At 42.7% G+C, this 72,089-nt stretch overlaps 1 protein-coding gene across 2 annotated transcripts; it reads left to right on the plus strand.

Moving 5' to 3' along the window:
- The first annotated feature begins 19,585 nt into the window (after positions 1 to 19,585).
- LOC147607760 (V-type proton ATPase subunit H-like) lies at positions 19,586 to 47,850 on the plus strand. 2 transcript variants are annotated; one of them, XR_015264592.1, is made up of 3 exons: positions 19,586 to 19,668; positions 19,773 to 19,898; positions 47,349 to 47,850. XR_015264592.1 is itself a non-coding variant. In XM_086789866.1 (3 exons), exons 1-3 carry the CDS (start codon positions 19,648 to 19,650, stop codon positions 20,170 to 20,172), a joined length of 222 nt encoding a protein of 73 aa, XP_086645992.1. In that variant the 5' UTR covers positions 19,586 to 19,647; the 3' UTR covers positions 20,173 to 20,790. The 2 variants fall into 2 exon arrangements, 1 of the variants encoding a protein (XP_086645992.1); XM_086789866.1 differs by lacking the exon at positions 47,349 to 47,850 and adding an exon at positions 20,098 to 20,790.
- The last annotated feature ends 24,239 nt before the right edge of the window (positions 47,851 to 72,089 follow it).

Genomic DNA, 72,089 nt, shown 5'->3' on the forward strand with positions numbered 1-72,089 from the left:
GGATGTAGATGATCTCTTCATCATTATCACTAGCATGTAAGATAACATGTTAACAACGGTGCACATGATCTCTGCACCATTATCACTAGCATGTAAGATAGCATGCTAACCATGTTTCAACATGTAAGATAGCATGCTAACCATGTTTCAACATGTAAGATAGCATGTAAGCATGCGTGCTAATGATGGTTCAACATATCTCCATAGTTATAGAACCATGGGCTTTGTTGTAGAGCCAAATTCCTCAAGGATTTGGAATCTAAAAAATTAGCTTAACCAAGAAAGTAAAGTGATGGAGGTGTTTCTCACTAGAATCAAAGATCTTCATAATCAGATAATTGCAATCGGCATGAGATCAATTCCTCCCTAAAGCATGTGGGAGTTGGCATTAGGGTGACAATAGGCAACGATGCAAAGTGCCCAATCAAAGGTATATGCATTATTTCTCTCATGTATAAAGAAGGTTTTGCAAAAAGCCTTTCAAATGTTGTGTGGGTTGTTCTAAAGAGGAACCTTCTTTTTGTCTCAACTATCACGGGCCCTTACTTGCGGGTTCACTTTGAAAAGAATGGGGCAATCATTCTTGCTAGAGATGAAAAGAAAATTGAAGAGACAACATGTATGACATGAAAGGGGGCAATCATTCTTGCTAGAGATGAAAATAAAATTGCAAAGACAACATGTATGAGCTTTTGGTGTTTATAGTCTAGGCCAATTTGGGTAGCAGCAAACTATGACATGAGAGATATGGCCATAAAGGTAAGCTGGTTGAGAATTTGCCACTAATTTTTGACACCCCGGATGTATGTGAAACTTGCATATTGGGTAAGTAGCACCAAAAACCCTTTCTATAAGAGATCAATTTTAGGGCCAAGGCTCCATCTCATACTTCAATTTGTACACTACTAATCTTTACGTAAAGATGTCTTCGAGGTTCTTCCTCTTTTTTCACATTGATTGATAAAGATTTGACTGTATTTTCTTAAGGAAAAGTCTTAGGCTTCTGAAAAGTTTAAAGAATGGTTAGCATTGGTTGGAACTAAGACAATGACTAGGTTGAAATAATTTAGAACAAATCAGGAAGACATTTCATTTCTAATGAGTTCTTAGATTTCTGCAAGAAAAGAGACATAAAACGATAGCTCATGGTGTTGTAGAGCATAAGAATTATGCTATTTGAGGAGTATGCTTAATGACATAAATATTCATAAATCCTTTTGGGCAGAGGCAATTAACAAGAGTACACATAAGGTTATTAAAGAGATGGCTTTGTTGCTATAAGGCTACTCACTTGAGAGATTTAGCTACACACTTGAGAGCTTTTGGGTGTAAATATTTTGTACATGTTGTAGATGCTTAAAGAACCATGCCAAAAGCCATAGATGCATCTTATTGGGTTACAAGAAATTGAGCATGCAGTTCGCGACTCTATGACCCTCACACAAAGACCTCAAAAAAGAAGATCATAGTAGCCTTTCTAGAGACAACCACGTTAGATGCAAGAGGATCTTCTCTCTTCTTCATCATGTAACAAGGAAATCATCAGCATAGCTTCAAAAATGTGCAACATGAGATTCATCACATTCGAGTCTGAAGGGAAGCATATAGATTTTGGATGGAGAAGAACTAGAGCATGATAAGGGTAAACCATTCCCTAAGGTGGTAAATGAAATTTTTGGATGGAGTAGAATATCCAACCATGAGGGATGTGGCTCAAGGTATTCATAGTCCAAAAGGATGGAGAAGCAAAACAAGACTCACGACGAATCTTATGAACTATGCTCTTATGCCATAGGTGCCACCTTTGCTGACGCACAAGGATGACAATGATGTAAGCTGAATAAAGATGACTCCATCCTTAGAAATTGAATAAAGGTGACTCCATCCTTAGAAACCACACTTGGGATGTGGATCCACCCTTTGAGATGCAAGGTAATTAGCATTAAGTGGGTTTATGAGGCAAAATATAGATCTAATAGTACAAGGCATGTTTGGTTGTTGCCAAAGATTTTGCACAACTTGAAGGTGCTCACTTTCAAAAGACTTTTTCTCCTATAGCCTACAAGAGGAGGTTGACCACAATCTGCACCGTCCTTGCATTGGCAACACAAGGGAGGTGACCTTTTCTCCAAATGGATTGAAAATTTGCTTTCCTCAATGGGAAGAATCATGAGGAAGATGTATATGTGGAGAAGCCATGAGGTTTTGATGTTCTTGATTTTGAAAGCAAAGGTTGCACATTATGGACGACACTCTATGGGTTGAAGTAGGCCCCACAAGCATGGTACCAAAGAATTGGCGCTTATTTTGTTAGTATCTTATGTATCCCCCTTCAGATGCAAATTTGTATATCTTTTGTGAGGAGGGAAAGTATATAGTCATTCTTCTCTAAGTAGATGACCTCATCTTGAGAAGGTATCACCCAAAAAAAGATCTCATAGACACATCGATGGGTGGATGCTTATTGCAAAGTTTGAGATGGCCAATCTTAGGATCAACTATGTGCAAAGTTTGAGATGAATAATCTTATACATTATTGAGGTCTGGTGGAGGCCAAATAACATTTTCATCTCTTAGCAAAAATATGCATTTGAGATATTTTAGGGATTTTGCATGATTGATTAGAGATACTTTAGGCATTTTTACCCAACGGAGGTTGCTCTAAAGTTATCTATTAATGGCCTTGTGGATGAGACCTTACGCAGTTGGCTAGTTGCCTTATCTTAGTATATAATATTAGACTTGAAATTAGTTTTGGTGTTGGTGTTTTGAGTAGGTTCTTCAACAAGCCTCGAGAGGGAATCATTGAAAAAGTAGATTCTATATACGAGTGCATATGAGTTACTAAGGAGTATGACATCACCTATGATGTGGGAAAGACCATAGTGGCTTTTGTGAATCACGAGGCACTAGGGATTATGGCATCAAATATGATGTGGGCAATACCCTCAGTGGTGCTTGTGAGTCAAATTGGGCTAGTTGATTTGGACATCATTTTCTCATTAATATGGTATTATTTTTCTTTTGGGTTCGAGATGCATTAATTGGGTCAGAAAGAAACAAACCACCATTGCACTCTTAGAGGCTGAGTATAAAGCTACATGCTTTGCATCATGCGAGGCATTATGATAGGATATGAGTGTGGTGCAAAAGTAGCCTACAACAACACTGCAATATGACAACCAGATTTGCATAGCCATTTCTTGAAATATTGTGTTTCATGCTTGTAAAAAACACATTGTGAGATTCAATAAATTATCATGTTTAGAGAGGTCAAGATGGCCAACCACCATAGAGAATTATGCATGCATCTTCACAAAGGCTCTTAGTAGGGTAGTAAAAAACACATTGTGAGATTCAATAAATTATCATGTTTAGAGAGGTCAAGATGGCCAACCACCATAGAGAATTATGCATGCATCTTCACAAAGGCTCTTAGTAGGGATCAAATAGAGAGAAAATCTTCATAAACTCGGCATTGGAGCATAGAGGTAATTCACCTTTAGCGGTGTGGTGGAAGGGTGTTGGAATACGATGCTCCACCCTCATATTCTATATCTAGGCACCAAGGGTTAGCTCATACGGTCCCTAATATTGTTGAGAAATATGGTGCCAAAGAGCACAAGGAAAATATGGAGTGAGTGTGAGAAGCCACATCACCTAGTGAGAATTATCCCACATGCAAGAGAAAGGCCAAGTTGTATTTGTTAAATTTATAGCAATGTGATGAGCTATGGTGGATCAAATGCTAGAATCAATATCATTAGAAAAGAGATTAGATGATAATTAAGATGTGATTAGTGAGCAATTAACTGATAGCTTAATGTAGGCATGGATAATAAAAAACCAGCAAATTCTCATTAGGCCAATGCCTCAATTTATAGGGTTTACATCCAAGCATCTAATCCCACTGATTTCTCCTTGATTCACTCCACCTCTTTTGCTTGATTCTTCTTCCTAGAATATCTCCACACCTCCTAAATCTTCTCATGCTACTCTTTATTCTCTCCCAGTAGATACTTCTCACCTTTTCACAGCTTCTCTCACATTTACAGATTCTCTTTTACAGCCTCTTGCTAAGGGCTTGTTCTCACACACACCCTATTTACTTGTATATTTCAACCCCTCCCCTCAAGTGAGTACTCCTAGCACACCTGGACCCTATACCAAGTTTCCCTCTTACTTGATAGTCTGCGACGACCAGTGCCTCAAGTCCCTAAACTCATAGTCCTTGACACTCTCTCTCTCTATGTGTCCAAGGCTACTACAAGTGCCCGTGACCTTGACTAAAGTGCTCACACATACATCTACCACATGGCCTACATCATCGATGGCTCTCAGAGGTGGTTTTACTCTGTTGGGGCATGTCACATTCGGTTGTGGGGTTTCTCTCTCTCTCTCTCTCTCTCTCTCTCTCTCTCTCTCTCTCTCTCTCTCTCTCTCACAGAAAAGATGATCCGACTCCACTTCCTTATTAGGAGCCTCCATGAAGTTTGCCAATGTCGTTCCTTCTCTACTGTGTTTGCTGTAGCAGTCTCTTGCCATGTGTCCTGGCTTCCCATAGTTGTGGCAAGTGAAGGTCCTTCCTCCTACTCTTCCTCTTTCTCGTCCTCGTCCCTCAAGAGAATCCTCCTTGGGTGAAGAATGCTTTTTCTTCTCCAGTGGTTGAGTCCACCCATTTCTTCTCTTTGACTCTGGTCTCTGGTCTTTTGCTCTAGTAGAGCTCCTTCTATCTCGTGCAGCTTCAATTCAGGTACATTCTTTAATGTTTCTACAATGTTTTCATATTCACCTTTGTCCACACTCTTCAGAAGCACTACTAGTGCCTCATCATCTTCTACCTTTTTGCCAATAGTAGCTGCCAGTTGTTGCTTAATGCTTTTATATTTGTTCAAGTGTGTGATTAAAGGTTCACTTTCCTTCATATCCAGTTTGTAGAATTGCATTAACAGATTTATCTTTGAATTTTTTGCTTGAGTGCCAAATAATTTATTGAGTTCATCCCATGCATCTTTTTCCCATTATATCCCTGTGATGTGATGATGATTTCATCATTTAAACTAAGTGCGATAAGTCCTAATGCTTTCTCATTCCTTCTCTTTCATTCATTTTTCCCTCTCACCTCTGGGCATTCATCTCTTCCCTCAACTAGCCCCCCACAGATTTTTCCTCACTCATGAGCAGATACATGGTTTTTGTCTACCATGTGTAAAACTGCTCCCCATTAAATTTGGGTATCTCTTGTGCCGTACTCATGATGATGTGAAGGGGGTCTTACCTCTTGATCCAATTTCAAGATTCAAGGGCAGTGTCTACCCTTTTACAACTCAATCTGGTGTTTAGGTGATGATTACCACAGATTTATCAACATAAATTCACCAAAAATTACATTAAACCAAGGGTAACAAATTTGTACGGAATGGTTGGAGTATCAAACCATCTTCGAATTGCAATCTGAAGTTATAGGGATCTGTATCAAATACCCAATGGTTAATTTGAACCCTCAATTGCACCAAAATACAGTGATTAATGTTGATTAATCACTGATTAACAAATTAATCCTCTATTTTATGTGCAAAAAATAGAGTATGCGAGGAGTCCAGATCTGGGGCCTTAGAGTTCAAATGAGCTCAAATCCTTTCAAGGCCATCAATAGCAATTAGTCTTGTAGAGGATTAAGCCAAGAAACACAAGATTTGACCAAACATTGAATGCTTAATCTCTGTTTTACCAAAGTCACCTACAGATTTGATGAAGAGCTTGGATCTCACTGTAGACTTGATCAAATAAAAAACTGTCTTCACCAGCTTATAGAGCACCCTTGAAAACCTCTAGGGCCAAGAGGAATTAGAGCCATTTCATCTGGTGCAGACAAGACCTCCATTTTCCTTCAGAAAAAAGCGCCAGCGTTTTAGCAAAAATTGGCAGCTCCAGAAGGCGGTTTGATGAATCGTTTGAATGGGCTGGAGCATGAGGCTTGTGGCTATGTGGGGCTAAAATCTTGGAGGCTATTGTTAAGCCTGGAGGGAGATCAAGCCCCTCCACTAGGTGGGGGTACAGAAGGGTAAAACTTGATTATCTACTAATCTTGATTAGCTAGGTAATTAGTAAGATAATGGGCTCATAAATTTGATAGATTCTAGCCTAGGCTCTGATACCATGTTAAATTTGCAGCAATGTGACGAGCTATGGTGGATCAAATACTAGAATCAACATCATTAGAAAAGAGATTAGACGATAATTAAGATGTGATTAGTGAGCAATTAACTGATAGCTTAATGTAGGCATGGATAATCAAAAACCAGCAATTAGGCCAATGCCTCAACTTATAGGGTTTACATCCAAGCATCTAATCCCACTGATTTCTCCTTAATTCTCTCTGCCTCTTTTGCTTGATTCTCTCCACCTCTTTCCAGAATATCTCCACACCTCCTAAATCTTCTCATGCTACCCTTTATTCTCTCCCTGTAGATACTTCTCACCTTTTCACAGCTTCTGTCACATTTACAGATTCTCTTTTATAGCCTCTTGCTAAGGGCTTGTTCTCGCACATACCCTATTCACTTGTATATTTCAACAGTATTCTCCTCATATAAAAGGAGGACATTTCAAGCAATGGAATACAAGCATAACATCTCAAGTCTTTTTATAAGTACAAGTTTCCATCTTGTAACCTAAACTACTGAACAGTCTAAACCTTAATTTGCACACACTCATGATGAGTTTTTTTTCATTTCTATCCACCTTAGTTTAGCATTGTGATTAGTGTAGGATTAGTTTATAATTAGATAAATGTCTTGTTATTAGGATGTGTAGTTAGGAGAGCTCGATCCATTTGCACACACTCATGATGAGTTTTTTTTTTCATTTCTATCCACCTTAGTTTAGCATTGTGATTAGTGTAGGATTAGTTTATGATTAAATAAATGTCTTGTTATTAGGATGTGTAGTTAGGAGAGCTCGATCCATAGTTTCAACAAATATGCCATGGTTGAGTAGCTTAAGCACTTGGTATCCCCACACTCACATGGGATGGTGTCCTAGGAGGTAAGATGGTTTAGAGATAGCTTATATTAGATGTGGCACATTGACAAGTAGACCATATGCTAAAGTGGACCATTATTCTCCATAACAATTAACACGTGGAGTAGGTAGACTTTAACCTTGGACAAAATGTCTTGACATTGCAGGGTGGCCTGAATATAGGGCCTAACATGCATTTGAATGGGAGGTGGGGACTTTGCATAGTAGCAATTCCTAGTTTATCATGATGGACCAAATCTACACCATAGATGGTGGCACCAACTATGACCATAGACGTATGCGGTTATGTCATGGCTCTGGCATGCTTATATAGGCCCACATAGATACATGACAACAACCCCTTCTCCACACAGTTCACCAGTCCTCACTCTATGAGTTTTACTCCTTAGTTTCTACTAGCATACAATCTTCATCCTAAGAGTTCCAAATCAGCCATGTAATATCTCTTTCACACAGGAGCACATGGGTGTAGGGCTTTCCTATCTATTGTAATACATTGTTCTTCTCTATCTTTATTATTATAAAATTTAGGTTTAGAATTTTTATATTGAAAGTTCCTACATCTTTTTAGTGCCTTATATATTATCTCATTTCCATGTATACATCAATTTTATCCAACGATCCCTCCCTTAAATTGATGGCCCTCAACCATGGTAGTAGTACCATTCAAAGCTACATAGCTTGATCACACTTGTACCAACTCCTATGCCCCCAGCCTTGTATCCATCCCAATTGCATTGGCAGTATATGCATTTGGGCACCCTAGCCCCGACATGATCTCACTCCAAATTTGGTATATTATTTTACAAAACGAGAGGATTCAATTGGCATATATGATTTACATATGAGTTAGGATCCTTTTATGAGCACTTAGAGGGCCCAATCAATGCTTAACAAAATTGGCCTCATGAGAGGCCACATCATCAAGATGCTCTTCTTCATCTTCGACCTTCACCATGTTTGTAGATAGCCTCTTCTTGGTGTAGCAATCTTTCTCGAAGTGTCCAGGCTTACCACAGAAGTGGCACTTACTCTCTCCTTTGTCTATAAATGTTGGCTTTGATGTATCCCTTGTTGAAGTGCCTTTTTGTGAAGTAGGCTTCATCTTGGAATATAAGCAAAGTGGTGTTGGTGGTGTTTTGCCTTTTGATCTTTTTAAAGAGTTGCAATGATATCAGCTAGTGTTGGAGAAGGCAAGTTGGTAAGGGTGGTGACTATGTTGCCATAGTCCTCATGGGGAAATTTTTGTAACAGTAATGCAATGCATACACCTTCTTCCATATTTAAGTTAATCCATGCAAGTTGTGTGGTTTGGCTTCTCATCAAATTTAGGTGAGAGGCAAGAGGCTCTCCCATGTTTAACTTAAGTTCAAAGAATTGAATTAGAAGGCTGATCTTGGAGCTCTTAGCTTGGGCACCAAACAATGTGTCCAACTCTTCCTCCCAAGCTTCATTTGAAGTGCTTCTTTCATCTTTGTGATGGATAAACTGATCATTCAAGCGCCCAAAGCTATGATGGCAAGAGCTTTTTTATCCTTACTAGCTCACAATGCTTCCCCCTCCTTGGTAGTAGGCTTTTTCTCCTTTCCATTAGCAATGCTCCACAACCCCTTTCTCATTAGTGTAAATTTAATCTTAGTCTTTCATGTATGAAAGCTTGTTCCTTCAAATTTATCTATCTTGATGGTGGTCATTAGAGGGAAGGTCTCAGAGAGATAGTGTCTAGTCCCTTTACAAGAAAATAAGTGCAAAGTTTAATCCCAAATCGGTTCAAGTAATGAGCCCTTCCATAATTAGAAATGCATGAGAATAAATGTGGAATAAAATTTAAAAATGTGAAAAAAATATGATTCCAACAACTGACTCAGACAGCAAAGTCCGAGAGCTGACTCAGATAGCTAATTTAGACAACTGACTTCGACAAGCTGACTCAGGTAGCGGACTCCAAAATCTAACTCAAGCAGCTAACCTAGATAGTTGACTCCAAAATCTAACTCAGTTACCTAATTTAGATAGTTAACTTTAAAATTTGACTCAGACAGATGCCTCAGATATTAGACTCTGAAATCTGACTCCGTGTTTGGACTCCATTAACTAATTTAGAAAAACTAAATCGTGCCATAAAAGTAAACCTGGCCAGAAAAAGTAAACCTAGCCAAAAAAGTAAACCTTACTAGAAAGTAGGTGTCATCAAACACGTTGTTAGCTGTCAACACAACAGGTAGTTGGTTGTCAGCATAACAGGTTGTTGGCTACTATCAGTAGTAGCAGGAGGTTGTTAGCATGTGAGCAACAAGTCATGGATTGTTAGCAGTATATTATTGACTGTCAGTAGCAAGTTGTGGATTGTAAGCAGTACAACAAGTCATCGGATTGTCAGCAGCAACAAGTTATCAACCATCAGCAGTAGCACAATAGGTCATCTGATTTTGTCAATAGGTTGACGATCGTCACTCACAATAATAGGTTGTCTGACTGATTCTGTGTTTGTATTGTAGCTTGATGCTGATGCTGATATGCTTGATCTCAAATGTTGACTGAAGCATAGCACCAATTGGAAGACAAAGTAGCATATAGAGTTGACATGACAACATGGCACATAGAGTCAATTGTAGGATTGAAAAGACAATCTGCAACAACAGTTGTAGATGCTCTAGCTAAGACGAGCAGGACACATAGCCTTTGCGTTACTTGCAATACAATGCTGATGTAGCTGATTGATAAAGTGTTGCACAGTATAGCGCTAATAGAGTATGATGCACGAGGTCATTTGGGGAAGAACAACAGTGATTATGGTTGACAGCAGGCAGAAGAGCTTGATGTAGTCGTCACAGTAGGCGGTCACTACAACATATCGCAAAGAGATTGAAGTGAGTAGCGATGCGCAGGACTAGTGGACAACAAGCGGAAGGCATAATGAATAACAAGGCTCTGATACCATGTTGAAGTTCATGGTGGATCAAACACAAGCATTATCATGGTGGATTAAGCTTAAGAAAGCACATGATTTAGTAATTAACAATAAGCAAAGCAATTAACAGAGAACCAGTATAATAATATAAAGCGTCACTACAACAGATCGCAAGAGACTGAAGCAAGTAGTGATGCATAGGACTAATTGACAACAGGCGGAAGGCAAAATGAATAACAAGGCTCTGATACCATGTTGATGTTCTTGGTGGATAAAACACAAGCATTATCATGGTGGATTAAGCTTAAGCAAGCACATGATTCAATGATTAACAATACGCAAAGCAATTAACAGAGAACCAGCATAATAATATAAAGCGTGAGGATTATTTTTTTCATGAATATGAGCCTCATTATATAGGCTTTGAGTATATCTGATTAGGTGACCCTAATCTTGCTTAAGATACTAATGAGATTCTCCCATGTTCTCTCCATGATTCTAGCCCGTAAACTGAGTTATCAATCAGCAATATTCCCTCACCCTGATTTCTCTCCTACCAAGCGCCGATTTGCTTTTGAGAGTTTTACCGCTTATGCTAATAGATTTAGCCTTTGCACCTGTTCCCCTAAAGGTTATGCTTCATATATTATCCCTCATTCCCATGTACACATTAATTTTATCCAACAATGTTATCCTAACATGGATCCTAACACATTGATGTCCCTCCCCCTATTTGATTACACTATGGTTATATATACAAGGTAGATACTATCGCCATTATGAACGTAGTGGCTTAAGATTTGACTTAGGGGGCTCTAAGCCTCTACTAGTTCTAGGTAGTTAGTGTCCCCTACTATTCCCTCTTCCTTCCCTTCATGGATTTTCATCAGGGTTAATTTGTTAAAGGGGGTCACTTTGGGAATGGGTAATTGTTGTGGTAATACTGGAGGCAATAGGGATAGTTCTAGAACTCTTAGAATTCTTTGGGGCACATACTGCCCTAGTTGAGTTGCATTGGCAAGCATGGGTCTTGTCGATGGAGCCGACAAATCCACGGGGTGGGTGGAGAGGCAGAAACTAGTGGTTTTCTCTCTGAGGTTGACTCTTGTAGGCAATGGGTAGTGTCATGGTTTCCCATCCTTATGTAGTATGCACACGAGATTCCTCCTTGTCTCGGTCTTAGGTGGGGGGTTCCTTGCTTGTGTGGTTTTGGCATGGCATACACTAGACCAACTTACGTCTGGGACACATATGTGGTTGGCCCTTATTATATTTTCTTATCTCGACCTTCCACTACTCATTCATCTACTACATGAACATGGGCTGCTAGGCCTTCTATGGCTGGTGCGTCTTATCTCTTTTTCTTTGACGCCCATCTTTAAAGGTAAAGTACCAAAGGATTCTTCAAAAGGGGTCCATTCAGGGAGCTTCCTTAAAGAAGCTTCCATGAAGTTATCATCAAAGTCTGTCACTTTTATAACATGGCTTAAAGTTTTTATGATTTTCTGAGTACAAGGCATTATACAAGGTTAAATTAAGGATTCCTTCCTAGAAATCTCCTAGTTAATTGTTCGTCAAAGAATGTGTCATTGTTCGAGCATCAAGAGTGAAGGTATCTTACTTTGTTGATATAGTCTTTGATTGATTCTTTCTCTTGCCATTTGACATGGTAAAGTTAATGGATTGGATTCCATCGAGTTCGCTAGCAAGAATACTGTTAACCCATTTTAGGGTTGACAAGGTTTGCCACACCCAATTATACGTCAAAAGTGAAGCAGCTCCCCACAAGATGGGTGGGCCGGATGAGTTTGGTGCTTTCCTTTTGCAAGCTCTTATATGATGATGAAAGCTCTTGCAAGAACCGTGCATGAGCATGTTGTGCGAAATTAGCATACTTGCATTAGTGTGTGAATTTTCCTACTTGTATTCTCTTGTATGATGAGAAGGAATAAAATCAATATTATTTAAATTTTAAATTTTATGCACATGTGGGTCCTTATGCTATGTGCTTACCCTCTTGGGCTCGATAACGAAATTACGGGACCTAAGTGGAGGCAACCCGCATATGCCAATTGGTCATGGATCCAAGGGCACGCGGTGTCAAAGTAAACCCACGGTTATAATAATGATGTTTTCTAGAAAAAGAATGATGAAGGTAAGAATATTGATTGTTATCTTTCAATAATCATGACTATATGTCTTTCTAGAAGGCCTTTACAATGAATGGGTTAATGACTTGTAACCAAGTTACAAGTAAGAGATCGTATCCATACTTTCCAATGGATCTTGGAGCACTTTCCAATGGATATTGGAGCATGAAGTAGAGATGTTGGGGGATAATGGGTGAGCTGATGGTTGGACCCATATTTGGGACGACCAATATCGTCTTTGTATTGTTAAGATCCATGTTGGGAGATATAGAATTGCTTGTTCAAAACGTCACCATCTATCATAAGAGCTAAAAGAGATTAGACTCATTGGTTATTACTAGGCTGTAGATATTGGCAATGCCTTAGAGAATGATGTCTTTTGTAGGAAAATTTTTGACCTTAGACTAGCTGGGTAACATAATGGCAAGCATTGGACTGTAAATCTTGGAATGACGGCTTGACCCCAGCTCCTTCCTTCCATAAGATATTATCCTTGAGAAGATTATGAGAATTCGTGGTCTCGAGGATTTTTCTAAGAAGATTTAGGAAAGGAAACTTTTATATTTCTAAGATTTTTGAGTGATGTAAATGCTTTTCATATATAAAGGTTTCACTTGTGAGTAGTTATCTTCGAGAAGGACTATTGAGTTAATACACCCTAGCATATTCTAGAAGTCACCATGCATTGACGAATGAGAAAGGAATGCCTTTTTAAAAAAAAGGTCTGAAGTAGTAATAAGTACAATTTATATCATGAACATGATGCCCACTGCAGTAGTTATCATGTAAGTAATCACTCCACTAGTCTTGCCAATGCATTTATGCCATGTAAGGAATCATCATGAGGTTTGCTTGCCTATATTAGTAAGCTAGATTTCTTGATGTTGATGTGAGGGTTTCATACATCAGTTGTATGTCAATAAACAATGGGCACATTCATAGTGATGTAACAAATTGTTGTACATTTGAGAACATGAGAGCTTCTTTTTCTCCATCAAACAAACCATTTATTGCTGAATATGAGAACTAGTGATTTTTTTGGAGCTTTGAGCTTGCTATAGCCAAGGTGCTACATCACATTTATGGTAGCAACTTGTGGCATTGCCATCCAATCACAAGAAGTGGTTTGCACCATCCTGCATTGGTGGTTGATCAGTTAGTTGTTTGCTGCTTGAACCATTTTCCCTACTTCATTAAGTTAGTCACTACTCGGGTCCTATTAATTATCAGCATTGTGATAAAGGGGTGTGTTGCTATTCGCAACCACTGTGTGCATCTCCCACACCATGAAACTTACTCAGCCATTTTCCATCTATTGTTTTTGCAGCCTAGTCTTTGTCATATCAATAGTGTTGTTCACAGCCTTAAGATTTCAACACTAAATGCCACTTGGGTGGTTAAAAAGGGAAAGAGAGTTGGAAGAATGTTCACATTTGATGTAAACATATCTAAGGTGGAGGTTTCTATATTTTCACATGGTGCAAGTGTTATTACAAATATTGAAATCTTGTCAAAATTTATTGATCGTGTTAATCAACAACACCTAAAGTCTATGCAGGCCACTAAAATTGGTATAGGTTTGCCAAAGTCAAGGTTGATGGAATGCATAAAGTATTCAACAATACTAGTTTAGAAAGAAAACAAAATAAGTGTTTCTCCATGATAAGAATGTGAGCACGAAACCACTTGATGGAATGCATAAAGTATTCAACATAAGGTATAGGTTTGTTGCCAAAGTCAAGGTTGATGGAATGCATAAAGTATTCAACAATACTAGTTTAGAAAGAAAACAAAATAAGTGTTTCTCCATGATAAGAATGTGAGCACGAAACCACTTGAAGTGGTGGGGCCTACAAAGACGGTGTCAATGAGAGGATACAAAAACTATGATACATTTATTGACCACACAAGAAACGTGTGGATCTACTTCATGAAGGAAAAAAATGAAGTGTTTACTCACTTTTAGAATTTTGAAAAAATAAGTTGAGAAGGAAACACATTTATATGTAAAGTACCTAAGGTCAAATGAAGGGGGAGAATACTTCATTAATGAGTTCAATAATTATTTATCTTAACATGAACTAGGAGACAATACACATGCAGATATACTCCACAAAAAATGAAGTACAGAAAGGAAGAACATACACATTACAAAAGTTGCTCATGCATTAATGAGTGAGAAAGAATTGCCTCATCATTTTTGAGCTTAAGCAGTTGTGGTTGCAGTTTTTATTCTGAATAGGGCCCCCACATTAGAGCACTTCATGGTATGATGCCTAAAGAAAAATATACTATTAGAAAACCAGATTTGTCACACTTGGAAGTGTTTAGATGCATTTTGTATGTGCATATCCTAGATGAGGTGAGAAGTAAGCTGGATTCCAAGGTTGAAAGTTATATTTTCATTAGTTACTCCCTTAAGCAAAAAGTGTATAGATGTTACAAGCCTATCACACGTGGGATGAGAATGAGCAAGGATGTTCTATTTGATGAGACGAGTAGCTGGTATGCTCTTGTGAAGGATGGTATTTAGTCTTATATACAAGAAGGCGTGGTTGCACAAAGGTGCAACAATCATAAACAATTATTGTGACTAAGAGAGTCCTTAAAATTTTAATAAATTATCTCAAAAATATAAATTAAAAAAGTCCTCCTATTAAACCGAGGTGATATTTTACATATTTTCTATGTGAATCCCTAGAGCATAGAAACCACATGCTTCGATGATGTAATAGGGCATATACATTAGGAAAAATCCATGGATGAAGAAATGGTTACCTTAGATGCAAATGAGACATCAGATTTGGTACCATTGCCTGAGGTAAAGAAGGCAATTGGATGTAAGTGGGTTTCCCATTTAAAACACAATTTTGATGGTTCTATAAGTAGGTACAAAGCTAGGTTGGTTGCCAAATGTTATGCTTAGACCTATGTCATCAATTATAAGGAGACATTCATACCTATTGCCAAAATGGGAACATGTCAACTATGAGAGGAGTGATCGGTGTGGTTCCATCAAAAGGTTGGACTTTGCATCAAATGGATGTGAGGAATGCATTCTTGCATGGTAATTTGCAAGATGAGGTGTCCCTGGATTAGCTACCTAGGTATGAGGATGCGTGTCACCTTGAGTTTGTGTGCAGGTTCCAAAAAGCCTTCTATGCTAAAGGCATTGTGTTTGTCACCATTTATGTGGAAATGTTGATTATAGGGGGGGCTACAAAAAGCCTTGTAGGGCTTAAAGCATACACCTTGAACATAGCATGATAAGATATCACAATATATTTTCACCATTGGTTTTCATGTAGCAAATGTTGATCACTCTTTATATGTGAGAAAGAGTGATAAAGGGATTACATTTGTCACCATTTATGTGGATGACTTAATTGTAGGGTGTGATAGTGAAGAAGAGATTGAGAGTGTAAAGAGTCTCCTCAAGCAAAAATTTGACATGAATGATTTGGGTGAGCTGAGATCCTTTCTTTGCATTGAGGTGATAAGAACCTCTAAGGGGATATGGTTGTCATAGAGGCAGTATGGTTGGACATGTTGTCCAAGTAGGATATGACAAGCTTCAAGCCTATTTTGATGCCATTAGAGAAAAATGGCAAGTTAAGTGTAGATGTGGGTGAGATCTTGGAGAATCTTACCATGTACAAAAAATTGGTGGGAATATTGATCTAAGTAACTAGGTAAACATGCAATGAAGTAGTCCTTTTCTTTGGGCTGTAAGAACCCTTTTGTTGTTGAAAGAATTATGTTTCTGGTCTCTTTGAGATGCTTTCCCTGATTCCTCCTCAATGAGCTCTATTAGAAGCTTTTAATGAAAAGAAGACACAAAATTTATCCCTAAAACCAAAAATGAATGCAAAAAGACACAATAAATAACAACAACAATAATAAAAAGAAACAAGACCAAACCAGAGAATGTAAAGACACAACACAAATTGACAATATATTGATTACTTAATGCAATAGTTGTAAAACTAGACATGTACATGTTAATAAACCAAAATTAAATTTCTATATTGAAGCAACTAGAAATGAAAAGACAATAAAAGGATTTCTATCAAATGACTAAACTAACTACAACAAAACAAACAAAAACAATGAAATTCTATGAAACAAGCTACAAATTTTATATGACTAATGAATTACAACAAAACAAGCAAAGATGTTAAACATACAAAAAGTGCAAACTTTATCTCAAAGATTGTCTAATCATGAATTATAAGATCATCAATCCATTATGCATACAATGAAATAGGTGCTACGACATCCCTAATCATGTTGTTAGTGCCCAACCAGTAGGTGCAGGTTCAAATGTAAATATTTTGTCCAAAATAAGAGGACAAAAATTGTATACAAAGACCAAGGAGCTGAGTTTCTACCACTTCTAAGCAAGTGAAGGGAAAACTCAACCATGATTAAGGCTAGCACTTAGAACGAGACTAGAAAAACAATCAATTCCTTATAAAAGCAATGACTAATCAAGACTAGATACAATTACTTCCCTATTAAAGCAATGACTAATCAAGACTAGATACGATGTAGAACAATAACTAATATGGTCTATATTTATAATTCTTCCAAGTTACAAGGTCCAGGCTATCTAACTATAGCCTTCGGAACCTTGCTAGTCCCCCCTCTCTCTCTCTCTCTCTTCACCTTCTCCCCTGATCGCTCCCCTCCCTTCGCTTTAGCCCCTTGTGTTGCCTCCCCTTCGTCTTTCTCTCGCCATCACATTCCCTCCCCCCTTCGCCTTGTGCCCCCGCCTGTCCCCCCTCCCCTAACTTCAGAAGAGGAAGATCTATAGAAGTGGCCTCCCTATTTTTATTTTTTGTAGTGGGTTCTCACCTTCTTGGCCCCCCACTCCCTTTTCTTTAGGCTATCCTCACATGTTGTATATAGTCATTTCTTGGTGGCCATACATAGAGTGCAATGTGCGAGAATAGTGTGTCTTAGCTACAATTGCACTGGTTAGAATTCTAAAATGGCCGACTCAAAGTGAAGGTAGAAGGCATGTTGTAAATCAATAGAAATGAGTGTTAGGATAAAATTGCAACATAAATTATGTTCTTGAATAGCTAATATAAACAAGTCCCAATCCTTGATCAAGCTCCAAAAAGCATCACTCTTCTTTTTATCCTTAATCCCCTTAACATTCCATGTACACCCATTAACTCTGATAGTTGAGCTCATGATAATGTAGTCTCAGGCACCATCTCTATCTCCTCTCCACTCCTCCCCCTTGATCCCCTTCTTTTTATATTTCTTTCCAAGCTTCATCAACTTGCTAATTGAATTTCCAAACTGATGAAGTCCCACTATCCTCCTCCCCTAAAGGATTAAAAGGGTCTGAATACACCAATGGGCTTAGATTGTCAGAATGTTTACTACCCTGATTAGCCCTAGCTCTGCCTTAGCTTGCCTTACAATCATTTTCCCTTTCACTATCCTCCAACCTCCCTCTCCTATAGAGTCCCCATCATTCTCCACAGTCCCTTTTCCTTTATCCACTTCCCCTTTATCTCTACAGACCTCCTTTTCCACAATCTTATTCTCTCCCCCAACCTCATGTTTATCCTTATTCTCACCCTTAGATCTAACACGACTCCCCTTTACACAGTTTCTAGCAATGTGTCCAAACCCACTACATTTAAAGCATGCACCAAGAAAAGGCCCCAACTTCAACATCAATTCCATTTTACCTAAATCCACTTCTACAGAATTAGGCATCCCTATGGCTATATTCCATGCAATGCATACGTGATTCCCCACATCATCTTTTGGTAAATATAGAACCGGGCCAATCACTCTAGCAATCTTCCTCAGGGTTGGACGAAGCCAAGGAGGTAGCCCAACCACCTCCACCTAAATAGGGCAGGCTTCAGAAAGGCTTTTATTAACATAAAAAAAAGATCAAATGGAATAACATGCATTAGCCTATGATCCATAAAGAGGGGATCTCTGGCAAACAACTCCGACATAGCTTGAGCTTTGGTAAACAGAATATTAAAGAAACCTTTGCCTCGATAGAAAACCTGAGAAACCACTTTACCATGAAAAACATCTTCCTGCAGCCATCTAGCCACATCGCTTTGGACGGAGATTTGCTTGAACATGACACAATAACACTACACAAGGAAAACAGCCCGACTTGACTCCTCACCAACTTAGGTGAAACTTGTAGACATACCTTCCTGCCTCTGGTTTGAAGCCTTTGCGCTTGGGCAATAATCCTATCTACTACCCTTTTTGGCGAAGATTTCTTACGATCCCTTCCCTCATCCTTTGTCTCCCACATCCTCTTGATCTCCTCGGAGCCTTCATTCCCCCAGCCCCCCCCAACCGCCAGCATCCTCATCTAGACGTTGTTCCCAGTCACACTCCATGCATGGAGTTCATCATCCCTCACAAGGTACGGGGCATGCGTCCACACATGTGAGGCAAAGCCCCACTCGGCCACGATCTCCGCTAGACGTTACGCACTTAAATGCCCACTTAACTACTCGATCTCTCGACTCTTCATTTCCTCCTACCTCCAAATTTCTCTATTTCTCTAAAAGAGGAGATATCTTACTTGGCAAAGAAGGAAAATCACAACAACTAAGGGACACCTTTGATGTAGTAGCTTGTGTTTATTTTTGAGAAACGTTGATACATTTTATTTAGTTTTGGCAAACAACTTTTATTGGGAAAAAATATCCTCTACCTGACGCTCAAAGTCAACATCATATAGGTGGTAAGCTTCCTCGATTAATGATAAAAAATAAAAAAATAAACATACTATGGGGCAAACGATTGTAAAAAATCTAAAATTATTAATTAGTGTTGTAAAGATTTTTTAACCAAGTTTGGAAACCTATAAATTTTAGTTTGATGATTTTAACCATCATTAATCTCTCTCTCTCTCTCTCTCTCTCTCTCTCTCTCTCTCTCTCTCCATCTCCATCTGTATTATTTATGTTGAAGCCCTGACCAACTCTCTCATAGGGGACTCTCTCTCTCTCTCTCTCTCGTTCTGCATTGTCTCTGTTAAAGCCTTGACTATAGTGATGGCGATGAAGAGATAGAGCTTGTCATTGAGATGCATCTCTATATTATCTCAAGGAAGAGTTTCACCAAGCTACCACGTGATAAGAATTTGGAGGTTCGAGAAGGAGGTGCTGAGCACTGGTTCCAACTACTAGAGAAAATGGACGCTGGTGAAATGGCCTTGGATTAACACACTCTAAAACGTAACTTTTTTAATTTTATTGTGCTTTGCTTCATTCTGGATAGAGAGACACATTGACTTTTTTGGTAATTTTAATCCATAGGATTTTTTTTACATTTAAAAAAATCTATGGACGATAAATTTTAAAAACCCTTGTATTGGATGAGTTCTGGGTTAAAAAAAAATCCTACATAGAGGAAGAAATCAAGAAGTACATAAAAACATTAATAAAATAAATTCCTTTAACCAAATATATATATATTGCGCGTTTACGATCGTGACAGAGAGAGAGAGTCTTGGTTTGTACAGAACGACATTAAGCGATGGAACTCTCTCGAGAGGAGGTGCGTACCAACGCCCCTCTCCCTCTGTCTCTGTTTCTGTCTCTCTGTCTGTCTCTCTCTCAATCTATCTGTTCTGGCGTGAAACTGCGGGAGACACACCCTAGGTGCTGGAGCGGGTGATACCGTGGGAGACGTACACGGCGACCAAACTGATCAGTGGGACCGGCTTGCAGTTCCTACGGAGGTACGACCGCAGACAGCAGGACGCCAAGGCTGCCCTTCTCGACGAGGTGAACATCTTACACTTGATAGCTACATTGCGCACAGCTAGGTCTCAGCGTTTTTGTTTTTGAAATTTTCGAATAGTATGAATGCAATTCACACATTCGAAGAACCTATCAGAAAATAATATCAACACCAAACAATCTCTAAATAAACCTAGCTCCATTTAGGTATGAAACAATATCACTCAAGACGGTCCTATTTCAGGTTGCCAAGCGCAACACTACAGACGTGAAGACGTGCAGAGCAAACGGAAATTGCTGTAGTCTAGAGAGTAGCTAGACAAGGAAGATGGTTTGAAAATGCATGAAATCTGTGGCCTAGGTGACAAGCTGGACCTCAAACATGGCGAGAAGAGGAGTATTGTTTCTATGTTCTGGCACTTTCCCCAACAACTTTAGGACATACTTCTTTCATTATGCGGATTAGGAAGTAGTATTCTGATGCAATACCTTACAATACCTGCCAAACTTTTGGTGCCAATGTGAAAGCATGATACCTTGGAGACAAAGTTATTCATTATCAACATAATCATGAAGGCAAGAAAGAAAAGAGGGAGCATCACCTATACACTTGGCAGAGATTTTGTGCCCTCATTGTAGATTTTATTCAAGGCCAGCCTCTAGGCTTGGCAGTCAACTCAATGGGAGTATAGAGTAGCTAGATGGCGCTAATTACTTGAGACCATGGTGGAGCATTTGGAGGCTTGATGGGATTCGATGTATTTGTACTCATATATTTGTGACTTGAAAGGGTGACTTTATACAGCACAGATTTTGCATGTGGTGGCCAACAATAGTCCTTGTGAATATGAGTACATTCTTGATACTTATGCAGCCCCAATTCCTAGACAGCAAATTGATTGCTTGATTGCTTCAATTACACAAATCACAGCTTCACGAAGGCAATTTGTCACTATTCACCTCCCAGCCACGACCGGTCCTTGTATGATTATCTTCTATTGTGAAGCCATTTTTTGGTAATTCCACGTTATACTTCTAATCTTGTGTCAGACTTAGTCTCCCTTGCCCAATGCTTGAATGTCTCTTCACATTGATGACCTCACCTACTAGTGTAGTCCTCTAAACTCTATTTACACACCCACTTCTAGTGGAATGCCATCAATACAAGGCATGCAATGGTTCCTTTGTTTACGTCACATTAGGAAATCACCTTTCTCCCAAGTTGAGCTTTCCTTTGATCTATCTCCTCCATTTTCCAAATATCTAAGTAAATACGTTGAGTACATTTACATCATTATAAATGGCCTAAAACATGTAGCTGAGGGAAACTCTAATATCGGTATATACCCTTCCCAATTAGTATGTGAGTTATTTACATAAACACGGAGCATATCCTCAATGATATCATTGACCCTTCCTCCCCTTCTGCTTGAGAATGTTAAATGGTGCCTCATGTGCAATCTTGTATCCATCCTTTGAAAAGATAGCCATTCAGAAGTTACTGTCCAATTTACGATTTTGATCACTAACAACATTAGGTGGCAGCCCATAACCTTTAAACAAGTTTTACAAATAGTGGAGCTAATTTGAGAGTCTTTTCGCATCCTCCATGGTTGGAATGAAACGAGTGATTTTTGTTGGCATTCTACCTTTGTCACTTTCACTTAACAGCACAACCCTGGGCATTCTTATTCTACCTTTGTCACTTCAATGGTTGTAGTAGTGCACCTACTTGAAGACATTCTACCTTTGTCACTTTCACTTAATAGCACAACCCTGGGCATTCTTATTCATACTTGGCCAAAAGAATGCTCTTCAGAAGTTCAAAAGTTTTTTGTATTCTTGGGTGTCTAGTGCTCCGATTATCTTGACATCAAAAAAGAATATGGAACCTAGTGTTATGGCTCGGGGATGCATACTTTGTAGCCAATCTTGGGGTTCTTGGACACCCACTGTAACATGCGGAAGCTTGCAGATAGGATTATACATCAGATAATGAATATTCAGCACCTTGGTTCCTGACAATTGCACAATATAGTGGAAGTATGAGTGCAAGAGAGAGGGGGAGAGAGAGAGAGGAGAATAACAACAAAGACACATTACACCCAATTGGGTCCCAAATATCCTTTGCAGGGCCCCCACCAAGGATGGTGTATTTGCTTTATTGAATGATGAGAAAAAGACTCAAATCTGTATATCTTCCCTTGGTTGTAAACCTTCAGCTTGAAGATGATCTGGTTCTTGACCTTCAAGTTCACCTTTGCGTTATGCTCCCTTTGGCTGTCCTGGTTGAAGAAGGTTTACAACATTGTGTGAATTATGAGATGCTTTGACCTTTACTAAGCCCATGCTTAATAAGTCAATTAAAGTGCTGGTTGGTGGGTTCTAGAGGGGTCGGCGTGTTTATTTGTTGTCACGTGCACCCTGCACTGGGGTACACAGTGACACACTGGCATGATCATCAGTGCAACATTTTGTATAGAAGTAGTACCTTTTTATAGGAATATTTGTCGTATGTTGTGACCTCATTGTGAGCCCTCAGTCCAGGGATAGTTAAGTTGTCATACACCGTGACCCCATTGTGACTCCTCAATTTAAGGACAGTCAGGCACGAGCTACGTAGGCCAGTCTTCGAGCTATAGAGGTCAATCGAGAGTCAATTCTCTTAACCCACTTGGAGAATTCATCCAATAGAGCATGTAGTAGTCAACCTTAGCAATAGGGATGCATTAAATAGCATAAGCATTGCATGCTTTTGGGCCAGCTAAAGGGCAGGCCCTTGGCTTCATCAGCCTGTCCACAGCCCTGGACAGCGGTATGGGCCAGCTGATAGACCTCTGGACCAGTCTTACCCCCGTCGGCCAGCATATATAGCAGGCCGACATCATATATGGTAATCAATCGGCCATGGAAAATATACCCAGGCCAGCATGAAAAATATACCCAGGCCTCCACTATGTCAAGAGAGAAATCACATCAAGAAGAATGCCAGCAGGAAGTTATGGAGGCACAAAGCTTCCAACGTGACACACCCAGAAAGTACGCTTCCGCCAGCACAGAAGAGCTCCTGAGAATAATGATGGAGCAAATAAAGAGAAGCCCAAAGAAGGCATCTCAAATTTGGCACATATGTTCTTCACTATGGAGGAACAAAGAAGAAAAGACGAAGATAGACGTGAAGAAGGAAGAAGAAAAGCAGAAGAACAAAAAGAACAGAGACATGCGGAGGAACAACGAGAGATAAGGAAGCCACACGCAAATATGAGGAAGACCAGTGCCATCGAGAAGCCGCCGACCGAGAGTTTAGCAAAGACCTGACCGGGAGGCCATGCAAATCCAGTATTAGCAGACGATGGCATAGATTCTGGCATCCCTCCCCAAGACGGCTCTAAATACCTCGTCCTCCACCGCCCCTACCACCATCGTCATACGAATCTCTCCAAATTTTAATAAGTATGATGGTAAGTGTGATCATGCTGCTATTATTCAGTTTATTCATCAATTTGAAACACATTTTCCTTCAGCTAAAGTTACAAATCCACGAGATAAAGTCCATGTGGCAACACCCCAACTCACTGGGGAAGTTGTTACTTGGTGGCAGCATTGGTCACAACTTTACACAGACCCCATCACAGGCCAATTTCAATTTGATTGGACTACGTTTGTGGCTGACCTCAAAGCCCGTTTTCTTCCACCACAGCACATGACTAATCTTGAGGACGAGTTTTACAAACTCACTCAGGGTGGTTCCCTTGTTTTGACCTATTCAACAAGGTCATTACAATGGTCCAACAGTTGGGCATGTCGGAAGAAGATAAGCTCAAGCAGTTTATTTGAGGTTTAGACACTAACATTAGGTACCCAATTAGGAATTTTGAGCGTTATGCATGGGCACTGACCCTCGCTCAGAATCAGGAACTGATGTAAAATGGAGGTAAGCCCAAGCAGGTGTAGTCTACTCCTAAGCCCCAACAACAGTCATCTACCTAGGGTAAGGGGGCTCAGAATAGCAAAGACCAAAAGGAGAAAAAGAAAAATTCTTAGGGTCAATTAGGCAATAGGAAGAATCCAGAAGACTCCCGAGGAAAAAGCTAAGGAGGGCATCACTAGAGGTTATCTCCAGCCAGATGAACAGACACGGTACTGGATAGAAAAATGTTTCTTTTGTCACACTGTGGGACACGGGAAGAAAGATTGCACTAAGTTGCAGGCTTGAAAGTCTACTAAAGCATCCACTTCTAAGTAGCAACTATAGCAGCTCCATCCACACCTTTGCCATTAGCCTCAAATGCCGTCTAGCTTTTGCCCGCTTTGAATTCAGTGCCACCAGTGGCATTTGATCATAAGTAGGAGGGTGAGTTTGAGGGACAGTTAAAGGCTCTTATCTATGCCTATGGCAGTGCAAGGGGACAACAATTCATTGTCCTCTTTGACATGGGTAGTTCTGAGGATGCCATCTCTCCGCAGTTGGCAAACAAGATGAGCTGTACCTTGGTTCCTTATCATCTAGATGCAAACGGGTTTACCCTTGGTCTTTGTACACACATTTCTCATAAAGCTCAGCAGTTTGAGTTTCAGGTTTAGAGGGCAACATTCTAGCAAGATGTCATTCTCTCCTCTTTTAGGGTGTGATTTGATCCTTTGGATCCAGTGGTTTAGAGAGTATGCACCCATTCCTGATTGGAGGTAGGATGTTGGAAATATTGTTCATCCCGAGATGGACTCCCTGCATGCTTGTATCTGGCCCATTTATGAGGCCTTGCAACTTGAAGAATATGGGAGTGCAATCAACAACCCGATCCACAAGTTGCTTGGTAAATTGTCTCCCTGTGTTGATTCCTTCAAAGATCATATTTACTTTCGCTAGCCTCTTTCATCTTTTGAAGAAGTTGTGAGTTATCTACATGATGACAAGTGTTTGATGAGAGGCAAAGGAAACTCAGAATCTGCTTTTGCTGCCCAAGATAAGGGCAAGAACAAAGGAGGATGAGGAGGCAGCAACAACAACAACAACAACAACAACAACAACAACAAAGCTGCCCAAGGAAAGGGCAAGAAGGATACTACAGAGGCCAAAGGTAACAAAACCTTGGAATGTTCTTTTTGTGGCAGATCTGGCCATACGAAGGAACGGTGTTTTGCTCAATGTGACAGTTCTCGAGCAGCCAAAGCCAAAGATAACTCTTAGGATTTTGATAAGAACAAAGGCAAGGAAAAGGTGAAGGACGAGGGCAATGCCAAAGTGGCATATATGGCAGTTACAGATTCTCCCCGTACCTCTACACATGATACTTTCCTCGTGATATAACTTCTTCCACAGAGGTTGAGTGGGTCAGTGATAGCGGTGCTTCCGCCCATATGATCAAACATTCACATATTTTGGAGGATTACCAGCAGCTTTCTTTCGGTTCGCATTGGAGATGACTCTTCCTTACCCGTTCTAGGTATTGGTAATGCTTCTCTTGGTTCCTCTGCTACTCTCCATGAAGTTTTACTTGTGCCTCGGCTTTCAAAGAACTTGTTTTCAGTTCACATGGCTGCTCGGAAGGGACTTGGAGTTTATTTTGATGACGAGGTTGTGTGAAAATATACCCAACATGGTATTTTTACCCAGCCCAAAAGGGTTTTTTTTCCTGAAATTTCTTTGTCTCGCTGCTGGCCGACTGCTTTGCCTGGCCGACCAGCAGCCCATAAACATATATATAAACGCTGCATAATTCAGCAGAACAACAACAAAATGTTGGACAAAAACTGCTGCTGCCGGCACTTCATCACCATTATCAAGTTGAGTTCTTTGCTGCTGCCGGCGCCTGCTCCACAACATATATTATTCATTGATTTGTTGCTGTTGCCGGCACTTCTACTGGTTCAGCCCGATCTTCACCATCATCTTCTCTGAACAGCAGCATAGCTCCTTGTTCCTGTAGCAGCCATCGTTTTCTTCCCTCTTTGCATCTGCAGCACAGTTGACTTGCCTCTCTGCTACAGCACTTCATTGGGTCAGCATACCTTTCTGCTACAGCATATCTAGGGACAGCAGCCCTCTGCAACAACATATCTTGGGACAGCAGCCCTCTCTGCCCATCTCCACTCACATCGGGACGGCAGCCCCCTCTGCTCATTCGACACCAACCATGCTTCAGCTCTAACCTCGTATTTGCTTGTTCGACGGTCTTCTATTTGGAGTCTCTTCACATTAGAGGGCCTCTTGTACTGGATCTCATTCGTCATTATACATACGCTCACTCATCTATTTCATGCTATGTTGATTTGCTCTGATCTCTCGTAAATCTGGTCCTTTCGTCCCTTTGCCCTCACATGGTATCATATCGTGAGCAAAGGGATTGAAGACCTTGAGAGCACACAGCATGGATCGTCTACCCATGATTCCAGAGGACCAACTTTTCTTACCAGATGTTGATTCTCCTTATTCAGATGTAGACCACACGGAGGATGGGACTTCTTACTCATTGGAGAGCCCCGTTCGAGGTCTTTCTTTGGGAGACGGCCAGCCCGTTTACACCTACTCACCCTCTACACCCTTGGCATCTTGTTGTTCTTCCGTGAGCTTATTAGACTTCACTTCCAAAGGGGGATACATGCCTACAGCCAGTGTGCCAGTACTAGACCGAAGTATCCATTCTCATTTGGAGAGCCCTGTTGCTTAGTCTAGTCGACAGCTTGGACTTTGGTATGGGACTTTTTCTCAGGGAGGACAGGTACCACCATGGTCGTTCAGAGATTCACTGCCATCCATCAACTTTGCCGGAGACCGTGTCAGGTTCGTATGTACCTTTTAGAACTTATGTTCCTAATTCTACCTGGGTGTCTTCTTCTGCAGCACAGGTTCAACATATGGTACCATCAACTATCCTCGATCCTTGTAATTATATGAACCCGAATAGAGGAGGGTCTAGGAGCACAGTTCGCTCCCAGATTACTGGTGTTCAAGGAGGTAACATTGTTTTCTCTTCTAGTTCACCTTCTGCTCCTGCTCCTAATGTGTTTTGGAATATTGCACAACCTCAAGCACAAAACCCTCCTACCCAACCCATGGCTCTTCTTGCTGGTGTTGGCATGCAGCCATTATTGGTAGCACCCCCATAGAGTCTTGCATATGGGTTTTACCCAACACAGGGATCTCTCAGCACTATGCCTCCTGGCACTATGTTGCCACCTAGCATTTCGGGGTATCAAGTATTTTACCAACCCATCTTAGGTACTACTCATTTTCCTGCTTATGTGCCTACTCAAGGATTAGTGCCTCAGCCAGGTATTCCACCTATGCCGATTGTCCAACCTTATATTCCATCTTATGGAGTACCCTCGCGAGGTCCGACACCTGTGCCGAGTATTAGTGGATATTTTGGAGTTCCTTATAACCCTCTACAATCTGGATATGGGTACCAGCCATCCTGGACCTCCCCACCTCCTTCCTTTCACGTCTCTATGTTTAGAAATGTTTTCACAAAAAAGACTCGTTTTAATGGGCCTAATTACACCACTTGGGCTAATCTTTTTTTTTTTTTTTCCGGGAAAAAGATCCTTCTATTAGTTAATGAGAAAACGCCATAAGGCTACAAAGCTCACCTCGCAAGGAGGGATAAAACACAGTGAACTCCTGAGCTCCACCCCCGTGGCTGGCCGCTCTCTGGGGGGGGCTACCTAGTAGTACATATGGAAGGTGAGAAAAGCCAGACTGGAGGCCTGTAGTGCCAAGTGACATCCTCGCCCCTCGCGGTGAGGAAAGGGCCAGGGTGCCAAGTGCGGAGGAAAGCCTTGCGGCGCCCTCTCATGCGATCCGAGTCACCCTGGAGTTTCCCCCAGTGTCCTCTCAAGGTGTGAATGATGTCCACCCAGAGGGCCTGTATGACCTCCGCCGGTGGAGTCGCCTGGCGGTCAATGGCCTCCCTGCATCGGGCTCTCCATATGTGCCAAGCCGTCATGCTGCTGATCATCTCCCATCTGTGCCCGACCCCCTCCTGAGGGGCTGCCGATGAGAAGTCTGGCGTCGGAACCACCGCCATCGCCCTGTCAGAGACCTGGATGGTCGCGCTGCCAGGGACGTCCTCATATTCAAGGGCCGGGCCGCTGTCCGTGGCCCAAGCCACCGCACCCCACGTCACCAGCATCTCACCTGGTGAGCCTGCAAAAACCATCCTGAGAGCCCGCTGCCAGACATGCTGAGCCTGTGGGCAATCCCATAAGCAGTGCCGCTGCGACTCCTGTGCATGGCCGCACCGAGGGCAGGACGCTGGGTGTCTGCCAAAAGCTAGCCATGCCCCCACAGCCAGTCCTCTATGCGCTGTGAGCCAGAGAAAAAGCGTCACCTTCCGGGGCCGGAAGCTGGCCCAAAGGCGCTGCCAGAAGTCCCTAAGAAAGGCAGGGGAGAGCCCCTGTCGCCGCCAATGCTCGGCCGCCGCCGGGGTGCTCGCTATCCTGTGCCTCTGAATCCGCCGCCCCAGCCTCGCTGTGTACTGAAAAAAGGGGATGCCTGGGCTGGTAGGGGCCAAGTAGGGATCTCGCCAAAACCACTCACCTGGATCCCACTGAAGGCGAATAAGAGGCCTGCTGTCCCAAGCCCATAATCTCCAAGAACAGTCCTCCCCTATCGAGGCCGGTGAGGGGTCTACATGCCACTGTCTCTGATGAAAGCCGACCACCCGCACCCTCTGAAGAATACAACCCTGGAGCCCATCCAAATCTAGTCGTGTCCTCTGAAGCTGGCCACCCTCTCCCACCTCGAAAGTGAGTGGGGCGACTCTCTCCGCTGTGCCGCAGACCGCTAGAAGGATCTCATGCCGAGTAAAGACACCCATCCACTGTCGAGGTGGAGGGTCCTGTACTGGGGTCCGCCACTCCCGGGGGATGGCCGCCTCAATGTCCTGTCTCATCAACTCTCTGCCCCTCATCCCACTGAGTCTCCTCTCCTGAGCCTCTAGAGGCAGCTGCTGAAAACATATCCAGTCGTCTAGGGACTGGGCTGGGCCGGAGCTCAAAGGGCCCCACGACACGTGAGACCGCGATCCAACCATATGGCCACTGGGAAGTCGAATCAAGGGGTTCCAGATCAATGGCTGCCTCAGGCGCTCCTCATCGGTGCCCGGAGGAGTCTGGAAGAGTGACGGCCTCAGATGCGACCAGGCCCTCAGAAGGCTAGCTGCAAAACGCTCCTCGAAGCCAAGGCCCACTCCTCTGGATCGCTGCTCTGTAAAGATCCACCTAATGCTGGGGGTCCAGGGGCCGCTAAGAGAAGGGGTGCGGCTGAGCATCCTGGAAACAAGAAACTCCTTCCACGGCTCAGCGCCTGGCAGGAGGCCACGAACTACCAACTTGCCAAGCAATGCTCGGCTTTGGCAAATAGGATCAACAATGCCCAGGCCGCCTCTCTCCCTCGGCTGAGTAATCACCGCCCATGCCACCTTGGCCCTGGCGGGCCGCCCGTCGCCACCGGACCAAAGAAAGTTCCTGATGAGCCGCTGCACCTGGCCAATGCATGCCCGAGAGAAGGCCCAGCAGGAAGTGATGTACCACATAGTAGCAAGCAGAACCTGGTTGGCCACAACTACTCGGCCAGCCAGAGATAAACGAGCGGTACTCCAATACAGAAGCTTCTTCCGAATGCTCAGAAGAAGGGGGGCTATCTGCTGCTCCGGAGATATGTCAATGCCCACATAACATCCCAAATAACGCACTGTAGTGCCAGGGGGCAGCCACTGAAAACCGTCAACTGGCCTCCAAGTCGGGGGGGGCATAGAGCTGACCCACAACCCACACGACTTGTGCCAGTTGATCAAAGCGCCCGAAGCTCTGCAAAACCTGTCCATGGCTAAGGCGAAGCGGCGGAGGTTCTCCTCACCTCCCTGAAGATAGACAGCAGTGTCATCCGCAAACTCCGAGTCTAGGAGCTCCTCCGAGGTACGGATGGGAAGCTGGAGGCCCCGCAAACCTGTATCCTGTGCCGCCAAAAAAGTGCTCATGGCCTCCGCCACAAAAAGAAAAAGAAAGGGCGCTAAGGGACACCCCTGCCGCACCGAGCGCGAGAGCTGGAACCTCTCTCCGCGCACGCCCTGTATCAGCACCTGGCTATGAGCCGATGAGTAGAGTGCAGAGACCCCACGGATCCACTGAGGGGGGAAGCCCATCCTCTCCATAGTGCCTTCCAAGAAGCCAGTCCACTCGATCATATGCCTTCTCGAAGTCGAGAAGGAGCACTGCCAGATCCTCCTGTCGAAATCTAGCCAGAGCCGTAGCCTCCCAGAAGGAGAAAATGTTATCCAGAATGCTCCTATCCTGGATGAAGCCAGTCTGCGTGGAGTGGATGATGTCCGGAAGGTGAGGCTGAAGCCGCCTGCTGCTGATCGCCTTAGCTAGGACCTTGTAGGCCGTGCCTAGCAAGGTGATCGGTCTCCACTGTCTAATCTCCAGTCTGTCTCCTCCCTCTTTGGGGATCAAGTGGATCAAACCCTCAGCCATGCTGTCCGGCATGACTCCTGACTCCATAATCTCCTGGAATGCCAATCTGAAGCCCCTGTGTAAGAGGCCCCAGTACCTCTGGAAGAAAGCCACCGAAAGACCGTCCTCTCCTGGGCATTTGCCCCGAGGTAATGCCTGAAGAGCCTCCTCCAGTTCCGTATCCGAGAAGGGAGAGAGAAGGGAGTGCTGTAAATGGGCCGGCACAACCGGTCTCGTGAAGCTCCAGACTGCCTCCCGAGCCTCTCTCACCCTGTCATCTGCTGGCTCAGCAGAGAGAAGGTCCCTGTAAAAATCTGTGGCTATAGCCCGAACCCTGGGGGGATCCACCACAACCTGGCCATCAGCCTGCCGGAGACGCCTGAGACCCTCTCGTCTGAAGCGAGGCCCTGTCGCCTCAAAGAAATCTCGAGTCACTCTGTCCCCAGCCTGTGTCCAAAAAGAAGCCCGAGAATGGAATCGGAACTCCACCCTCCTCTCCTCGATGGATCTGATCTCCGTGCGAGCTGACTCCATCTGCTCTGAGATCCAAGGGCTCGTAGGATCCCTCTCCTGGAGTCTCTGGAGGGACGCTAGACTCCTCCGTAGGCTCCTCTCCTGCTCTCTGAAAGCCTCCAGCCGGTCCAAGGCAGCCTGTCTGAGCATCTGGCTAATCTCCTGCAAGCCACTGGCAAGGTCGCTGGCTGCCGATCCTCTCCTGAACTGCAGCTCCTGCCAGACCTGCTCAACTCTGATCGCAATCTCGGGCTCCTCTATGAGACAATCTGGAATCCGGACGCTCTGGCCCTGCTCTCCTCTCGTGGGGTCCTCGATCTGGAGAAGCACCGGATAGTGATCTGAAAACGAGGAGCCTGCAAGTATGCCCACTGTGCCACCTCTATCACAGGCCCACTCATCAATGTAAAACCTGTCGATGCGGGATAGATTAACCCCTGTGGCCCGTCTATCCGAGCGCGAGAAAGATAGGCTCCCCTGCAACCTGCCAAACTCCGGGAGAGTCCACGGATCCTGGCCTCTCACCTGAAGCACTAGTTCCTCCCAGGCAGCTAGCTCCGGCCCATGAATGGTCTCTTGGCTGCCCCCCATCCTGTCCTCTGCATCCTCCAGCATGTTGCAATCCCCTCCGAGGCACCAATGGTCTGCCAAGGGGAGGGACTGCCTAATGGTGCTCCAGAACTCGGCTCTCCCGGTCGCCCCATTAGGGGCGTAGAAGTTGAGGAAGCCAATGCGGTCTTCCCCAACCCGAAGGATGATCCACTGCGCACGACCCTGGACCAGAATGCCAGAGTCCACAACTTCAGATAGAAGCTGCTCGCTGACTGAGATGCATACTCCACCCTGGTTCCCCTGGGAGCCATATGCCGGTGACCAAAAAGTGTGACTCCTGCCTGGCAAGATCTTCCCGCAGGTGCGGGTACGCCCGGCAGAAAGGTGGTGCTCCTGGATGAAAAGGATATCGATGGGTCCTCCAACGAGAGCCCTCTGGATCTCCTGTCGAAGTCTGCCCCGGCCAATGTAGCAGCGATGTCCACCGAGACCCTGGATGTTCCATGAGAGGATCCTCATGGATGAGCTATGGCAAGTGAAGCAGCCTCCACTGGCTCACCCCTCTCAGCCGGCCCGGATGATCTGCCCTCCACTCTGTGAGTCTTGGGCGCCGGCTTGGAGGGAGAATAATCACTGTCTGTCCGGGTGCGGAGTCTCTCCAAAAAGAGGGTGACCTGTCTCTGTGTCCAGCCCCACTCCGCCTTCGCCCTGTCCAGGGCATAGGCGTGAGACCAATCCTCTGCATATATGTATCTAAAGGTAGGCTGCACCCTCGGGGCGGCATGGAGGAGAATCAGAAGCACCGCCTCAACTGAGGTGTGGACCGGATCCGCCCGCCAGTCTCCTATACCAAACAGGCTCATGCGGGCTGAGTGTAATCGAGTCTGCAATAGGTCCGTGAGCCCCAAGTCACTGAAGTGGTGAGAAAACTCCAGTATCTGATCACGCAAAACTTCCTCTACAGAGTTACAATCCCATGCTGTGTCTGGGGCAACACTGAGAGGAAAGGAGAAAGCCACCATGCTGCTCACCACAGAGGGAGAACGAGAGGGATGGCACACCACGCAAACTCGCAAGGGCGCGACCAGTGTCTCGAACGGGCCAGCATCCAGCTGGAGGCACCTGAAAAAACCGTAATCCACTGGTAGCCCCATCACTCGCGGGGGCCCCCCAGGGGAGGCTGGAGAGAACTCTGTGGGGCGGGCGAGGCGAGGATCGCCATCTCCACCGGCCCGGAGTGGCGGTGGAACAGCCGCTGGACTGAGCTCTGGCCTACCCAGCTGCGCTGCCCCGGGGCAGTGGGTGGTCTGGCGAAGTATCCTGGAGAGGCCGAGGGAGGGATGGGGGCTCGTGGCGAGGAGGGGGGAGAGCGAGGAGAGGATGGAGAGGCATCTGCCAGAGGATAGGTGTCAGGGGGGGCCGCCGGGGGAGGCGGGAGAGGGGGGGCTGGGGGGGGAGAAGGAAGGGTGGAAGGAGTGCTCTCCGGGTGAGGGGAAGGGGAGCCGGGGGTCGAAGAGTGCGGCCCAGGATCCTCAGGAATCTGCTCCAAGGAGGGTGGGGGGCCCCCCGCGGGGGGAGGCGGGAGCGGGGTCTCCACGTGGGAGGCTCCACCAGCGGCCTCAACGGGCACTGAGTCTGAATCCTCGTCCATCGGGGTGGGACCTGCTGGCCGCCTATCCCTGACAGGAGCATAAGTGCGGATAGGTGCCTGTACGCCAGCCGGAGTCGCCTGTCCGCCAGCCTGTGCTGCCTGCTGGCGTCTGCGACGACGGTCCCTGCGGGCCGGGCGTTTCCGCCGGCGAACCTCCTGCCATCCGCCAGCCTCCTGGGATTGCGCGGCATCCTCCGCTGGGGCCTGCTCGTCAGATGATGGCGCCTGCTGTGACGAGCCAGGGATGTCCGGTCTCTGAAGTGGATGGCCACCCCTCGGGTCTCCAGCAGGGGGTCCGGAGGCGGCATAACGTGAAGGATGAGCCCCCTTGCGGGGACATGCGCGTGCGAGATGGCCCATCTCCCGACATATGTAACACTGGCCGGGGAGGCCCGAATACTCCACGCGCTGTATCATATGTCCTCCAGAAAGACAAGGGAGAAGGATCGTCTTCGGGAGGGACTCCGGTGACGGAACCACAACCCGAATGGCCGGGAGTCCTGCTGCCCGAGCAATCACTGAACCCGCTGTCTGAGGCGTCTCCACCACCTGCCCGAACGCCTTGCCAATGGATGACAAGAGGGGCAAGTACTCCCTACGGAGTCCAGGAAAACAGATAGTGACGGGGAAACCTGTCGCGCCTGCTAGCGGGTCAGAAGCGGGGTCGAAACCATGAGTCCATCGCACTAGGAACGCCCGGGAAGAGCGGAGGGCAATGGGGCTCCGAGCCAGCACCATCTGAGCTGCCTGTGGGGACTCGAAATCCACCTGATAGTAGCCACGTCCCAAAAAATCCACGCTGACGATCTTGGCGGGCACGCCAACAAGGCTGCCTTGCAGAAGGTCGCGAAGCTCTCTCCGCATCGGACGGCTACCCACTATCTTGCAGACCAAGGAGGAGGCCTCAAGAGCGGAAACTGTGGAAACAAACAACTGAAGATCTTCAGCTGTGAACTCCAGACGGAGACCGGAATCGGCAGGGTTAGTCGGAGCGGCTTCCATGGAGTCCTCCAGAGGGAAAAAGCCAGAAACCGGGGTCACCAACGGGAGGGACACAGCCCTGCGAGGAAAAAGAGAAGCGGAGGGCTACAGGATAGCGGGGACGGGGCGCGGGGGGGGGGGGGGGGGGGGGGGGGGGAGCTGAGGCGGGGAGGAGTTAACGGTGGGCGGAGGGGCGGGACTGAAGGGAGGAGAAAGAGGGCGGAGGGGGGAAAGGTGGCGGGGGAGAGAAGAGAGGGGGAGGCGAAGGATGTTAGAGAGGCGGAGGAAAAAGGAAATGGGGAAGGAAGTAAACGGCGGGGGGAGAGGCGGGGAATGCAGCGAGGAGGGAGGCGAAGGAAGAGAAGGCGGGGGGGGAAGAAAGCGGAGAAGAGGAGGGAGGCGGGGGAGTGGAGGCGGGGGGGTGAACGCGAGGCAGAAGGCGGAGGGGAGGTGGCGTAGAGGGGCGCGATGAAGAAGGCGGGGGAGAGGGCGGAGGAGACCGCGGAGGGCTGGCGGGGGGGGAAAGTGAGGCGCGATGGCGAGAAGCAGCGGGGGGGGGGGGGGGGACCGCGGAGGGCTGGCGGGGGGGGAAAGTGAGGCGCGATGGCGAGAAGCAGCGGGGGGGGGGGGGGGGGGGGGGGGGGGGGAGAGCGGAGCTCGCAGGCGAGTCAAATCAGTGAGCTTTAGTTCAGATGTGACTTGGGCTAATCTTATGGAACAAGTTTTCACTTCCCAAGGTTCTTGGAACCTGGTGAAGGGATTTCAACCAAAACCCCACCCCTCTCTAGTACCTCCTGAAGTCATCCGCTATTGGGAGGCTAGGAATGCCATTGCCATTGTGGAGCTCATGCAAGGCCTTGTGCCGGAGTTTCATTCACAACTCCAGAAGTTCCCCTATGACTTTGACAGATGGGCACACCTTGTTGAGAGAGATGCAGCACATGATCGCATGCGTTGCATTGATCTCGAGCATCAAATCCAAATTTTCTCTATCAAAGAGGGGGATGACTTGAATATCAAGGTTGTTGAATACCGACAGCTTACCGTGGAGTACGCCACCACTGGCTTCGCCAAGTCTTAGGAAGACCAAGTTATCACTTTACTGAACAAGTTGCCACCTAGTTTCTTTACTTTTGTCACATAGACCATTAGTTTAGAACCTATGCCTAACCTATATGAGTGTGAGTGCCAACTCCTGCACTTCGCTCGGTCGCATAACCAGTTTTATCCCAAGAAGTCTTCCTCTTCCTCCTCTACTCAAGAGGGGGCTCTTGTGTCCAATACCATCTCTACTCAAAAAGGGCAGCAAGGGAAGGGGAACAACAACTTAGGTAATCACGGTGAACCTCAAGGCAACAATACTGATCCAAAAAACCCTGCCTCAACACCCACTCCGTACTGGCAGAACATTCCCAAAAAGAATAAATTCTGCACTCATTGCCAAATGCCTGGACATGTTGATGGTGAGTGTGGCATTAAAGCCAAGGAAAATAGAGGTAACAACCCCAACACTACTAACTCGAATCGCCAAAACAACCAAGGTGGTAGCAATGCCCCAAATTGGTGGTCAAGAGGGGGTAATAATCCAACACCTACTCTGCAAGGTTCCCCACCAAGGAATGAACAACAAGGCAATGGTACGAATTGGCTTATATCCTCTCAGTGGCGATCCACTGGTCAAGTCGCTCAAGGTCCCCCCCCGCCCCCGACAGTTTTCTTTGCCACCTCGAAAGAGATATATGATAGGTTATCTCACATCGCTCGCATGAGCTTGGTCGCTAGACACCTGCAGGTGGGGCTGTGACCGGTACCGCTGCAATACGATGGTGGGAGATCTGAAGGGCAAGACCTCCCCCATCCTCCTCGTAGGTCCTGACCACTCTAGTCTCGGTGGCCCAAGCGACAGTACCCCAAGTGATAATCCGGGTCGATGCCCTATCCATAGTGAAGATGCGGAGAATCCACTGCCAAATCTGTTGAGCCTTCGGGCAATCCCAAAGGCAATGTCGCTAAGACTCCTGGGGGTGGCCGCACCTTGGACAAGCTGCTGACCGACCTCCGACTGCCAGCCAAGTACCAACCGCCAGACTCCTGTGTGCCATCAGCCAAAGGAAGAGAGTGATCTTCCTTGGCCGAAAGCTGTCCCAAAGCCTCTTCCAGAATTCTGAAAGGAAGCACTGTGATGGGCCCTGAGACTGTCAGTGTGTTGCTGCTACTGGTGTGCCATCTATCTCCGGTATTTGGATCCTGCGTCCAAGCCGTGCTATATATGCAAAGAAACGGGCATCCAGAGGCTCCACCCGATTTGTGGGATCATGCCAAGTCCACTCTCCAGGGTCCCACTACAACCGTGTGAGAGGTCAGCACTCCCAAATCCATAACCGCCAAAATTTCTCCCTGGCCACCTTGGCCAATGCTGTATCTATGTGCCATGCCCGTGCCCGAAAACCAATCACCCTCACCCTCTCCAAGGTGCAGCCTTTGAAATCCTCCAAAGGGTGCTGTGATCCCTCTAATCTGCCATGTAATCCAATAGAAAAAGTGAGAAGACCACTATCCTCTTCTGCTCCATGGACCGCCACGAGGATATCGTGTCTGGTGAACATGCCTAGCCACACTGGGGGTGTTGGGTCTGGAGTAGGAGTGTGCCACTCTGGAAGAATAGCTGAGTCAATGTCGATGCGGAGCCTGTCGCTACACCGGATCCCTGTCAGGCCTCTCTCTCGCTCCTCCTGAGGTAACTGCCTTTGTGCAATCCAATCTTCAAGAGACCTGGCTGGTCCCATTCTCAAAGCGCCCGAGGATATGTGCGGTCGAGCCCTTACCATGTGGCCACTGGGTAAACGAACTAGGGGTTCCAGATCAAAGGTTGCCGAAGTTGCTGCTCTGAGGCCACTGGAACAATTTGTCTGAGGGCTGGCCTGAGATTCTCCTAAGCATAAAGTATACTGGTTAGGAGTCTGTCCGCATAGGCAGGACTAAAACCACGGGCTCGCATCTCTGTGAAGATGCATCTAGTACTTTGCGGCCATGGGCCTCCAAGGCTCGGAGTGCGGGCTGAAATCCGGGCCAAGAAGAAATCCTGCCAAGGCTCACCACTGGCAATTAGGAGTCGTCTGACAACCAACTTGCCCAACACGGCATGGCTCTGTATAGCGGGATCGATGAGGCCAAGCCCCCCTTTGCTATGTGGCTGAACGATCAGTCTCCATGCCACCTTGGTCTTGGTTGGCCTCCCATCACTTCCGCACAAGAAGTTCCAGATCAAACGCTATACCTGACCAATACATGCCCAAGGAAAGGCCCAGCACGAAGGGATGTACCACATGGTGGCAAGTAGTACATGGTTCGCCGCCACACCTCTGCCTGCTAGGGATAGCCTCACCAAGCTCCAGTATAAAAGCTTCTTTCGAATACTCAAAAGAAGTGGAGCGAGGTGCTGCTCGGGAGAGAGATCAATGCCAACCTAGCAACCAAGGTCACCGCGAAACGTTTCACTACTACTAAAACGAAACAATGCTGAAACGATTTATTTTGGAACAAAACGTTTCAACACCAGGTAAGTGGGGAGTGAAACGTTGGACCGAAATGATCATATACATAAAATGTGACGGTACTAGCCAATAGTTATAAGATGATATTAGCATATTTATCATCAGTAAACAAAGAAGACATACAAAAGAGAAGAGAAAAGAACAAATAGGATGAAAGAAGGAAAGAGAACGAATTATAAAAGATAAAAAGCACACAAAATCACAATCTTTTTTCTCGCATGAAACGATATGGTTTCAATGTGCACATGAAACATTTCAACACCGAAACGTGAAACGAGTTCCAAAGCCCCCGAAACGAGTTTCATGGTGACCATGCTGGCAATTGAGGCAGCAGCGAACTAGAGTGCCCCTCGGGGATCCAGTCTAGGAGTAGCACAATGAGGTCCTGTTGCCGCATCATGGCCGAAGCCATTGCCTCCCAAAAGGTAAAGATGTCCAGAATGCTCCGATCTTAAACAAAAGGAGTCTGAGTGTCGTGGATCAAGTCTAGGAGAGAAGGTTGAAGTCGCCTATTGATATGGCCTTGGCCAAAATCTTGTAGGCCGTCCCTAGAAGGGTGATGGGTCTCCACTGTCGGATCTCCAATCTATCACCACCCTCCTTGGGAATCAAATGTATCAAGTCCTCTGTAAGCCTCTATCAAGTCCTGCCTCCATGGGTCCTCTAGGGATAGAATAACAGGGGCATGATCTGAAGATGAAGTGCCTTCCAGAATACCAACCATGCCTCCACGCTGCAAGCCCACTCGCTGACATAAAACCTGTCCAACCAAGAGAGGTTGGGGCCAGTGCTCCACCTATCCGATCGAGAGAAGCTATGACTCCCAAGGCTACGCCCAAACTCTGGAAGATGCCAAGGGTCTTGTCCCCTAAGAATCTGTATCATCTCCTCGTAGGCAGAGTACTCTACTCTTGAGACTGTGGTTGCGCCTCCTCCAAGTCGGTGCTCCAAACGATAGCTCTACCTGCAGCAGCATTCAAGGCATAAGTGTTGAAGAAGCCAACGCTATCCTCACCAATCAGAATGGTAATCCACTGAGCACGTCCTGGAACTATGACTCATGATCCTGTCACAGACGACAGAAGCTGCTCACTGACAGAGAGACGCTCCTCCCTGCGTCCCTAAAGGGCTAAAGGATGGAGACCAAAAAGTATGACTCTTGCCTGGTAGAATCTTCCCCAAGTGGCAGGTGCGCCCGTAAGGTGATGCTTCTAGAGGAAAAGAATGTCAATAGGTCCCCCCACCATAGCTTGTTGAAGCTCTCGTCTAAGTATGCCCCTCGTCCTTGAAAGCACTGAGGCTCCCCTAAACCCTGAATGTTCCATGAGATAATCCTCATATCAATCTTTGTGTGAGGCGGGACTATCGGAATTGCCCTCCACTCAAAGAGTCTTGGGCGCGGGTTTAGACGGGGAATAGTCACAATATGTCAAAATATGGGAGCAAGTAGCAGGAGGGAGGAACCGGATTACAAGATCACATACCTTGTGTAGTGTTGTCTTGTCCTACATGCTCTCTTGCAGATTGTTGCTACCTTGTGTTGGTGGAACAATAGAGAGCAGATGGTAGGGAACATGGGCACTTGAGAGGTTAGTGTGGGTTGCGAGTCTAACCACTTGTTTGCAATACTGTATTAATATGCATTGGTATGGAAATCTGGTCAAAAATGCCCATGACACCATGTACTTGATTCTCCCAAGATCAATATACTTTATTTGAGGGAGGGGTCGGCCGTTCCGGCTCATTGTGTGTCTCTTGTCAATTCAGCAATTTACTTCTTGTATTTTGAGCAAGTGTCCATCAAATATTAGTGTATTTAAGTGTATTGATTAGCATTGTATTCAACCAAGTTTCAAGGCCCCTTGACTACTTCTCTTCACTTGGGTACTCTTACTTTCCTTAATAACGTCATTTACGTACTCTACATATGTTTAGATTCCATCATTCACATGTTCTCTGTCTAAAAATACACTATTTATTTATTCTCTCTCTAAAAATATGCATAATCACTACCCTATATCCAAACAAGTTTAGGGCATCGACAACTATACTTAGTAAGTATTTGTTCAAGGCTCTAATTATTAGAAGCAACTTCCCAGCCTGGCAGACTAAGATCAGGTTATGAGAGATGGGATTTGAAGCATTGTCAAAGGTATTGAGGAAAAACGAGAGGGAGCAGCCACATGTCCCGAAGTGAAAGCATGGAATGACCGAAATGATAGAGCTTTGGTACATATTGGTCTCGGTCTCACCGACAATCTCATACACCACCACGACTTTGATAAATCTGTAAAACAGGTATGAGGTAAGATGAGAATTTGTTTGAAAACAAGATAAATAACTCCAAGGTCTTTCTCAAGGAGAAGTAGTATACTTTAAGAATGAACACTCTCCAAGAGCATCTGAGTACAATAGGATCACTTCTGCAACTCACATCATTGAATACAAAATTTGATGAGGATGATTAAAACGCAGTTCTCTTCTCTAGCGTGAAAGAGATAGACATTTTCAAGTGTTGTCTCCACTCCAAGTGTCTCATGAGTTGATATACGATAGCATAGTGGCAATCCTCATTGATGAGGACAGATGGCTTCAAGACCACAATGCCACTAGTCTTGACTTGGAGAAAAGTTTTTTCACCAAAGAGAAGAACAAAAACAAAGGGAGAACTTTCAAATGCACCTTGTACAAGAAATTGGGTCATATTGAGGACAGATGCTTCAAGCGTCTAGTTAAAGAGCAAGAAAAGAATCATGCCAACCTTGTTGCTGCTAAAGAAGAAGATGAGTTTAAAGATACTCCAGAGAAGTCGGAAGTCTCTACTTCAGTATTTGACAAAGCCTACACTGCAATGGCTAATCTCTCTCAGATAGATATAGATTGGGCTTTTGAATTTATGTGTGAGTCAATAAGGGTTCTCTGCTCAGGTTGTCCCCCGAAATTTGATTGTACTTGTGTATTTGTACCGCCTTATGTTATAAAAGGTTTCACTATTCTAGATAACCTGTTTTGAGTCAAGGGGGAGTAGTCTAGAATGGGTGAGGAATTTTATGAGTTGTCAAGCCCCATATTAAACCTGTCGTGAGAGTATAGGTGTTGGCACACTCTGAACTTTTGTATCATGTGTTGCAGTCAAGGGCCCAAATCATCATAAATATGAAAGCCACTTCACAAGACACCACCTTGACTCCAAAGGGGAATTTGTTGGGTATTTCGGAGTCTGTGTGTATCCATCATATATGCCTATGTGTGAACATCCCTCATATGTATGTGTGTGAACACTCACTTATATGAGTGAGTATATATGTGTGGGAACAACCACTTATAGCCACTAGAGTGTTTGTGTGTGTAAGCAATGATGTTATTAGTTTAGCCAAGTGTCACTGCCCCATGAGTAGAGTGTTGACTCTTGAGAAAGATAAGGCATGAAAAACCACTTTGTCTACATTCATACCAACGTTTGTCTTCCAGCAGAAGTAGAGAGACCACCTAGCTCCCCGAACCTTGACCTGCGCCCCTCCGCCTCTGTGGCTGCTTCGCCCCCTCCTTCCTCCGCCCCCCTTCCTTCCTCCATCGCTGCGCCCCTCCGCCTCTGTGCCTGCTTCGCCCCCATCCACACTCCGCCTCCCATTTTTCCTCCATCGCCATTCGCCCCTGCCTCTACCCGCCCTTCTTCGCCTCATCCTTCCCCATTGTTCGCCCCTGCCTCTGCCCGCCCTTCTTCGCCCTCCATTTTGCGCTGTTTCGCCTCCGCTCCTTCCTCCGCCTCTTCCCTCTGCACAGCCCTGTTGTGCTGCCCTTCCCCCACCCTTCTTCGCCTTTGCGTCCAGCCATCTCCCCCTTGCTTCCCTTTCCTTTTTGCTTTTCCCTTTTCCACCCTCCCTTCCTTTCCTCCGCCTCCTTGCCTACCTCTTCCCCTTGGTTCGGATTGCTCCTCATCCGGGTTCAAGTTGGCCTTTTTCTCGATTAGCATCATGGCTAATCACTCTCCCTCGGCCAGGCGAACCATTGTTTTTTCTGAAGCCGAGCTTGCGGTCCTCTACGCCGAAATAGAGAAAGACTCCAAAACGACCCTCATTGCCAGAATCTTTGGATCTCACCCGTCCCGTCTCCAGGCTCGGGATTGGGTCCTAGCGGCTGTGCCCTCTGACCTCACTCTACACTTTCAAGATGTCAGGTTGCTTGGTAGAGGTTTCTTCCAAGTGGATTTTGATTCTTAGGACGTAGCCTCAGAGGTTTTGAAGGGCAGCCCTTTGCCATTGGGCCCAAGGAAAATATTCTTTCTTCCCTACTCCAGCTATTTTGACCCTGTTGAGGAAGACCGGAACCGTTTCCCGATTACTCTCAGATTCCCAGGTCTTCCTCGCGCATATTGGCCTATGTTAGAGGCCATCGGGTCTGCCTTTGGGCTGGTTCTTCAAGTGCCCCCACTTCACGCCTTGCCGACATCTTCTGCCCAAGTGGTCACTGCCTCGGCGGATGCTGTCCCCAGGGTCATGGTTCTTGCCCGTGACATTGAGCTCTTTGAGGAATATGTTTTGCTTCCGGGCCCTTGTGGCCCTTTGAAGCAACGTATGGAGATTGCAGGTAAAACCGATCAGTGCCGGGTTTGTCACCAACAGGGTCACTTTGCTCGAGATTGTCCTCGGGCTCGAGGTCGCAGGAGGCCTTGTAAGCGTGCTTCTCAGGCGGTACCTCCCTTGGTTCCTTCCCGTCCTTCAGTCCGCCAGGTGTGGCGAGCTGTCTCTCACGCCCGCCCCCCTGGTGCAATTGATGGGAAGGCCTCCTCGGATCATGTACAGATAGATGATGTTTCTGGTCAAAGGGATGTGTCAGCTGATGCATCTTTGCAGAGAGATGATATCTCACATTAGGATGATTTTGTTGAGTCCTCTCTACTTGGAGGGGGCGATATGCAGGATGTTCAGCACAATGGGGATCATGTATTGCAGGATTTTTAGCATGATGCCATTGCCCTTGATGCCCCACAGGGCGAACAGGTTTCTCATACATATGCAGGTACTGTGCAGGGCCTCGGACAAGGGCATGTCAGTGGACTTTGCCCCGTGGATTTTCCCGTCCTCCAGCATTATGAGAGGCGTCCTCAGGCTGCCCATCGTCTTCTTAGATCGGGGGTCAAACCCTCTTCTCTTCCATGAGAATCGTCTCATGGAATGTTCAGGGCCTTGGAGGGCTTCCCACCCGTGGTAGGAAGCGCCTTCTGAAGGACCAGCTTCACCCTGTTGTTACAGGAGGGTCTATGGATGTGCTTTTGTTGCAGGAACACAAATTGGATAGATCTCAGTGTGGCAAAATTGGTAAGATGCTTTTTGGCCACACCTTCTGGTCCTCGACAGTTGGGACTAGAGGGGGTGTTTGTATTTCAGTGGCAGCATCTATTATACCTCATGTTATTGGGCACGGTGTCATCATCCCTGCTAGAGCGCAGTGGATCTTGATCATGCATGAGGGTCAGAAATTGGGAATCTTGAATATCTATGCACCTAACGTGAGAGGTGACAGGGTGGCCTTTTGGACACCATTACAAATGTCATTCCCTAGGTTGATCATTGGATAGTGGGAGGAGATTTTAATATGGTTGAGCAACCTTCTGACAAGAAGGTTGGACGCGAAGGGGGTTTACACCCTTTGGAGCGAACCTCATGGGAGAGGTTCACGCTTTCCTTTTTTTGCAGGGATTTCTGGACTGAGGATGATTTCCAGAGAAGGCCAAATTCCTTATCTTTCTCTTGGCATAACCGCAGGAGCGGGGATGAGAGCATCTTTGCACGTCTGGACAGGTTTTATGTGGATAATTGGTCCTTGGACAGAGGAGGCACCATTGCTTTTATGCTTGGCACCACCAAATCCGATCATTGCCTCGTCGTTTTGTGTCTCAGGGAGCCTAGGGCTCGCTCGGCCTCTCCCCGTGTCCGTATCCCTGACTCTCTTTATCTTGATGCTTACATTTCCCTTGAGATCAGAGAGAGATGGAGATCTTGTGACGGTCCTGATCCTCGTCATAATATTGCACAAGCTCTTGAGAGGACCAGCCATCATTATCATAGCACTGCCTTGTCTAAGAAGGAGGCTCTGGACAAGGAGAGAGCTATTAGGCGTACATGAAAAGCATTCAGCGACTTGGATTAGACCTCTTGACTATAATTAGAGCAGAGGTGTAGTTAGCCATGGACAGGAGGACTGAGTTCGTCTTTCATGCGAACGAGGCCTTTTGGACTCAGATGGGTGGCAGATGCAACAAAGAGTTTTTTTCAGCACACAAGCCTTCCCATAGTAGGGATTCTGTGAGGTACTTGTAGGACCTCACAGGGTGAGGTTCAGATTGAGCCTGATAAGGTGAGGGGTATTGCTTCAGAATTTTATCGGTCTTTGTTGACTGGAGAGGTGCCCTCTACTCAGAGAGATGTGGCATGGCAGAAAGTTTGGGAGTGCATGCCCAGGCTCATTACAGATGTTGTGTGTTCTTCCCTAGATGCCCCTTTCTCGAAGGATGAATTCCTTCCGCATTGCATGCTCTTTCCAGTGGTTCATGCCCAGGGGATGATGGTCTTTCTCCCGCCTTCTTTATTCTTTTTTGGGATCATATTGGAGATGCTATCACTGTTGCCCTTCAGGAAATGTGGTGTCAGGTATGATGCCTCCATACCTCACGGAGGGGCTGATTCACCTTATCCCCAAGAGTGGGGACAAGACTGACATCAAGCAATGGAGGCTCATCACCCTCCTTGGATCTACATATAAAATCTTAGCTAAAGCCTTGAGTATAAGGTTGCAGCCGATTCTCCAAAGGACTCTCCATGATACCCAGAATGGTTTCCTCCAAGGAAGGAGTATATTTGATAACATTTTTTCTTTTTGGGAAGCTGTGGAGTGGGCAAAGTCTAGTCAGCAGCCTCTTGCCATTCTTTTGCTTGATTTTGAAAAAGCTTATGACAGAGTGGATTGGGGTTTTTTGGAGGGCACTATGGCACACATGGGGTTTTCCCAAAACTGGATCAAAGGGGTGTCTTGCCTATACAGGGAAGCTCATAGGACTGTTTTAGCCTATGGGGGGCGCGGTGAGCGTTTTCAGATTTCCCGTTTAGTGAGGCAGGGCTGTCCCCTCGCCCCTTTACTGTACCTCATTGTAGCTGAGGCTATGAGCAGGTTTCTTCGGGCTGCCCCTGGTGTTGTGGGTCTCAGGCTGCCTTTATGCATGGAGGAAGAGTTTTTGGACTCTGAGTTAGCAAATGATACGGCGTTGTTCCTTGAGACTTCACATGCTTGTTTATGTTCTTTCCGGACAGCCTTGGAGGCCTTTTGTTTGGCAGCAGCAGCTACTATCAATTGGCATAAGTCAGTTGGTTTTTGGATTAGTGATTCTCCTCTTGCAGATTGGGGTACAGATGTTGGTTTTACTTGGATTGAGAGAGGATGCTCTGCCAGATACCTTGGTTGTCAGATGGGCGTTGACATCTCCCCTGCACAACAGTTTGCTCCAGTGCTCTTAAGCATTAAAAGCAAACTTCATCACTGGAGTAGGAGGAAGCTCGACTTGGCCTCTAGAGCTTTGGTGGTTAACCAAGTTTTGCTAGCCACGACTTGGTTTATCGCTTCATGCTGGATTTTTCGTAAGGGTTGCATTGGCCAGCTTCGTCGCCTTATTCGGAACTTTCTTTGGTCACGGCTTGATGGAAATGCACACACCAGGGCTAGAGTTGCTTGGGAAACCATTATCAAGCCTAAGCAAGAAGGGGGATTGAATATCTTTGACCCTGAGGTGCAATGTAAGGCTTTGCTTTGTAAGGTGGTTGTTAGGGGCTTTCTTCCAGGCACTACTCTTGGATCCGTCCCCGGAACGCCATCCCTTGTGAGGGACGCCCAGCTGGGGACGTCCGTCCGTCCCCGTCCCAGAGTGTTCCCGGGACGGTGCCCCCCCGTTCCAAGGGTCCATCCCCTCCGTCCCCTGTGACTATGAGTCTGGGCCTCAGCTGAGATTCTAGGGGACTAGCAAGAGCTTGGCCATTATGGTTAGGCAAGGAGTTGCTCGGTAGTGTTGTCTTCAGGATTTGCCACTTTCACACTTTGTCCCTCCGGCACAGAGGGTAGACAGCTCTTGGGAGATTATTCCTAGCATCTCAGCCTGGAATATCTGGAAGGCTAGATGCACCGAGGCCATTGAGGGTACTCCCGTTCTTGTTTCTCAGTGTCTTTGCAGGATTTGGAGTGATATTATTCACACCATCATGGCTACCTAGGCCAGAATCTAGGGATCTTAGAGGGCTGCGGAGAGGAAGCGTGGCCAGTTTATGGGAGAGTGGGACATTGGTATCTTTTTCACGTCCTCTCATTCGGGACCCTATTGGCAGCACAGGGCTCCTGATTGGTTGAGATCTCCACCTTACTTGAGGTGAAATCTCCATTTTGTAAAAATTTTTCATACTTAATAGAAGTCTGCTTTCTGGAAAAAAAAGAAGAAAAGAAAGATAAAGCATTCAGCCTATAAAAGCATTGTACCTTGTTAACTTCACATCAATCAATACAAGCATTACATTGTACTGTTCAATCATCAGCTTTCAGTTTGTCACATCGCACACTCCCTCTCTCTTCTCCACATACACCATGGAGATCCATCATCCTCCATAGCTGCTGATCTGCTAACCCTAAGCCCCACAGGAGTGCTCGTGGGAGCATGATGGCACACAATTTGGGGAAGCAATCAGCGCTGTGCAGGATCCAAGCTGCCCATTTGAAAAATAAATAATAAATAAATTGGGGAAATTTGGATGAAATATTATGTTCCATTACACTGCACATGGTATAACTTGAGGAGTGGCTCGTATTCCTTTATTATAAGGGCTCATAATGGCCTGGATTCCTGGCATGTGCCCCAGCAGACAGGTCTAGGGTGATGCACATTACTCGGAGAGTGCTCTTATCCACCATCATTTTGCAACTAGATTTCTTTCTGATTTCAAGTCTCTGGTTTTAGGCTGGTCCAACTGAATTCTTTTTATAAACGAGGCCTTACAAGTAGACTGGGGAGACATTGGGTGCACATTGAGCAGGTGTAATTATGGGTGGAGCAATAATTTCTGCACGTTGAGATCAACTACTTGCAAGGACCAATGCCAAGTTGATGTAGATGCTACTCCAATCAGCCCCTCTTGGGAGCCTTGACAAATACATAATCACCTTAACTTTTTGAAGATGAAGTCGTCATTTCTAAACAAGATGGCATACAAAATAATCACTAATCCTAATGTGCTTCGTGCAAGCATGAAACACTGCGGACTTGCATCATGCATGCTACTACTTAGTTCAAATAAATGTAGCTCTTGCAAAAGCACAAAGAAACAATGTTAAGGTGCTAAGACATTACTTTGAAGTCAATGACAGGGGGTAAGTCCTTAAACAACTTATTTGTATAATCCATTGCTAGCGATGTGCTCTTCTTATTTTGAAAGGCAGGGGCTGGTTGGTGGTGGTCTCTTGGTTAGCATGAATTTCCAGTAACATTATCTATGGGGTTACAGTACACAACAAGTCGACCTGATGGCACAAGATGCTTATTTTTCCATGCAGCATCTGCAATCAAGTGTCACTAAAACAGCTGTTGGTTCCTATTTATACCACAACGAAACACACGCTTACACAAATGACAAACAAACTGCATGTATCCCCATCGTTATGCAAACATATGATTTTGCTTACTATTGGAATTTTGGTTTTTTTCTTTGCATTATATGAAGCCAATGTTTAAGATCCTGTTTATGTGATTTCCTGCAGGTACTTTGATTCGTTATAACACACTTGCACACATCCAAGGATGCAAAGACACTGTCTATATGCTGCCATGATACCACCCATCAGGAAGAGCAATCATATTGGATTTGAAAGCCAAAGATCGGATAATGAGTCTCATGGAGCATGACAACCCTGAAGTTAGAAGGGAAGCTTTGCTATGTGTCCAAAAGTTTCTGCTTCGTGCCAAATATGCAAGCTTTTTGCAGTCGTAGATAGCAGTTATCCTGTTGCTATCACTGAATAAGAAGAAGCCATTCAATCCCGCCCTTGGCTGTCCTTTTTGCCATGGAAACTCTCTCTCTCTCTCTCAAGCTGGACGACTTTATTTGCTGGTGTTGAACTTTTTTAGCAAACGATATCCCTTTTGGTTGATTTTGAATATGGCAAGAAATAAGCAAAAGGCTATTTTATGTGCTATAGAGTGAATTGGCTGTTTTTTCTCGGAAAAGAGACTTCTATTAAGTTTGAAAAAATTTTACAAAAAGGAAGATTTCAGGCTCTCATGAATTGGTCACGTTGTTTCTTTGCAACCCTCGAAGATCCCCGAATCCTAGTCCAAGTGGCCATGAGCGTGTGGATAATATCACACCAGATCTTGCAAATGCATTATGTATAATAAACCAAAGTGATCTCCATGGCCTCAGTGCATCTAGGCTTCTAGATGTGCCAAGTTGTGATGCTGGTAATGATCTCCCATGTAGTGTCCAATCTCTGTGCTGGGGGTATGTAGGCTGACTTTGGCATGTCTTGAAGACGGCACCGTCGACCCATCGCCTAGGTAACCTGCATGACCAAATCTCTGTCGTTCCCTTCAAACTTGATTTGTGGACCTGACTCTTTCATCCAAACAATAGCACCAAAACAAATGTACGCATCCCTCATCTTTTCAAAAAGGGGTGCTATTGCAATGCAAATCCTCTACTCTTCCTTGCATTCCCATGAGCAATGGTAGATAGTTGGCTAGCACCAACGACCGATCTCCACTGGCAAGGGCACCATGTAGAGAAAGCCAAATAAAAGAGGAAATCTTTGTTGTATAAGTGTGACAATATATGCCAAAAAGCTCTCTAAATGTCAAGGGTGATCCCATAAGCCTCTCAATGCAGTCTAAAAGTAAGGACTCTTTGAATTTGTTGGAAAAGTAAATGTTTGGCGTTCCACACAGGTAGCATGCCTTTCATGGGGTTAAAAGCATCCCTCCACTCCCGCTCATCGAGGTCTCAGTGCAGATATCTAATAGAACACCCATCATATAACCAGAGGCTTCAAGAGTCCATAATCATCCCTTGAGTCAAATAGATGTGCTGCCTTGCCCTGCCCACCACTCTCACTGGTTGGACCCTAGACCCTCAATGATATCTTGCCCAAGACTTCTCTCCTAAATTGAGTAAAAAATCAATACATCATCCTCATCCAAAGTGGGAAGGCACATGACTTGAAGAGGTACTCTTGTCCCTGAAGATACCCCAAACCATAAGTGATGAGGCCCTTCCATGAAGTTCCCTATGATCTAGTGGTATAGTTGCTTTCATCTACATTATCCTCTAACAAGTGTCTCTCAAGTGCTAGGTGCAAAGCATTCTCATCCTCCATGAGACTCGTGAACCTCTTCCAATCCACCACTAAGGGGACAAGAGTCGCCGAGTCAACCCATTAGATATGCGGGCTTGCTTCAAGAGGTCTACCATATTCATCCAAGATCAAGTCATTCCACACAATGGGTTGCCTATAAGCCTCCTCAAGGGACGGCGGAGGAATATGAACTAAGCAGCTCCTCATGCAATCCCACACTTACAAAAGACATCTCACCAAGGGCGAAGAAGGTGGTCGATGCTCTGCATTCGAGAAGATAAAATGTGGGTTGTAAATCCAATCACCTCCCCTAATCGAAGTGTACTATTGTAGAAGAAAGTCTTTCCAAGTTTCAATGCCAAGAAGAAATCCTTTGACTACCAGCTTGCAAAGTGTTACACAGCATCTCCAGTCAATAAGGTTCAATCCTTCCTCTTGCTTAGGCATAATAATGGTATCCCAAGCCACTCTTGCCCTAGTGTGTATAGTGCAACCCAATCCCGACCAAAGGAAATTTTGAATAAGTCAGTGAAGCTAGCCAATGCATCCCTTATGGAAAACCTTGCACGATGTGACAAACCAAGCAATCGCTAGCAGCACTTGGTTAGCTACCAAGGCTCTAGGGGCCAAATCAAGCTTCCTACTACTTCAATGCCAAAGTTTGTTTTTAATGTTCATGAGCACATGAGCGATCTGTTGTGCGAGTGAGATGTCAATGCTAACCATTCAACCAAGGTATATGGCAATGCATCTTCTCTGAATCCAAGTAAACCCCACATCCAACCTCCAATTGTCTATGGAGAGTCACTAATCTAGAATCCCATTGATTTGTGCCGATTGATGGTGGTGCTTCTATTGCCAAATAAAACCTCTAAGGTAGTGTAGAAAGCACGAAGGCATACTTGTGAAGCCTCCATAAACATAGTAGTATCATTTGCTAACTCTGAGCCCAGTAAGTCTCTCTATGTGAAGAGGTAGCCTGAGGTTTGAAACCCCTGATATAACCCTAAGAAACTTGCTCACAGCCAATGCTATTATAAGGTAAAATAGTGGAGCTAAGGGACATTCATGCCTCACGGAATGGGAGATCTGAAAGTGCTAAGCATGTCCCCTGCAAACCAAAGCTGTGTTGTGGGCCTCCCTATACATGCAAGAGACCCCTCTAATTTGATCATAGGAGAAACCCATCCATGCCATCATGCCTTCCAAGAAGTCCCAACCCACTCCTTCATAAGATTTTGTATAACAAGAGAATGGCAAGAGGTTGTTGGCTAGATTTACCCACTCCACAGCTTCAGAGAATGAAAAGATGTTATCAAAAATGCTCCTTCCTTGGAGGAAGCCATTTTGTGTATCATGAGTAACTCTCTGAAGAACAGGCAGAAGCCTCATACTTATTGTCTTCGCTAAGATTTTTAAGTAGACCCAAGTAGAGTTACGGGCGTCCACTTTCTAATATTGGTCTTGTCCCCACCTTTAGGGACAAGGTGGATAAGACCCTCCGTAAGAAAGGGGGGCATCATACAAGTACACATCTCTTGTAGAGCACTAGTAACATCATCACCAATGTAATTACAAAATTGAAAAAAAAAGGATGGAGAGAGGCCATGATCTCTTGGGCATTTGCCTTTTGAGAGGGTGTGCAAATCATATTCCTGCTCATCCTTCGAAAAGAGGGCATCCAAACAGGCACACATATCATCTATGATCAGCTCGGGCTTGCACTTCCAAGCTTTCTGTTGTGCAACATCTCTCTATCAAAAGAGTGGGCCTCTGCAAAGACCAAGTCTGATAAAAATCTCTACACCTTTCTCTATTGAAGAGAGGGTGAGATGGTCCGGCAAATTTTGGTTATTGATATAAACTAATATATTGTATAAGCTACATACAAAATACTACTTTTAACTTATTATTGCCTCTTTCATTTAATATACACTCCAGGACATAAAATTGTCCTTTCACACGTATAGAAAAAAAAATCATTGCTCTTACGGAATAAATCCACTCATGATTTCCTTCCTTGGGCTCATTACATCCCCCCCCCTCCCCCCCTAGATCCTGCACACACGTCATTACATTAACCATTCCAACACCTGCACGCTATATTTTCCTACCACATGCACATCCATTGTGGTCGTGCTAGCTATGCACAAATGGGTGCCTTTAGCAAGTTTCTAACCCTAACATACCATTTGGCTACAAGCCCGTTGGCTTGGGCTCATTACAATCATAGAAAAAATAGATTACTTTTGAATTATCACCATTATATGTGTGAGTTGCACTAATCCAAAGAGGTTGGTACAACATTTGGTGCCAAATAAGAACCATGACAAAAAATTTATGCCCCACACTTCTTAAAGATAATTCTTTTGATACCTCTATAGTTTTCTAGGAGACTAATATATTTTATGCAACATGGAATGAGTAGTTAGCATGAAGTAAAAATATAAAATAACCAAGAAAGGATATATAATTGTCCTATTCTCCAAAATATATCGAGTTCATTTGTTCAAAGCTTTCCTACATACACATAGCAACTTCTAAATTACTTAGATGCCCACAATAGGGTCTCTAGAACATTGTAAGGCATGCTTTAGCTTAGAAATAATTAAAATATATGTTGTTTCATGCTTAAGAGGCACTTACAACTATTATAATCAATAAAGTTAGAATACACATAAAATTAGTCATAAAAGGACAAACGTCACAAATAGAGAACATTGAAATATATATTATATGTGAAAAAAAGAAAGAAAGAGACATGCATAATGACCTAGCTCATGTTTAGTGGACTTTGAGTGGACACAAATCCAACAATTGTAGCTCACAAGACAAACTATGTTAGGCATTAAACCATGCAAGCTCACAAACATCTATAGGGTTTGCATCCTCGTGTGTAAGAAACTTAGTGTTCCATAGCCTAATTTACTAAATTATACATATCATTTCACATCAAAACAAGAAAAGCTTATCAATTTGAGTAGAACTTTATCAATTAAAAATCTTGTTATCATGCTACATATCTTCGGCCATGGCTAATTGCAAATTTTTAACCCTCATCTTCTTTGCGTGATCTTCCATGACTACATGTAAGTAGGGGGTTGATTATTGATGGATCATTTTGCATATAAAGCAAATCAAGTTGGTCCATAGCCTTAGGAGGTGATTGTGGTTATAAAGTAAATCAAGTTGGGATTGAAAAAAGCACGTGAGTGAGGAATGTTGGGAAAACAGTGAGCTTGAGCTTCTTGCAAGCAAACTTCTTCATACGCGCACATGTACACACAAGTAGACAAGCACATGAGAGAGAGAAAGAGAGAGAGAGAGAGAGAGAGAGAGAGAGAGAGAGAGAGAGAGAGAGAGAGAGAGAGAGAGAGAGCTAAAATTTTCAATACCTTCTTCACTTCTCTACAACCATAACATAAAGGTAAGAGTACATATTATAAGGGAAATTACTCTACTACTAAAACATACAAGGTTCATATTGTGAACCCAAAAATATGAGTTAGTACTATAATTATGTTATAACTCTAATAAACCAAAGTGACTCGTACATTATAAGCTTGGTGGTATATCAACCATAATCTCACAACTATGCCAATGGCTTAGAAGCTACTTACAAATATAGGTGAGTCCATGGACATGACACTTATTATTTATTGTGACAACATAAGCAGCATACAATCAGCCTAATCCACTATATCATGCTAGGACGAAGCACAATGAGATGCATTCTCATTTTGTGAGAAGAAGATTTTAGCAAGTGATGTGGATTTGATTTATGTCAGCATAGAGGATCATGTTGCTGACATCTTAACAAACGCATTGGGTACAATGAAGCTTCGTAGGTTTAAAATCTTGCTTAGAGTGTAAGCTACGTAGTTCAGCTAATAGGGAGCGTTGAGATATCAGGCTCAACTAGTCTGGATATAGATGATACACCACAACCAAGCTGTCTCATATGTTGCCATAGTAGCACCTTTGTACTTAGCCTCTATACTCAACAAAGGTTGCTTCTACAATCAAGCTACCTCACATGTCGCCATAGTAGCACCTTTATACTCGACAAAGGTTTCTTCTTGTTGCTTCAAAGTCGCTAGAAGATATCTTTTCTAAGACACTACCAAGCCAATCTGCATCTATGTACCCATGTACTTGCCTCATAGAAAAGTTCATAATGTAATATGGACTTTATTTACCCGAGTATCCTCTCTCTAAATGTAGCTTCCTTGGGGCTTGCATAAACTAACTCACCAATCCAATCGAATGGCTCAAAATTAGCATGGTAATACTCATGTAAATCAAACTACCTACTATGTGCATGTTAGTAGGGTCCTTCAAGAGATCACCTATAATTGACAACCTTGCGTTTGGCTCCAATGGCACCAATATTGTTTTACACCCTATCATCCCATATTTGGATAGCATATCTAAAGCATATTTCCTCTAATCTAATCACCTCTATATCCATGAAGTATCACAGCTCACCTAAATCTTTTATTTCAAACTTCTTCTTAAGAAGTATCTTCACCTCTTAAATGTCATCATCACTATCGCGTATGGCAACAATTAGGTTATCAACATTAATTACCACTAACATAATTTCCATGTTAGTCTTTCTCACAAAATTTGAGAAAATTGCATTAGATATCAAAATCCAATAGTGATACTCTCCTATGTTGTTTGACCATGGTGTAGGTGCTTGCTTCAAGCCATACAAGAATTTGTGCAACCTACAGACAACTAGGTGTATATGATCCTCATATCTTGGTGGATGTGTACCATGTAAAGTTTCTCATCATGTAAAAATGTATTCTTTACATCCATATGATGTAATGATTATCCCTTAGTTGTAGCCATAGGAATGACTTCTCTTATGCTTTCCATCCTAGTAACCAGATTGAATATCTCATCATAGTCAATGCCATATGTTTATGCATATCCCTTGGTAACCAATCTTGCCCTATACTTATTAAGAGAACCATTTAACTTATGCTTCACTTTGTAGACTCACTTATATCCAATTGCCTTCTTTTCCTTTAGGTAAAGGCACCAAATCCCATGTCTCATTAGCATCTTATGTAGCCATTTCTTCATCCATGGTATCTTTCCAATGCTTATGTCCGAGTGCTTTCTCAAAACATGTGGGCTCTAGGTCTTGAATAGCTTTGACCATATTATATGTATAATGATGAATTGTATACCATCCATCATACCTGAACATGTCCACTAGATATATGAATCTAGTAGACTAGCGTACACCTAGATGTTCTCAACACTACTTTGGCTCTTTGTCCCAAACTCCTCAATAAGACTTTATTTTGAGCCACTATCTCTAATAAAGGAGTGATCTACTGAAACATCATGCATTATAAAAGGCCGATCCACCTTTTCTTTTCCCTTATGTGATACATGTGAACTTGTGAATTTTTAGCACCTATAGTACTACCACATGACATATTAAAAATGCCTAACATTTTGTCTTAACATGTTACTAGAGGACTCTCCTTCAAGACACCTATCTTATTCTTTGCTTCAGCCTTTATAGAATCCTTCACTAGCATATACTAGCTACTCATCTCATCAACAAGCATAATATTGTTTCACTCGCATCTTTGCTTCAGCCTTTATAGAATCCTTCACTAGCAGCATATACTAGCTACTCATCTCATCAACAAGCATAATATTGTTTCACTCGCATCTCACTTGTAGTGGGATTATAGCATCTATAACCTTTCTTCTCACTTGTAGTGGGATTATAGCATCTATAACCTTTCTTCTCAAGGGAATAACCAACAATGAATATACATTTTTCTACCCTTGGGATCCAACTTACTTCTCACCTCATCTACTACATTTACATAAGTAGCACCCAAACACTTTCAAGTGTGCCAGTTTTAGTTTTCTATCACTAAACTTTTGTTCATGTAGCCTATGGAGCTGTGCCTCTCAATGAGGAAAAAAGCGTTGGTCTCTATGATCCAAGTGCAATCTTTTCTCCTGATCTGACTATAAGACTTACGGGTTCGGTTAGATCAGTTCAATTAGTTAAGGCTTTTGACTACGTTAGAGAAAAATTATCCTAGAGGAATCGCCCGTGCTTTTCGGGCAAGGAAAGTTTTTCTGGGTTCGGTTTTGGAAAGAACCAATGGATTAGTCTCTTGTCCGGATATCCGTGGTTGGACGAGGCCCCGAGTGAGGGACCCTGTCCCACGTAAGAAGTGCTACTTCCGCTGCTAGTACCTCCAAATTCATTGCGCGGTGGGGACAGGGATCTTACAACTGGTATCAGCAGAGAGCCAATTGGCTAATGTGGATCAACCGAGGAGCCAAAAATGTCAAAAATTTATGAAGTAGCATTAAAAGGTTGTAATGGTGTGATAAAATTTATACAAGTTATTCAGACTGAAATTCATAAATTGGTAATTGGGTCTTCAGATGGAAGTACCGCAATTGCATGGAAAAGGTTATAATTGTGTGATAAAATTTATACAAGTTGTTATTCAGACTGAAATTCATAAATTGGTAATTGGGTCTTCAGATGGAAGTACCGCAATTGCATGGAATCTCTGACTTGCTTGAGACCTAGAAATGATAGTATTTACCTTTTAAATCCAAGGACCATGACTACCTGTATATACCGAGGGTATAACTGCAGCTCTTTACTGGTGTATATACGAGTAAATCTAAGACTTGAAATTATAATCATAAATACTATCCAGATGATGAATTCGAATGTGGTTGATATGATTTTTAAATTCTGGTTGAGAACTGATGAGTTCTATATAAGGGATCTTTATCCCAGGATTCTGTTTGGTTCACCAGACTATAAGGAATCCCAGAATCAGTTGGATCTTAAGGGAAAGAGTTCTCCTCTAATTTTGCGAGATGAGGACATCTCGCGTTTTTTGAGCGGGGTAGGATGTAAGAGTCCTCCCTCCGGCTTTTGAGGTGTGCAGGTGTAAGAATCTCCCCTTCTGATCTTATAATTATTCCCCTCTCTAAAATAAAAGAAAGATCCTATTTTACCCTGTTTTAGCCTAGAGAGAAAATATCTAGAGAGAGGTAATTCAAAATTCAAATATTTTTGGATATGAAAATCCTCCTAATGTCTAAAATGGTTTCCCTTGAAACAGAAATTCAAAAAGAACTTTCCAATGTGCAATTGAAATTAATTAAAAATAGGAATAAAGGGCCTTAGCCTAAGGGTCCAGATTTTCAGAAATTTTTGAATTATGCTCCAAGTAAGATTCCTATGGATCAATAAGATTAATCCAAATGAAGGGAGGAGATAAATTGAAGAATAAAAGAAAATCCCCAAAAATGAGTAAATTCTCACATAAGATGAAGAGTTGACTAAGGACAAGATTTATTAGTTAAAAAAGAAGAGATATTTAGAGAAAATGATGCATTTTTGACACCTCAGTGTGGGGATCTCCCCTCATGAAGGAGGTGCCTATTTCACATGTGTGGAGAAGTTTTAAACTCATAAATAATGAGATATTTTCATCTCTCCTCTCTCCTATTTCGACTAGATCCAAAAAGTAAGCTAAACTGACCCAAAAATGGTCAAAAATTGATCAAACTGATATGGAAAATCTAGAATCAGTTTGCTTGGTTAGAGGCTCATTTTTTTCTATAAATAGAAGCCTCCTCCTTTCTAAAAGGTTACTCTACTCCTACACCCAGAGCCAATTATATTGAATTCACTTGATAAAATTCAATTGTTTTTTATTAAATCCTCTCCAAAGAAATTGGTGGCCACTCTTGATCCAAACAAGAGTAGAACCCTCAATCCCTCAAGCCAAAGGAAAGCTTACAAAACTCCATGTAAGCTAAAATTTCTACTTTTTAAATTCAAATCTATGGTTTTTTGATTTCCTTGTTTTCTTTATAGTTAATTAAAGGGAATCCTGATGTTATGCCTTGATGAAAAGGCTACCCCTTCTCTTCCTTAAGATATCAGCCTTTCTTTATCTTAAAATGAGTAACAAATAAATTGATTAAACTTTTCTTATTGTTTACTCACTAGAAAGTGAAAATTGAGTAGATTATAGTACTTTACTCCAAATTGGGGTTCATTTTAAATTGAAAATAGAATGTTAAAAATTGAGAAATGATGAGCCATAGAAAAAGGAGGTTATGGTAAAATTTTCTTAAATTTTATGAAAAATATTTTTTTAATGTTATTCTACAAGAGTAATTCCCACCGTTTGTGCATTTTAAAAGAAATATTTTTATTTACTCCATGTATATATTCACCTATAAATATGCATGGATATCATTGATATTAATTATTAAAATTAATTTCTATGCATAGAAAGATGCATATTGGAAATCTTTTTATTATTAAAGTGTTGTTTTCATTGAATTTAAATTCTATGCATAGAAAGATGCATATTGAAAATTTTTTATTATAAAAGTGTTGTTTTCATTGAATTTAATTTCTATGCATAATAAAAATTTTTATTATAAAAGTATTATTTTTATTAAAATTAATATTATGCATAGAAAGATGCATAAAAGATTTATTTTTATTTCAAAAGAGTTATTCTCATTAAAATTGATTTTATGCATAGAAAGATGCATAAAGGATTTAATTTTCTTTCAAAAGTGTTATTTTCATTGAATTTAATTTCTATGCATACAAAGATGCATAATGGAAACTTTTATTATTAAAGTATTGTTTTCATTGAATTTAAATTCTATGCATAGAAAGATGCATATTGAAAAATTTTTATTGTAAAAGTGTTTTTTTTAATTCTATGCATAGAAAGATGCAAACTGAAAATTTTTATTATAAAAGTATTGTTTTCATTAAAATTAATTTTATGCATAGAAAGATGCATAAAAGATTTATTTTTATTTCAAAAGTGTTATTCTCATTAAAATTGATTTTATGCATAAAAAGATGCATAAAGGATTTATTTTTCTTTCAAAAGTGTTATTCTCATTAAAATTGATTTTATGCATAGAAAGATGCATAAAGGATTTATTTTTCTTTCAAAATTGTTATTTTCATTAAAATTGATTTTATGCAAAGAAAGATACATAAAAGATAATTTTTCCTTTCAAAAGTGTTATTCTCATTAAAATTGATTTTATGCATAGAAAGATGCATAAAGGATTTATTTTTCTTTCAAAAGTGTTATTCTCATTAAAATTGATTTTATGCATAGAAAGATGCATAAAGGATTTATTTTTCTTTCAAAAGTTTTATTCTCATTAAAATTGATTTTATGCATAGAAACATGCATAAAGGATTTTTTTCTTTCAAAAGTGTTATTCTCATTAAAATTGATTTTATGCATAGAAAGATGCATAAAGGATTTATTTTTCTTTTAAAAGTGTTTTTCTCATTAAAATTGATTTTATGCATAAAGGATTTAATTTTATTGCAAAAGTGTTATTTTTCTTAAAATTGAATTTATGCATAAATAGATGCATAAAAGGATTTTTATAAAAGTGTTATTTCCACTGAAGTTGATTTTTATGCATAAATAGATGCGTAAAGAATCTTTATATCAAAAATTAGAATTCTCTTAAATTCTATGAATAGATGTAACGAGATGTGATGAGAATCAGATAAGTGAATGAATGGATGGGTGGTTGTGATGTGAATAGAGGTGATGAGATGTGATGTGATGTGATGTGAATCGGATAAATGTGAGTGGATGGATGGATGAGATGTGAATAGAGATGATGAGATGTGAGGTGAATAGATGTGATGAGATGTGATGTGAATCAGATAGATGTGAATGGATGGATGGATGTGAATGGATGGATGTGATGTGAATAGAGGTGATGAAATGTGAGGTGAATAGATGTAACAAGATGCGATGAGAATCAAATAAGTGTGAATGAATGGATGGGTGGTTGTGATGTGAATAGAGATAAGATGTGATGTGAGTGGACTAAGATGTGAGGTGAGTAGATGTGATAAGATGTGATGTGAATCAGATAGATGTGAATGAATGGATGAGATATGATATCATGTGAATCATAATGTAAATGAATGATATGGGATATGAGTGGATGATATGTGATGAAAATGGATATAAATGTATAAGTGTAGAATGGGATATGAGTGGATGATATGAGTGGATGATATGTGATGAAAATGGATATAAATGTATAAGTGTAGAATGGATGTGAATATGATGGATATGATTGAATGTGAATGTGATGAATATGAATGAATGTGAATGTGATAGATATGAATGAATGTAAATATGATGGATATGAATGAATGTGATGGGATGGGATGTGCATCGGGATAGATGTGAATGAATGAGATGTGAGGTAAAATGAATGAGATGTGATGTGAGTGAATGTGATGTGGTCTGAATGGATGAGATGTGAATGAATGAGATGTGAGGAAAATGAATGAGATGTGATGTGAGTGAATGTGATGTGGTCTGAATGGATGAGATGTGAATGAATGTGATGTGATGAGATGTGGATATGGATAGATGCAAGTGAATGAGATCTGATGCGGATAAATGAGAAAAGATGTGATGAAATGAAAAATGATGTGATGAGAATGGGAATACACATGAAATAAATGAGAATTAATATGGAACAATGTGGAAAGACGAGAGTTCGTTATAGATGAGTCCAGGGCTCTTTTTTATGGATCCGTTGGTTGACCTTGCTGATCTTCAACGGAGATTCCATTTTGATATGTGAATATATTTTCGGTTATTACTATGAGCTAGGAACTATCGAAAAGGCCCCCTGAGTGGACAGGTGGTGAGCGTTTTGGTTGGCAATGATGCCATAGGTACACCGATAAAGGAATGATTGGAATTAAGGATTCAACCGGAGATTTTGAGGATTATGATTATTAGTGACTCTATGATTTCATTAAATGATTGTTTTAAAGACAACTGATTCTGTGAAAAAGAAAATTTCATATTGGGTGTGTAAGTGGTGTGACTAATTTTAAGTTTGCATGAATACTCTGCTAGGAGGCCTGAAAACTCTTTTCCCTCTGGTACCCGGGACAAAACCTAACCAAATTCTTAATTGGATCCCATCACTATAGTGGTTGGGTGGTTGGCTAACCCACGGGACTAGGCTGGACTGATGGATCCCTAAATTGAGACTCGATTCTGTTATGGTACGATAGATGAAGTAAATCCCAGAGGGACAAAAATTATTCTATGAAAAAGAATCAACGGCGGCTGTGCCTCTCAATGACGAAAAAAGCATTGGTCTCTATGATCCAAGTGCAATCTTTTCCCTGATCTGACTATGGGACTTACGGGTTCGGTTAGATCAATTCAGTTAGTTAAGGCTTTTGACTACATTAGAGAAAAATTATCCTCGAGGAATCGCCCGTGCTTTTCGGGCAAGGGAAGTTTTTTCGGGTTCGGTTTTGGAAGAACCGATGGATTAGTCTCTTGTTCGGATATCCGTGGACGAGGCCCCGAGTGAGGGAACCTACCCACGTAAGAAGTGCTACTTCCACTGCTAGCATCCTGGAATTCGTTGCGCGGTGGGAACAGGGATCTTACAGCTGGTATCAAAGCCAATTGGCTAATGTGGATCAACTGAGAAGCCAAAAATATCAAAAATTTATGAAGTAGCAGTAAAAGGTTGTAATTGTGTAATAAAATTCATACAAATTGTTATTCAGACTGAAATCCATAAACTGGTAATTGGGTCTTCAGATGGAAGTACCGCAATTGCATGGAACCCATGACTTGCTTGAGACCTAGACATGATAGTATTTACCTTATAGTTTCAAGGACTGTGACTATCCGTATATACCGAGGGTATAACTGCAGCTCTTTCTGGGAGTATATACGAGTAAATCTAAGACTTGAAAATATAATCATAAATGCTATCCAGATGATGAATTCGAATGTGGTTCATATGATTTTGAAATTCTGGTTGAGAACTGATGAGTTGATTTAGATTCTGATTGAAAAATGACGATTCATGAATTTTGGTTGAAATGTAATAAGCTGAGCAAAACCTCAATGAGGATGAATGGGACGAGTCCCTGTGTTGATGTTCATAATTGGAATGACGTTAATGACTTCAGTCCCTTTTTATTATAAAAGTAATATTTTTATTAAAATTTATTTTATGCATAGAAAGATGCATAAAAGATTTATTTTTATTTCAAAAGAGTTATTCTCATTAAAATTAAATTTATGCATAGAAAGATGCATAAAGGATTTAATTTTCTTTTAAAAGTGTTATTTTCATTGAATTTAATTTCTATGCATAGAAAGATGCATAATATAAATTTTTATTATAAAACTGTTGTTTTCATTGAAATTAAATTCTATGCATAAAAAGATACATATCAAAAAAAATTATTATAAAATTATTGTTTTCATTGAATTTAATTTCTATGCATAGAAAGATGCATAATGAAAATTTTTATTATAAAAGTGTTGTTTTTATTGAATTTAATTTCTATGCATAGAAAGATGCATACTGAAAATTTTTATTATAAAAGTATTATTTTCATTAAAATTAATTTTATACATAGAAAGATGCATAAAAGATTATTTTTATTTCAAAAGTGTTATTCTCACTAAAATTGATTTTATGCATAGAAAGATGCATACACGATTTATTTTTCTTTCAAAAGTGTTATTTTCATTGAATTTAATTTCTATGCATAGAAAGATGCATAATGAAAATTTTTATTATAAAAGTATTGTTTTCATTAAAATTGATTTTATGCATAGAAAGATGCATAAAAGATTTATTTTTATTTCAAAAGTTTTATTTCCTTAAAATTGATTTTATGCATAGAAAGATGCATAAAGGATTTATTTTTCTTTCAAAAGTGTTATTTTCATTAAAATTGATTTTATGCATAGAAAGATGCATAAAAGATTTATTTTTATATCAAAAGTGTTATTCTCATTAAAATTGATTTTATGCATAGAAAGATGCATAAAGGATTTATTTTTCTTTCAAAAGTGTTATTCTCATTAAAATTGATTTTATGCATAGAAAGATGCATAAAGGATTTTTTTCTTTCAAAAGTGTTATTCTCATTAAAATTGATTTTATGCATAGAAAGATGCATAAAGGATTTTTTTCTTTCAAAAGTGTTATTCTCATTAAAATTGATTTTATGCATAGAAAGATGCATAAAGGATTTATTTTTCTTTTAAAAGTATTATTTTTATTAAAATTAGTTTTATGCCTAGAAAGATGCATAAAGGATCTAATTTATTTCAAAAGTGTTATTTTCCTCAAAATTGAATTTATGCATAAAAGGATTTTTATAAACTGTTATTTCACTAAAGTTGATTTTTATGCATAAATAGATGCATAAAGAATCTTTATATCAAAATTTATAATTCTCTTAAATTCTATGAATAGATGTAACGAGATGTGATGAGAATCAGATAAGTGTGAATGAATGGATGGGTGGTTGTGATGTGAATAGATGTGATGAGATGTGATGTGATGTGAATCAGATAGATGTGAATGGATGGATGGATGTGATGTGAATAGAGGTGATGAGATGTGAGGTGAATAGATGTGATGAGATGTGATGTGAATCATATAGATGTGAATCGATGGATGGATGTGATGTGAATAGAGGTGATAAGATGTGAGGTGAATAGATGTAACAAAACATTGTGATGAGAATCAGATAAGTGTGAATAAATGGATGGGTGGTTGTGATGTGAATAGAGGTAAGATGTAATGTGAGTGGATTGAGATGTGAGGTGAGTAGATGTGATAAGATGTGATGTGAATCAGATAGATGTGAATGAATGGATGAGATGTGATATCTGTGAATCGGGATGTAAATGAATGATATGGGATATGAGTGGATGATATGTGATGAAAATGGATGTAAATGTATAAGTGAAGAATGGATGTGAATGTGATGGATATGAATGAATTTGAATGTGATGGATATGAATGAATGTGAATGTGATGAATATGAATGAATGTGAATGTGATGGATATGAATGAATGTGAATATGATGGATATGAAAATGAATGTGATGTGAATCGGGATAAATGTGAATGAATGAGATGTGAGGTAAAATGAATAAATTATGATGTGAGTGAATGTGATGTGGTCTGAATGGATGAGATGTGAATGAATGTGATGTGATGAGATGTGGATATGGATATGGGTAGATAGGAGTGGATGAGATCTGATGCGGATAAATGAAGCTTGGAGGTTTGGAGCATAATAAGTGAGCTTTGGAGGCCTCAAGGGACTTAAGTTTGAAGCATTGGTAAGTGTCCTATGAGATGGTTGTGATCTATTGCTCATCCTTTAGGTGAATGCATTGAGTTCCCTCTTGGAGGTGTAGTAGTCCATAACATTTTTGACGCCGCTTCTAGGAAAACACCTTTGTTTCTTCCTTCCTCTTGAAGTTTCAGCTCCCATTGCATAAGATTCATGATTGCCTTTGCATTTTGGTAGAGCATTGTGTAGGAAATAAATGGAAAAGAATTGTGTGGAAGTAAAAAATCGTGTGAAATTGGTTGTGTTTATTGTGTATATGTGTGGTGGAGTGGTCTTAGAATAGAGCTTCACTATTTTTTCTAGTTAATTTTGATATTTGCATCATTGGAAGCATCAACGCGAATGAGTAGGTTGGTGTTCTATTTTTCTTCTTTTTCAAAAGTCCACAAAAATCTAAAAAATAAGGAGCCATTGATTGTGTCTTGAACTTGTATTCCACTCCTTAGATGTGGCACAATCATTTTGGGAACGGTTGGATAAGTATTTTGCACCCAAAATCATAATAGTCAACGCAGGAAGTTTCCATGTGAAACTGCAAGAAAATGTTCATGCTGTGAACCGTTTTCTACAACTTCACATCGTGAACCGCTCCCAACATTAGCGCCGCGATTAACGCTGCAAATCACGGGATTACCTTGCCAAAAATAGGTAACCTTATCCTGATACCTCTGATGCCACGAGGTTTGCAAAATTAATAATCGTGAATGTACAAAAATTTGTTCATGACATGAACTATTTCAAAACTCTTCACAGCGTGAACCATGTTTTGTTCACAACGTGAACCATTTTAGAAAACTTTCAAGGCGTGAACCCATTATTTTTCACGACGTGAAACCTTATATTTTCACGACATGAACTCTTTTCTACAAACTCTGGTTTAGTCCAATCCAACGTACGAGTTTGGTATAGTCAGGTTAAGGCTACGAAGGTCTGGAAAGGAGTGACACCTACAACAAGGACGAGGAATTCTGACCCAAAGAGCAAAAAAAATTTGAACACGTGAAAGCGCAAAAAAACGTTCATACCGTGAACTATTTTCTGCAATCTCACAGCCTCAAAAATAGATCGATAGAATCAAAACTTAATTAGGACATCAAAGTAGCTTATCAAATCCATTAGGAATTTTTTGGACCCAAAGAGGGCCTCTTAGATTAACTTTTGATTAGGAATGGACCAATAGGAAGATGCTGGGTGCACATTTTTAACTTCTTTAACCCTAGGGGGCCTAGGCTTGGTTTGCTAATGGGGCCTAATTACTAATCTTGTCTCCCTACCTCTTGGGCCCAAACTTAGAGGTCCCCCCCACCTAGAATCGCGCAGATGAAAAACCCTAAAAATTAAAAAAAATTAATTTTTCCCCGAAAGTGTGTTTTCCCTCTCAAACTTCCCCCCAACATACTCTAGGTTTGGAAAGCTCATTTTGAACCTCTTTCTTCCTCTTCTAAGCTCTCCATTGCTGCAGAAACTCCATACCTCTCAAGCTCTCCCTCCTTGTCAAGCTCCCTCAGTCTCAAGCTCCCTCTCCCTCTTTCTTCCTTTTCTAAGCTCTCCATTGCTGCAGAAACTCTTTCAGGTTCTTGAAGGCATGCTCTATTTTGTACATGCGTCTGCAACTACCAAAGATGGATGCAAAAGCACGGGACATGGATCCCACTTCAAGCCTCAGAAGAAGAAATTATGCCTATTGAGGTAGCTGTGATGATGCAAAATGGGTGGATTGAGCGAGTGGTAGTAAGCAAGCATTGGAGCCTAGCAGACCTGCGTCAACACTTTAGCATCATGGGCTTTGACAATGTGGAAGAGTCAAGTTTCAAGTTGATGAGAAGAAAGGTATATCTGATTCCACTACATGTCTAGAGTTAACCCTTACACTTTCTGATTATTGTGCCACTTTCTATATTTTTACAGATTGGGAAGCGTAAGGAGGGGACAACCATGGTCTCAGAATCATGGCAAATGGGGGACCTTGAATTTTTAGCAGCAAGGTGCATAGCCCTACCAACACATAGTAGGCATGTGGAAGTGCTTGAAGATGAACTGAGTATATGGGAAAATAGCCTCTGTTCTGATGCACGTGAGGGGAAAGAGTTTCAGGATTGAGGTGAAGGCAATGACAAGCTTTCAAGTCAACAAGAAGATGGAGATCAACATGAAGTAAATGTCACAAGAGGGGCAAAAAATAAAGACATTATAACAATTTTAGATTAGATGACATGCTTGTAATTTTGTAGCTGGCTCTTTTTTAACCAATCTTTATTTAATTGAAATCTTAATATTTTTACAAACTGTAATTTTTTTGTCTAGCGGTCTAGTGTGAAAAGGCCAAACTTTAAATTTTAACTATAAATAGCCAAAGGTGCCTTCTTTCTCATTTTCACGCGATAGAAACCAAGCACGAGCTCACACTATCTCTTTGCATTCACATGGCTACCCACTTTGACAACTTCTATGAGTTCCTCTCCACCACCCTGTAGGCAGGCAAGAGCGAGCTCTTTGTCATGTTCTCTCGTGAAATCGACTTTGAAAAGTCGCTCGCCCTTGCATCCCAACATTATGAGACACAGATTGCATACATGGAGAAATACTTGGCTCCCCACTCCATCTCCTTTCCCCATTGTCCCAATGATTGATGGGTGCCTGTTGAGCTGCTTAAGTACATTCAACAATATGCCCGCCCTTACATCCAGCGCCTTAAACGCTTCATTGACGTCTGCATCCCCGCAAGAGCTTATTGTACCTTCAATAAGCAGGAGGTGAAGAGGTTGGGGAAGGGAAATTTAGGAACTAGGTTTCTCTCGTGGCTCACCACTTTTGCGTTCCTCATCAACGATGAGGATTCGGATGAGGAGGTAGAGATGCCTACATTGCAGTTAGCAAGGTATTTGAGGGATGACAAGGAAGTGAAGTCAGTGGGAACGAGTGCTGGTGTAGAAGAGCAGCTTGCATCAGAGCACTTTCTAGAGGGTGCACAATCTGCAGAGCTGGACAGCCCACTGTAGTAGAAGATGCGGGGCCATCTTCCCCACACCAAGAGAGCAAGGTGCTGCCAGAGCTTGAGATCAATCTCTTGAGCACCATTGTGGTGGAAGGTGAAGAATACTTATTTCTTCATGACCTTGAAAAGACAGCTGGCTTGAGAATGGATGAATTCCTGGGCATTATATGCACGCGATGTGAGGTGGACCTTCATACATCTCCAACCTTGGTCCTCACCTAGATAGTGCTATATTACCCCTTGGTCGTAGAGACAATTGCTTTGGTCAAGGAAACTATGGTTGAGACCACGAAACAAGCCCTAGTTCCAGAGGAGGAATTCACAACCTTACAAGACAAGGTAGAGGCTGAAAAGGATACCCTTGCTGGCTGGAGCAATGGAGGAGACCAAAGCACCAAAAAAGGATGAGGCTAAGTCCTCGATTGACCTCTCCACCCCCACCAGCACTTTGGCAAAAGAAGACATTGAGCAAGAGGTAATAATCGGCCTTTTACAACCTAGAAACATTTGTAATTATGTATAGGAAAATATTTTGATTTTTCCTTTGATTGCAAAGGGTGGTTGAAATTGACGCATTTGCTGGGAGAGGCGGCGGTAGCAGAGACCAGGCCAAGGTCCATGGACATGATGCTGCGTTGGCGCAGCATCATGTCCATGGAGAGGCGGCGGCAGCAGCAGAGACCAGGCCAAGGTCCATGGACATGATGTTGCGTTGGCGCATTATCTTGGTCGACTTCCTGTCGATGGATGGCATCGCCATTATCCATAGGGACTATACCCCTCAATCTGCCTTCACTCTCTTCTTTTTGAAAGCCCTCTCTAAGGTGCTCTGTGTAGCCTCTATGGCACAGAGCACCAAATGTATAATTCTAATTAAAAAATCCCTTGCCTTCGATGTTTTTGGTTTTGGATTTAGGGGTAAGCTTCTTGCTCGTATAGGTATAGCCAAAAGCATAGGCATAGAGGATCCTCAAGAAATAGCCCAATCATCCTTGAGCACACTCTACCCAATAAGCTCAATATTGTAAGAAAGCTTTTGTAAAGATGATGTATCATTTCTTATTATGAATACAATACAATTTTTGCAAACTTATTTTCATCAAGTATATCATTGTTTTTTTTAGTTTGTACCATCAATGTTTTTGTGAATGCATCAGAAATGACCCTGGGAGCCTAGGGGAGTAGTGCCAGAACAGCTTCCCCAACCCTTCAGGAGCAATTCTGATGCATTGGATGATAAATAATGTATTTTTACACATGATTAAAGGTATTTTTATCTTGTAAATTAATGTTTCTCATAATCAATGTACTCAACTTGATTATAAATGCATCAAAAATGATTCTAAGTGGCTGGGGGAGCAGTGCCAGAACAGTGCGAATTTTGAGCCTGCACTGAGTCCAAATTCGCACTGTTCTGGCATAGCTTTCCCAGCCCTCCAGGAGTAATTCTGATGCATTGGATGATAAATAATGTATTTTTATACATGATTAAAGGTATTTTTATTTTATAAATTACTGTTTTTATAATTAATGTACTCAACTTCATTATAAATGCATCAGAAATGATCCTGAGTGGATGGGGAAGTAGTTCCAGAACAGTGCGAATTTCGAGCCTGCACCGCCGTGCATAGCCTAAATTCGCACTGTTGTGGGATAGCTTCCTCAGTCCTCCAGGAGCAATTCTGATGCATTGGATGACAAACAATGTAATTTTATACATGATTAAAGCTGTTTTTATCTTATAAACTATTGTTTCTCACAATTATTGTACTCATCTTTATTACAAATGTATCAGAAATGATCCTGAGTGGTTGGGGGAGCAGTGCCAGAACAGTGCGAATTTTGAGCCTACACCGCCGCTGCAGAGTCTAAATTCGCACTATTCTGGCATAGCTTCCCCAGTCCTCCAGGAGCAATTCTGATGCATTGGATGACAAACAATATAATTTTACACATGATTAAAGCTGTTTTTATCTTATAAACTATTATTTCTCATAATTAATGTACTCAACTTCATAATAAATGCATCAGAAATGTGGCTGGGGGAGTAGTGCCAGAACAGTGCGAATTTTGAGCCTGCACCGCCGATGCAGAGCCTAAATTCGCACTGTTCTGGCACAGCTTCCTTAGTCCTCCAGGAGCAATTCTAACGCATTGGATGATAAACACTATATTTTTACACATGATTAAAGGTGTTTTTATCTTATAAACTAATATTTCTCACAATTAGTGTGCTCAACTTCATAAATGCATCAGAAATGATCCTGAGTGGCTGGGGGAGCAATGCCAGAACATTGCGAATTTTCAGCCTGCACCGCCGGTGCAGAGCCTAAATTCGCACTGTTCTGGCATAGCTTCCCCAGTCTCCAGGAGCAATTCTGATGCATTAGATGATAAATACTATATTTTTACACATGATTTAAGATGTTTTTATCTTATAAACTGCTATTTCTCACAATTAGTATGCTCAACTTCATTATAAATGCATCAGAAATGATCTTGAGTGGCTGGGAGAGCAGTGCCATAACAGTGCAAATTTTGAGCCTGCACCGCCATTGCAGAGCCTAAATTCGCACTGTTCTGGCATAGCTTCCCCAATCCTTCAGGAGCAATTCTGATGCATTGGATGATAAACACTATATTTTTACACATGATTTAAGGTATTTTTATCTTATAAACTACTGTTTCTCACAATTAGTGTGCTCAACTTCATTATAAATGCATCAGAAATGATCCTGAGTGGCTAGGGGTGAAGTGCCAGAACATTGCGAATTTTGAGCTTACATCACCGTGTTGCTGCAGAGGCCAAATTCGCACTGTTCTGGCACAGCTTCCTCAGTCCTCCAAGAGTATTTATGATGCCTTGGGTGACAAACTGGCACATGATAGACACTCCATGTTAAACAAACATGAGGACACCGAGACATTGTAAGAGAAACTTAAAATTTTAATTATCAAAAGGTTACAAATGAAAGCCAGATAGGCTTGTTACAAAGGGGGGTTTGAAACAAAAGAGTTGCTTCAAAAAAAGGGTTAACATCTAAGATCTCTAGATCGTGTCTCGCTCGCCTCGAATACGCTGAGCTAGTTGCATGTCCTTGGCAGATATGGTAATCCTCTTTGCATGTATTGCAAGGAGGTTGGTGTCTTCAAAAAGCCCAACAAGGTAAGCCTCGGAGGCTTCTTGCAATGCTTCAAGGGCAATCCCCTGCACACGGAACTCTATTCTATATCATTGGAGAATCTCCTTCACTGTGCGAGCAAAAGAGGCTCTTCTTATGAGCAACTTAGTGTTCCTCTAATAAAACTTGATTTCTTGTAGAGCCCTATGCCCTTGGCACATCCTTCTCCTTGGAGCTCTCTGTGTTGTGTTAGTGTGTTGGCAAGGTTGGGACTTCCTTGGCTTGAAGAGCTTGACCTTTCTACGCTTGCACGCACTTGCAGGAACCTCCTCTTGGTCTCTCTCATAGTCTGAATCCTCCTCCTCCTTGGCTTGAAGAGCTTGACCTTTCTACGCTTGCGCGCACTTGCAGGAACCTCCTCTTGGTCTCTCTCATAGTCTGAATCCTCCTCCTGTTGTTGTGGTACCTGTGTATCAAGTTCCTCCCGAGTAGGTAGGGGACCCTGTCGTCCTGGTAGTAGTAGGGTCTTGCCACCTATGGTGCTGCGTAATGTAGGAATGTTTTCACCAACCCAGTCGAACTGCTCATCATTGGCCTCTCTGTCTTGATCTCTGGGGTGACTGCATTGTGGGGTCTTCTTCACACGCTTCCTCCCACTAGAAGGGCCTGCATGTGTGTGCGCTGGTGTTGCTGTGGGAGGAGGGTTGGACTCTAGTGATCCCATTGGACGTGTCCTAGAATCCAAGGGGTCACTCTCTTCTGTGGTGTCGCCACAGTATGTGGTTGTTGGGTGCCTTGCACTGTGTTTTGTGAAGGCATGGTAACCGTGCGGTGTTCTTGGTGCGTACCATATCCATGTACGACTATGCTAACATGGTGATGTGCTGGTGTCCTTACGCGGGTGTCTATGTAGATCTTGAGCTCAAGCTCTCTAAAAAAGTGAAATGAAAATAAAGTGAGAGAAGGAACTATTAATAGTTTTTTTAAGGGGAAAAAAACCTAACTAAACTTATTTTCTTAGCCTTATTACATCTAGATTTATGCTGGTGCGTGCATAACCCAACGCCTCCCTTGTCTCCTCATTTGTGCACGCCAAGCACCATCCCTATGGGGAGCATTGGTCTGTAACCATTCAAGCCGAGCATGACTTTTTGCAGCCTTGCGTGCCTCTTGCGCAAGCTTAGATTATTGGGCCCGCTGCCTAACCAATATCCTTCCAAAGGTTGTGCGATAAAACCAATTGAACATCTCTTGTAGATAGTTTGTACGTGTTCCTCCTATAGAAGCTCCACCTCCATGTCTTGTATTTTTGAAATAAACCTCTCTTGCTTTTATAATATGATTTCTCCATCCCTTGGGTACTCCACATGTCGAGCGATCCATACTTGTTCATGAAATACGCACCATGCACATAAACTATGTGTTGTACACATGACAATAGAATTTAATTAGAAAAAGTCAAGGTTAAAACACGAGTTTATTTTTTTACTGTACAACTTACCATATAGTGTGTTACTTTACTCTCTCCCCAAGCACCTAGCACACTTTTGGTGAATTCTATGATATGTTGTTGGAATGATGCTCGTTCTTGGGCAGTTGTGCTACTTTGATTCATAATGCGAACCATGTTATTGAAATTTATCCAAAGCTGTTTGCACATATTTACAAGAGCTGGCATTGGACAATCTACATTTGTGGTGATTGCACACAGGTCTCTCTAGAGTCCCCAAGTCTTCATTGAATTCTCTATGTTTGCTAGCTTCTCCAAAAATCTCCTTGCCTTTGATCCAGTCATGGAGACCTTTTAAGCAACCTCATATGACATACTAGAGGCCTGCTTATTCACTCCAATTTTCACGTTTCCGCCATGGCAACCCAGAGAATTCAGAAGATGCTCTAATTTACCAAGGGCTGCAACTTTCCTCTCTTGTGTAGGCATTGTGAATGCATAATCGATATGGCACTTAAGCAATCAATCAAAGATTCTCATGAAAGCATGAAGTGTGCAAAAGTGAATATTCTTTAGTAAAAAATTAATGATGGGGCTCTAATTTGAATTCCTGTTTGGTTCTCCTAGCATATCACGAGACATGACACCTTCCACCCATCTTGCATTTGGTTGTTCCTCATCTTCATCATCAATTGACTCGGTTGGATCTACTGCATCTTCTTGTTGCTTCTTCCCTTTCGACCTTTTGAGGCATCCTTCCCAACAGAACCAACCTTCTGTATACATTTTCCATTTGTCTTTTTCTGCCTAGGAATATCAATCTGAGCATTGTGGTATGGACAAGGTCATCTTGATGTCGCACCTTGAGCACAACCCATCATGCATTAATTGTCTTCAAATCTCCCCCAAGATGCCAATCCACCTTGAACTTTCCTATGTTTTCTACATCTAAAAGTTGACCATCAATTTGCTTTTTGATTACATCTGTTATCCAGGGAGTCCTTTCAAACATCCATGTCAATACCTCACATGTGTCTCCTTCAGTAGCTCGAATGCACCAAGGCACCAAACCTCTTTCTCAGATTGCACACTAAAACTTGGTTTGGTAGTCTTTTCCCATGCACAAATCATGGCCTCATTCATGAGCGTAATGCTTATACGTTCTAGCTTCCGACCTTTCACAATTTGGCACTCATCTAGCTTGAGCACAAATGAAAGTGTGCTCCCCAAAACAGTTGCAAATAAACGGTAATTTATAATATTCAAAACAAAATAATCGTCTTCATTTTCTACTGAAAAACATGAATAGTAGTAATTGCAAGTTCTCACCTTCTGG

The sequence above is a fragment of the Cibotium barometz genome, chromosome 54, assembly GCF_041138505.1.
Source record: "Cibotium barometz isolate CiBa-2024 chromosome 54, ASM4113850v1, whole genome shotgun sequence".
Classification (NCBI taxonomy): Eukaryota; Viridiplantae; Streptophyta; class Polypodiopsida; order Cyatheales; family Cibotiaceae; genus Cibotium; species Cibotium barometz.

Excerpts from the sequence above, each read along its gene's own strand:
- LOC147607760 (XM_086789866.1), top strand. The coding sequence starts at position 19,648 with ATGGAACTCTCTCGAGAGGAG. Across the intron at positions 19,669-19,772 it reads TGGAACTCTCTCGAGAGGAG|GTGCTGGAGCGGGTGATACC; the intron begins GTGCGTACCAAC and ends GACACACCCTAG. Across the intron at positions 19,899-20,097 it reads AGGCTGCCCTTCTCGACGAG|GTTGCCAAGCGCAACACTAC; the intron begins GTGAACATCTTA and ends GTCCTATTTCAG.